Source organism: Nomascus leucogenys, chromosome 3 (genome assembly GCF_006542625.1).
Source record: "Nomascus leucogenys isolate Asia chromosome 3, Asia_NLE_v1, whole genome shotgun sequence".
Classification (NCBI taxonomy): Eukaryota; Metazoa; Chordata; class Mammalia; order Primates; family Hylobatidae; genus Nomascus; species Nomascus leucogenys.
Window position 1 is genome coordinate 3,370,027 of NC_044383.1, and position 72,089 is coordinate 3,442,115.

General features: G+C 45.2%; 1 protein-coding gene across 3 annotated transcripts; it reads right to left on the reverse strand.

Moving 5' to 3' along the window:
- Nucleotides 1-15,204: 15,204 nt before the first annotated feature.
- GLRX3 (glutaredoxin 3) lies at nucleotides 15,205-59,074 on the reverse strand. Of its 3 annotated transcripts, none has more exons than XM_012505811.2 (12): nucleotides 58,943-59,074; nucleotides 50,484-50,592; nucleotides 35,235-35,309; nucleotides 34,304-34,505; nucleotides 28,642-28,814; nucleotides 28,346-28,407; nucleotides 26,141-26,198; nucleotides 23,973-24,025; nucleotides 20,722-20,761; nucleotides 20,539-20,631; nucleotides 16,173-16,251; nucleotides 15,205-15,476 (listed from the first exon to the last, which is right to left on the reverse strand). In XM_012505811.2, exons 1-11 carry the CDS (start codon nucleotides 59,032-59,034, stop codon nucleotides 16,201-16,203), a joined length of 1,008 nt encoding a protein of 335 aa, XP_012361265.1. In that variant the 5' UTR covers nucleotides 59,035-59,074; the 3' UTR covers nucleotides 15,205-15,476; nucleotides 16,173-16,200. The 3 variants fall into 3 exon arrangements, with proteins under 3 accessions (XP_012361265.1, XP_030661155.1, XP_003275520.1); XM_030805295.1 differs by lacking the exon at nucleotides 15,205-15,476 and adding an exon at nucleotides 35,469-35,557 and having other exon boundaries at nucleotides 15,982-16,251; nucleotides 58,943-59,046; XM_003275472.3 differs by lacking the exon at nucleotides 15,205-15,476 and having other exon boundaries at nucleotides 15,982-16,251.
- Between the last annotated feature and the right edge of the window lie 13,015 nt (nucleotides 59,075-72,089).

Genomic DNA, 72,089 nt, shown 5'->3' on the forward strand with positions numbered 1-72,089 from the left:
CTCCCTGTCCTGTTCCCATCCTTCAGGCCTGATGCAAACAGGACGCAGGTGCCTGTGGGGCTCCTGGCACGGACCCATGGCACCCTGGGCCAAAAATGGCTTCGAGGACCACCCCTCGAGTCCAGCCAGCCACCTGGGCTCATTCTCGAGGTTTGGCCTTGGCCTCTTCTGCCAGTCCCACCTATGTCAGTGTCAGGTCACTAGGACTGCAGTCCTTGAAGCCTCTGTCCCCAGGCCAGCAGCCACCACCCACGTAACCTGCCTGCACCTGGGTTTCCAGCCCTGCACAGTTCCTCCTGCCGCAGTGGCCCAGGCCAATGTATTTCCAGCAGCATTTCCACTTCCATCACCCCTACCCTGCCCAGGAGCTGAGGGGCTCCCAGTCACTGTGGGGTCAAGGGCTAGCCCCATACTTACTATGGATGGACCTCCATCCACTGCAGGCCCCTGGTGCCAGCTGCATGGGGTCCCCCGAGTGACCAAGTGACTCGGCATGGATGCTGGACATGCACAAGCAGACGGTGCCTGGAGCCTCCATGGACCCAGCACTGGGGAGCAAGGGGACACCGCAGGAGGGGATCCTGCACCCAGGAGGGAGTGTGGAGGGGGTGCTGAAGCCAAGGAGTGCCACAGAGGAGCCGGTGTGACTCAAGGACCCCAGCAGAGCCCCTCCACAGCCCCATCCCCAGCTCTCCCTGGCCTGGCGGGCACCGCATTCCCAGCTCACCGCTCCTTCTTGCTCATCTCTGAACCCATCCAGCAGCAGCCCCCAGGGAACCAGGCTCCCAGCGCCACTGTCACTAAGGGCCATGCCTGCCTTTCCATGCCATGTGTATCTTCACTCCTGCCTGCGTCTAGCCAGCCCAAGGCTGAGGGACGTCCTTGTTTCTCCTTCTGTGCCCCCACAATGGCCAGGAGCCAGGGGCCGAGCCTGCCAGACACCTGAGAAATGATGGAAACGGACAAGCCCCAGATCACCCTCCTCACTTTAAATCTGCAGCAGGGAAGGATTCAGAACTAAATATTCCATCGGCCTGGAGGCGCCTGGCCAGGAGGTCCGGGAGAATTCAGAACGTCCCCCTCCCCCCCCCTTCCCTCCCCTCCCTCTCTCTCTCTCACTCTCACTCTTTCTCGCTCTGTAGCAGCATGCCACGTTTGACTCAAAGCCCAGTGGTAACAGTCAACGAAGGCCAAGGCTCTGTGGAGACCAAATCTCTGGGTCAGCCAGTGACCACCCTGCCATTTCTGTCCCTGCTGGTGGCCAGGCCACAGGAGACCCACACGGGGCTCGGCCCAAACCAACACCTGGCCACTTTCCAGGGGGTGCCTCGAGGACCCCTGGGGGCTCCTCCATCGTCTGCATGCCCAGTCACCAGCCTGGGACCTCCAGGGGCCTGCAGGGCAGCAGGCGTTGGCAGGAGAGGAGATGAGAGAAGCCACAGGTCCCCATCCTGTCCCCAAGCACAGCCCTGAGCAGGCTCAGGAAAGACCAAGGTAGGGAGCAGGGATCTGAGTCATCGAGCACCGTTCCACATGCCAGGGATGCAGGAGGGAGGAAAGGGCAGCCAGACGTCCTGGTAGCATGAAGAGAGAGAGAGAGAGAGAGATAGTGAGGCAGAGATATATAGACAAAAACAGAGCGATACAGAGATAGAGACACTGAGGCAGAGATATAGAGAGACAGAGAGACACAGACAGAAAGAGACTGAGAGAGAGACAGAGACAGAGACAGCGGCAGCGAGTCTCCTGAGAAAGCCTTCCCTTAGTCCGAGGGAGAGCGTAGGGGGAAGGCGGGCTGCGGAGGGGGAGGAGTGTGAGGGAGGCAGTGGAAGGGGTGGGCCAGGCAGCATCCAGGCAGGGGTGGGACGTCCTGAGAGAGCCGGGCAGGGCAAGTGCACCTGCTGTCACTCAGAGGCCACTTCTGCTGCTGTGGTGAGGAGCCCTGCAGACCCAGCTTGGGAGGGCCTGGGAGACGCCACTGCAGGCTGCGGGAGGCGTGACCTGCGGTATGGTTTAAAAAGACCCACCCCCAACCCGGGAGAGCTGGGTGGGAGGGGAGGTTGGCTGTGGGTGAAAGGGTAGGAGGGAGCCTTCGGTGATGGCTGTTCTGCATCTGGCTATGGGTGCTTGTGGTGGAATTGTCTAGAACTCAACGTGCCCACACACACACAGACCGGTGCACACAAAACTGAAGCTAGAACAAGGCTCGTGGTGTACTGGTGGGATATCTCGGCTGTGCTACTGCTCTCCAATTTTGCAAGATTCTCCTGCTGTGGGGAACAGGGCAGGGTACACAGGGTCTCTCTGTACCATCCCTTGCCATTGCCTGTGAGCCCATAACTCTCTCAAAATGTATTTTAAGCATCCCATCACTGGCACATGGAGAAGAGGATGTAACAGCCTACGTGGATGCCTGGAGATGAGGCAGCTCTGCAGGAGACCAGGACCTGGGCGGGATGGGCATGTGGAGAAGGGGTCAAGGGCAACACTGGGACCCATGGGGACTGTGGGCAGATGGGCAGAGGGAGCGGGGCTTCGGAGAAGCAGGGACGGGGTGGATGCCAGGGGCTTTCACAGGTGAGAAGAGAGAAACAGGTTTCCACCAAGGGTGCCTAGTCCCAGGGCTGTGTCGCCCCAGACTCCGGCTGAATTCCCCCAAAATAGCAAGGTTTTGTGTGGAAATTAACCGAACTTATAACTTTGACAGGTCATTTGAGTTTGGGAACAAGGCTAGTTTGCCAAAACGATTCTTCCCTCTTTAATTAAAATCTTTTATTAACTGCCAAGCTAATACCTTCCCCTAAGACAGACAAGATAATGAGCCCACATCCATCAAGCCAGGCGGGCAGCCATCCACAGAGACTGGGGCGGGCTCAGGAGAGGGGAGTCAGCTCCCACAGACACCCCGCGCTCTCGCTTCAGGGACAGCCCCAAACGCAGGCAGGAGTCCTATTCAGGACACACATCAGCCCTGTCAGAAAGTCCCTGCCAGAAACAGTGTGGCTCAGCAAGTGGCCTCCAGCCCAGCACTTTGCAGGTTGCAATGTCCCCCACCACTTCTACTGCCATGCACTCGGAGAGGCCACAGGGCCACCTGAAGGGCAGGGCCCAGTTCCAGTGGGTCCCAACTTGCTCTCTCAGTCACTGAGTAGGGCAGGGTTTGGAGGCCAACAGGAACCACCCCTGGGCCCCAGGAGCCTCTGTTAGGACCATAGCCATTAGCACAGACAGGGCACCAGGCAGGGACAAAGGCCCAACACAGCCCGGTCCAGACCTAGCCCTCCCTGACACAGGGGAAGGCTCTGGTAGGAGACTGTCCACCAGCCTGGTTCACCCCTCAGTGGCGGCCCTAACCCCATCTTTATTTCACTTCATTAGAAATATTTCAAACACAGACAAGCATAGGGACCCACACAACAAGTGCCCAAGTGTACACCAGCAGCCTATAACCACACCCTCCTAACCCCTTATACAACACCTATGAGTCTACACTGACACAATGATCGAATAGATGAGTAAATGCACAGAAGGCTGGCTGTGTGCAGTGGCTCATGTCTGTAACCCCAGCACTTTGGGAGGCCAAAGTGGGAGGATCAGGAGTTCAAGACCAGCCTGGGCAACATAGCAAAACCCTGTCTGTACAAAAAATACAAAGAAATTAGCCAGGTGTGATGACGGCTGTGGTCCCAGCTACTTGGGAGGCTGAGGTGGGAGGATCGCTTGAGCCCAGAAGGTCGAGGCTGTAATGAGCTGTGTTCGCACCACTGCACTCCAGCCTGGGTGACAGAGAGAGACCCTGTCTCCAAAAAAAAAAAAAAGAAGAAAAGAGATGAATATACAGAAGTCTCCATGCACAACTCAGCAATTTATGGGCTACTCCCCCTCAGGGACACTCATTCAGTGTAGGCTGCACACAGGGACTTCCAACGACACCCTATAAAAGGAGGGAGAAAGCAGAACTGGGGTGGAGACCTGGGAGGTGACCAAGGTCAGCGCCGCAGCCAGAAGGCGTGTCAGCAGCGTGTAGCCTCGATGTGACGGGAGGGGGGTGGCGCCTTGCTTCTGCGGGCTTCCTCCCAAAACACAGCTGCCCCAACCTGACCATGAGAAAACCCCAGTCGAGAAACAGCCTTCCAAATACTCTCACACTGTCACGGTCACCAGAGACAAGGAGAGTCCGAGAAATGCTGCCGCCAAGGAGCGTGAGCAGACGGCGACCCGGTGGGATCCTGGGACAGAAAGGGGACCTCAGCTGTATGGACTCTAGCTAATAGTAACGTGTCACTATTTGTTCATTCATTAGAACAAATGCACCTCACCTGTGCAAGATGTTCACGGGGCGGGTGGGGGGGGGCAGCAGGGGGTGTAATAAGAACTCCGGGCTACCTGCTCATTTTTTCTGTAAATGTAGAACTGTTCTAAAAATAAAGCCTATTGGTGTTTTAAAAACCCGAACCTCAACTGTCCCCAAGGTCCCTCGGCTCCCCTCTTCGAGGGGACGCAGAAGGTTCACTAGCGCTAAGGAACAAAAAATTCCTGGGGAGGGCCGACTCTGGGGAGGCGAGGCCAGGCCTGCGACGCCCTGAGACTCGAGTGCTGGGGCCCAGGCCCGGTGGCTGCAGCGGCCGAGCCGGCCCAGGCTTGGGGAGGCGGGCAAGGCGCCCCGATGGGCTGGGGCTATGCCAGCTCCGCTCCCTTCTCTGGCCCAGGTCGCAGCCCGGGCAGGACGGGACAGGTGCGTCCCCTGCACAACCGCGCACCCCAGGCCAGGATGCAGCGCCCACCCGGAGGCGGCTCGGCCCCCAACCAGACCGACCCCCGGGTCCCCGGGGACGAGCGGGCAGGGGTCCAGGGGTCCGGGGATGCTCCCTGCTTCCCCGCAGCCGCCGCTCCCAGCACGGCCGCCCCCAAGGCTCCGGCGCTGGTTTCCCAAACGTCCCGGCCCCCTCGAGCCCGGAAAGGCTCGGCAGCAGCAAGCAGCGGGGCGGGGCTCTGAGCCGGACCCTGGGGGTTCTGCCCCGGCCACGCAGGCACGGCGGACTCCACTCGGCTCCCGCAGGTAGAGCACGGTGCGTGCAGGTAACGCTCAGGCCGGTCGCAGCACCAGGTGAGCCCCGCACAGGTGTGCAGGCACGCGCCTCTGGCTTAGCGCGCTCCCGAGACGTTCCAGCCGCTTCGTCTGCGAAGGAGGCCCGAGCAGGCCGGCCGCGCGCCCTGGACCCAGCACACGGCGGGGCGCGCGCTCCGGCATCCGCGGGCTTACTCTTGCGCTCTCCTCGGTCCTCGCACGCCCCCTGGCGCCAAGAGACCGCCCCTGCAGAAGGCGAGGCCGGGCTGGAGCGCGGTGCGCAGCGCCCTCGCGTGGACACGCGCCGCCACCGCCCGCCGCCGAGGTCTGCAGCCGACGTGGCCCACCTGGGACTTGCCGCGCGCTGACCTCGATTGTGCACCAGCGACCAGGGGACGAGGGCTCCATGGACCGTTTTGCATGGAAACTGAGGCTTTCGAGGTCTTGGAGATGGTGCATTGACTCCGCATATGGCAGAAGATTCAGTTCGCGCCCCGGCCTTGTCCCTCCAAAGTCACATCAGGCCGCAGCGGCAGCAAAGCTCCCAGTTGGCGCGGGGCCCTGGACATCACCTGCCGTCGCTGGCCCCGGGGTGTCCCTGCAGCCCCAACGTCCAGGGCACTCTGGGACCCAGGACAGGGACCCAACCCAGCCAGGCAGGGCTCGTGACCCGCTCCTACCCTGGCGTCTGGTTCCAGGGCTGCTGCTTCCTGCACGCGCCCTCCCCAGTGGCACCACCTGGACCCTGGCACCAGGGGCTGCGCGCCTCCCCGGATGCGTAGGGCAGACCCCTCCAAAAGGGATGTGCACGGGCCGCCCCCAGGAGTGCGTGCCCGGACCCCCGATCCCACCCGTGTGCCCCAGGGCCCGGGGGAGGGGACAGAAACAGGGTGGGAAACAAGGGGGGCACACGTGAGCCGGACGATCTGTTCTGTCCCCTGAAGCTGCCAAGACCCAGGACTTTCTAAATTCACAAGGCAGCCTTCCCGATCACTGGTAGGTGTAATTGTCAAGGTAAGAGAACATAAGTTTAATGTTTGTTCGCTTGACTTAAAACTTCCAGTGTTTGCGGCCGGGCGCGGTGGCTCACGCCTGTAATCCCAGCACTTTGGGAGGCCGAGGCGGGCAGATCACGAGGTCAGAAAATCGAGACCATCCTGGCTAACAGGGCGAAACCCTGTCTCTACTAAAAATACAAAAAATTAGCCGGGCGCGGTGGCGAGCGCCTGTAGTCTCAGCTACTCGGGAGGCTGAGGCAGGAGAATGGCGTGAACCCGGGAGGCAGAGCTTGCAGTGAGCCGAGATCGCGCCACTGCACTCCAGCCTGGGCGACAGAGCGAGACTCCGTCTCAAAAAAAAAAAAAAAAAAAAAAAAAAAAAAGACTTAGTGTTTGCACACGGCATGCAAGGATTTCTATCTGAACTGCTGCTCCCAGGGTGCCCAGGGCGACCTCACCCTCTGGAGACCCAGGTAACGGATCCGCCGTAAGAACGCAGCGCGCTTCGCGCCGGTGGGTGCTCCCGCCCGCGTCAGACCTGCCTTCAGGGAGAATCCGTCCCCCGCCCCAGGCCTAAGCACAGCGCTTGCTGTGATCCGGGAGAAGCAGGATCCGGAGCTTGGTATGAACCCTGGCTGAGCCACTCGCCCCTTGGATAAGAGCTTTGGCAAATTCCTGAGCTTGTTTCCCCACCAGCAAAAATAACCCCCAAAACGCCATCGTGCTGGGGGGTCCTCAGCAGGTTCTAAATAGGCACCGTGCTTCGGGCAGGGCATGGCCTTCACGGTGGGCTGCTCCTGTGGTGCCAGCGTTCTCTCTCCTTCCGGCAAAGCCGGTCCTGGGCACCTCCTCACCCTCTCTGCCTACCATTAGGACCAGCGTGGGCCCATCCACAGCACAGCACTCCACCCTGCACCCAGTGCTGTCCTTGGACACTCAGAGGAACATGTCTCCCTCCCAAGCCACAGGAGCCAATTCACTGACTCCTCACACCTCATAGGGGTTAAGAGGGCAAACTGCAGCCAGGAGGCCCAGAGTCAAATCCCAGGTCCAACAGGTACTATGAGCAGGAGCAGTTTGCTTCACCCATGCCTCAATTTCCCCATCTGTCAAATGGGGCTGATGATGCCTACCTCACAGGGTTGTGGTGAGAATTAAATGACTTAATACATGTCAACTATTCAGGACAGCACCTGTTTGCTGTGGTCGTTTCAGCATCAGGTGGAGAGTATGTCCCTGCAGGAATGCACCTAGAACAAGGGGTCCCAGGTGACCGGGTGTGTGTTTCTCTAGTGAGCAGTTCGGAGCAAGTTCAAAGAGAAGATCATAGCTAAGGTGAGCGGCCCTTTAACAGAATCTCCAGGAAAGGAGAACCCTGTGGTCAGGGCCTGAGTTCCCCAACCTCCTTCAGCCACACTCCTTGAAGCAGGGCTGGCCTTCCAGGCCTGCCACCTGTGCGGTCCATGGGGCCCTGCACTCAGAAGGACCACACTCGGTTTCATGTTCTGCTATCGTCATCTCGAAATTCTTCATAATTTGATCTGAACTTGTGCTGTTAGTGCAGAGGCACCACAGAGCATGTGGGTGAGCAGAGAACTGGCTACTCCTTGCCACCCGGCTAACATGCAGGGTTCACGATGCGCCAGAAGCAGCGTTCCAGTGGGCCCCAGCATCGGAGGTGACAAGACTCAAGGTGAGGGCAACCTCAGTGTGTAACCAGCTGCGACAGGAGAGCTGGAGCTGACAGCCCTGGCACCACACTTTCCAATCACACGAGAACTTGCTTCCAGCCCAGAAAGAGCAATTGGATTCTAAGAAACACGGATGACGGCGGAAGCCATCATATCCTCCCTGCCTTGTCTCTTGCCCATACTAGCCAACTACTCACACTGAAGATGACACAGAAGGCAGGCAATGAGAGGGCAACCCACAGCTCCTTCTCTCCCATGGTAACCTTAGCCTGAAGGCAGCGTTCGCTGAGGGAATGTGCACGGATCAAGAGCATTTCCTTTTATGCAACGCCTCCAGCATCCTGGCAGAAGCTGAGATAGACATAGATGGGCCAGCTCAAGTATCCCACACACAAGTTAAATGCTCTTATATTTGCATTTGAAATTGCCACTACACAGTGTAAAGAAAAGCAGAAACATTCATGTTAATAACTTTCTAATTTTTCTTTACTTAGAATATTGAGTAGCAGATAATACACACCCGGGGAAAAAGCTTTATATCTTAGCACCTCCAATGGCACTTTTTGCCTGCTTTCTGAACAAGCCCTAAAATTTATAAACCTGGACCTGCACGCAGGCCCTGCCCAGCAATATAGGAGGCTCCTTCCCTGGCAGTGGCCCGGGAAACAGTAGAGTGCCACAGCCCCGATGGGAACCCAGGGCTCCAGGGCTTAGCTGCAGGCGGAGGGCAAAAACCTGCCGTCACCCCACAGCATGCCCAGCGGGGTGTTATTTTCAACAGGAACATGCTTTCTTACACTCTATTGTATGAAACTACACATGCTTCCTGCACCTCAGTGCATGGAATTCAGGGATGGAGACAGAATGCTGGCATGGAGGCTGGCCCGGAAAATCCAGCCCGCTAACCGTGGGCCACTACCTCCCATCTCAGCCTCTGCTCAGGACCGTCCCTGCCAGATCCTATGCTGCTTCTCATCAGCAACTTCGGACAGCCAAGCGTGCTGCAGCATGGGACACGCTCCTACCCACCAGGAGCCTTTGATTCTGGGATAAGACTCCTGGCATGAGGAAGACCTGCAGATCCTCCCTACCCGCACCCACCAAGGGCAAATGCCCTGGAACATTCCTCCAGACCTAAAGGCAAAAGAGAGGGATATGCTGGGGCTCAGAAAATGATACCCCAAGGCCTGTGGTTTTGGCACACTGAGTACTAGGAACTGCAGGACACCGGAAGGGCCTCAGAAGCAAGGGCTCTCCGACCCTCTCTGGCCCCTTCCCTTGCCCGCACCCCACCTCCCCTCAAGGTAGGCCACAGAAAGTAGAATGCCTCTTCCCCAGTGCAGGTCATAGAAACCAGAACCCCTCTCCTGCAAGGCCAGCCATAAAACCTAGAAATATGGCCAGGCTCTGTGGCTCATGCCTGTAATCCCAGCACTTGGGAGGCTGAAGCAGGCGGATCCCTTGAGGTCAGGAGTTCGAGACCCACCTGGCCAACATGCCAAAACCCCGTCTCTACTAAAAATACAAAAACTAGCCAGGCATGGTGGCACATGCCTGTAATCCCAGCTACTGGGGAGGCTGAGGCAGGAGAAGTGCTTGAACCCTGGAGGCAGAGGTTGCAGTGAGCCGAGATCACGCCACTGCACTCCAGCCTGGGGGACAAGAGCAAAACTCTGTCTCAAGGAAAAAAAAAAAAAAAAAAAAACTAGAAATATGACTCTAACCTTCCCTGGCCTTTGTGTAGGAGTGTAACTGAGCAGCTTAACTTCAAAATGCGTTTTTAGACTTTTTTCTCCTTTTAGTCCTGAGATGCAACCTTAAAGCAAACTGCAGAAGCCTTGTCCCTTAATGTTAAAACAGACTCCATACCCCTCCCTTTCTCACCATATACCCTCTTCACATGTGTCTGTGAGCTAGTCTCTAATTAAGTGCTTACTTCGAAGTTCTAAGGACTACTCTTGAGACAGACCAAGCGTGGAAACCCAGCTGCAAAATCCCAGAGCTTACCTCAAGATGACCAGTCAAATCTGGCCACTTGTTGAGATGACACCAGCCCGCACTCCAGATGGACTGAGGCCCAGGACAGCCACCGGAACAAGACACACACTGTACTCAGCACAATCCCTGCACGCCTCCCATCCCAAGTTCCCTACTCCCCCCTTTTTAAACCCTTGCCTTCTCCCCAGAAATTCAAAGTAGTTACTTTGGGTGGGAATCCAGCCATATCCCCATGACTAGTTCTGGTTAACAGTCACTTTCTTTCTACCAGACCTTGCTCTTTTCAACTGGCCTCTGTAACTGGCGAGCACCCAGACCTGAGTTCCACTACAGGAGCCAGCCACAAAGACATCCTCCACACTACTTTATCTGAAAGTGGATCCCAGATCTTCATCCCAGAAGGGCCCTGCCCTGTACCTGGAAGGAAGGAACGTTACACATGGGGCAAGGTTTCCCCATCCAGTCTACGATTAGATCCTTCCCTTCTGTCCAATCACATTTCTGCACGGCCACCCACTCGTCGTTGAATCTGAGTGTGAACATGCAGTTTCTCTTGGGTCTTTATTCTCAAGGCTCCTGTGTCACCTAAGTCTTTACATAAATTTTATACTTTTCCTTGGTCATCTATTCTAGAGTGCTGGCTGTGCCCCTTGTGATGGGTGAGGAAAGGCATCCTCCTTTCTGCCCCTACAGAGAGGTGACGGGGCTCTCTGAGGGCATCCAGGCTCCTTCTGGGTTTTCTCCATTATATCAGGGCTCTTCCTTTTAAGCACAAAACATAGGACAAGAGCATAAAAATCTATTTTAATTCCTTTAGAAATTACCACACATGCCTTCTTCCTAAATAGATGGCTCCCATATCCAGGTTACAAGCTTGGGCTCAACGACAGGGCTAGGGGTTAGAGAACTGGCTCCTGGGGACAGCAGGCTGGGAGATGAGGGGCAGAGAAACCCTTACCTTACCACATGGCAGGCATCCCCCGGGCAACCCCGAATGAGGGCAGGCTCTCTCTCTAGGAGTTCATATGGAAATCTGTAACTTCCTCAAATAAAACTTGATTTTTTGAGAAAAGATTAACACTGTACCACTGACAACCATTTAGATGAATGACCGTGGGGAGAACAAGGTCTTTTTCAGTCAGAATTTGCAGGTCCTGGCAATTAGGTTTTTTTGCTTTTTTTTTTTTTTGAGACAGGCTCTTATTTTTGTCACCCAAGCTGGGGTGCAATGGCACGATCACTGCAGCCTTGACCTCCTGGGCTCAAGCAATCCTCCCATCTCAGCTCCCCAAGTAGCTGGGACTACAGGGGAACACCACCATGACCAGTTAATTTTTTATTTTTTGTAGATATGAGGTTTCGCCATGTTGCTCAGGCTGGTCTCAAGCTCCTGAGCTCAAGCAACCCGCCCGCCTCCGCTTCCCAAAGTGCTGGGATTACAAGCATGAGCCATTGTGCCCAGCCTGGCACTTAATTTGTAAAAGCCACACTATTTCTAACAGGAGGGTAAAAATACCAGGTCATTTCAGAAGCCCCAGACTTGGGCAACTCCACTCACTAACTTGCAGCGTGCTACCTCAAAGCCAGTGTGGCATGAGGCTTCAAGCACAGCACTTGGGCTGCGCTGACAGATCCTGGTTCAAATCCCAGCTCCTAGTCCTAGAACCTTACAGTGACCTAAGTGCACCAAGACTCCTTCCTCAAGGTATTCTGCTGCTTTCCGTGAGTCAGTGCAATGTGCCCGGCCCATGAGCTAACTACTCATGTTTTCTGAATCTGAATGTCTCTAACTATCAGACAAAGCTGTATGAAAAAAGCCCCCAAGACTCTGAAACCAGATGGGATGCCAGTTATGAAACTTGTCTTTAAAGTTACCCATCCTGGTGAATGAGGCATCAGGAAGCTACTGCAGCTTATGTCTGATTCAGAAAGGTGGATACCTTTCCTCATCCATCCCAAGGGGCACAGCCGACACTCCTATAACAAAAGAGATTAACAAGAGAAAAGCATAAGATTTATTTAAGTCTATGTGACACAGAAGCCTTCAGAAAAGAAGAGCCAAAGCCGCAAGAGAAACTGTCCATGTTGACGCTGATTCAATCATCAGTGGACGGCCATGAGGAAATGCGACTAGACAAAAAGGGAAGGATCTAGGTCCTCAAAGTCAACATCTGAAATGTGTATAAAACAAGAATTCATCTGCAAATAATCAACTTACTTTTATTTAGAAAGGTTTGAATTTTGAAAAGTAGCAACTGTCAAATTTAAGAAAACTGATCTTAGGTCAGGCATGGTGGCTCAGGCCTGTAATCCCAACACTTTGGGAGGCTGAGGTGGGAGGATCACTTGAGCCCAGGAGATTGAGACCAGCCTGGGCAACACAGTGAGACTTCATCTCTACAAAAAAAAATCAAAACACAGCCGGGCATGGTGACACATGCCTGTCATCTCAGCTACTGAGGAGGCTGAGGGGGGAGGATCTTGAGCCTGGGAGGAAGGATGCTGTGAGCCATGATTGCACCACTGCACTCCAGCCTGGGTGACAGAGGAGACCCTGTCTCAAAAAACAAAAGAAAAGAAAGCTGATTTTACTTTAAAAACTAAACCAGAAATCATGTTTCATATTGCAATCTTAAGCTTTTAACTTTTGACTGTCAAGATAGGTCTTATTTATATAATTCTTTCCAATAAGGCAGATAATGATTACCAAGCACTTAAAATGTATTACAGTTGTTTCAGAGATTAAACATTTTTTAAGTTATTAAAAGGAGGCTTTCTAATTATAAAAACATGCTATTTTTTAATCTACTCCTCATAGACTTAAGACATTTTTGTAAAGAATGGAAATGGCAAATAATTTTTTTCCTTCCATCTTAGTGATCAATCCAGTGGGACCAAGGTGGACTTCCTGATGGTTCTGCAAGGCTCAGTGTTCAACGAAAAAAGGCAAAAACATGTAAGTCACACGTGGGCAAGGCAAAGGAACCCACCAGGTCCTGTTATTTTATTAAGGAGCATTTACATTATGATAGCAAGTTTCAACACATTCATCAACAAGGCGGTCTTCAAATCAATCAGTCAACTCCTGGAGTTAGAAAGTAGAGTCATGAGGAAGAACTGCTTGGCTGTAGGAAGTAGGGTTAATGCCCTCTAATCCCCAGGAAAGGGGCAGACTGAAGCCAGAGCCAGAATCCTGGCAATTCACCAGTTTCTCACCACAGGTAAAAAGGCAACTGCATCACACACAGCTCTGGGGGGAGGCCTCCCAGGAGGGGCAAGCCTAAGGCTTGGGTGTCCCAGACCCTGGATGGAAGCCCCAGCTCCCAACCTGTAGCTGTGCCCTTGAGAGAGCTGCTTTCTCCCCTCACATGCAAAGGAGAATTCCACAAACTACCTAGCCTGTTTCACTGGTTGTAGTTTTTCTTTCCATTTTTGACCAAGAGTTTTTATTTAAAAAAAAAAAAAAATTCATTCCTGCAGGCTTATTTCCCCTAAACAGATACCAATTCCCTAAGAAGCCTTCCTACAAGGAAGGCACAAACACGCAAGTCAAGAGGAGTGACAGCCCTGCCTGTATGAGGGCCTTTCTGGTTCCTATTCAACCAGCCTCTTCTAGAAAGGAAATTCTGACATTTGAGGTTTGGTTTCTAAGAGTTAACAGGCAAATAGATGGCAGCCCCCATCATCGAGAGCCTCCCCACAGCACCAGCTCTATCCTAAGCACCATGCAGCTTTAACCTGTGGCAGGATGCCACACAAAGCCCCACTACATACTCAACAGAGCAGGCTGAGAAAGGGAGGGCAGGCAGAGCTGGCCACAGGCTCTGGCCAGGGTCCACGCTCCCAAAAGCGCAGCAGTGCTTCTCGGGACAGAAATGTGTCCAGACATGAAAACCCTCCACACAAAACCTGCCTGGAGGGTCCCTCCCACCACAAGCACCCAATGAGGCCTCACGTGTGGGACAACATCCAAATGATATTGTCACCTTTCCTTGTGAACAGATTTCTCAAATTCAGAAAACAACTTTGTCTCTAGAATTTGAGGATTGGAGAGGATTTCAATTCTGATAAAACATTTCTACAAGAGCAGGCTCAATTATAAACCCATATGCAAACTCTTTTGTTAGAAAATTCAACAGGGGAAGTTCAGTTGAGCTCAAGAATCTTACTTTACTTCCTAAAATACACTAATAAAAGCAGATTAGGAATGGCCATCAATCCGTCTGCATGAACAAGATGTCTTGACCTTCCCCATGTCTGGCCAGAAACAACTAGAAAATAGAAATACGCTGCACTGTCACCCCAACTTACCTGGAGTCAGTGGAGCCAATGACCACCAGAATTTAAGAGGATAAATTCATATAGGGCCCAGGAGCAACTCCCCAAAAACTCTCAACACTCATCCTGACTCAAAACAAGATGGCTCAACAAAGGATAACATCACTGGTATCTTATGTCCTGCAGGAGTCAACCAAAGGGAAAGGAGGTCTTCCTAAAATGCACTGACCACATGACATTATCAGAGCAACGGCCTCTGGCCAGAACAGTATTTCCCAAATTGGAGGTAGCCATTTATGTTAAAAGTTGTGCATTTTATTTATTTGTATGTGCATTAGAAAAAAATAAGCTTACTGAATCTGTGATGGCAAAGATATTCTTGCTTAGGATAAAGTGAAATTAAAAGTTGACTTAGAAAATATACTAGGACGGTTGGCACTTAGAGAAAAAGCAGTATGCAAATGATTTAAGTTTGAGATAAGTATACCAAAAAAGCATGGAGCCCTCCTCCATGACACACATCCCTGCAGCCAATGGCTTCATAAAATTTCAGTTAAAATTCTATCTGTATTTAAGAACTTTTACTTATACAATGATTTTCATTTTAAATAGAAACAAGGAAGTTCTCATGGACCAATGCTATAAACAGCCTTATCTAATTACACAGAATACCAAGAAAATCCACCATCATGGATGTCCTAACACCTAGCAGGAAGCAATGCCATGTCGAGCTTTATGACTTGTACAGACCAGCCTCTGTAACACACAAATCAGCACTCTACTCTTTACACAATCAAAACAGAGAAAAACAGCCTGAGCTGAAGAGACAGCAGCAGTGTGGAGGTGGTGGGCTAATCTTCCCTAGGAATAGATGCATTTCATCCTGTTTATTCTTGTCTGAATTACTGACTTCTGTTTCCCTTTCCTTGTCACCACCAGACAGTGCCAGCCTCTTAACTGCCCAAACAAACAGGGTGGGGTAATATATGAAGAGAATGTGCCACAAGTACAAAAAAACTAAGAACCATGAGGTGAATTTAGCCATCCCATTTGAAGCCTGCACTGTGGAAGCCTAGTGGAGCAACTATTTTTCAAATATGTTAGATTCAGGATCAAAATTATTGTTAAAATTTTCATGGACTTCAAACTGTTCTCAATAGAAGGACCAAAGGAACTTGAAGGACCAAATCAATGTTTATTATAAGTAAGTGGACCAAGTGTGGTGGTCCTACCTGTAAATTCCAGCACTTTGGGAGGCTGAGGCAGGAGACCTCATCTCTACAAGAAATAAAAAAAATTAGGTGGGCATGGTGGTGCACGCCTGTGGTCCCAGCTACTCAGAAGGCTGAGGCAGGAGGATCGCTTGGCCCCGAGAAGTCGAGGCTGCAGTGAGCCATAATCGTGCCACTGCACTCCAGCCTGGGTGACAGAGCCAGACCCCGTCTGAAAAAAAAAAAAAAAAAAGTAGTGATGCTTACAACAAACGACAATACTTTTCCATTCTTTGTCATGACTACCCATTCTTCTAGACCTTATGAAAAAAGTGCTTGTTGTACCACATTCAATGAGAAGTCATTTTCCTCTTAAATGTTTCTTGATAATTCACTACTGGTGCCTTGTGAAATGAGTCTGTAAACCTGCAGACATCCTACACTGCCTCTGCAATTTAACCAGTGCCGAGCTCAGCAATGACATCAGAAACTAATTTCCGTTGTTTTTCCTAAGCTGTAAAGAGATCTTTCACCAGCGAGGGGAGCCATTGTGTTGGCAAAGGAGTTGTCCTAAATACTGTTGTGTACTGCATTCCGCCACAGTTCTCCATTTTCTGAAGACTGCCTTTCTTAACTGCTAGAAGATACTCATGTACTAAGAAAAAGAGATTTAAGGTGGGTTAATTATAGTAGCTGTATGTTTAATATTGCTGTAAAGATACACTTTTTTCATACACTTATTGTTCATAATTTGAAGATGTTTATTGCATTCTATTTTTGGTGGGAAAAAAATGTAACATACATTTATTTAGCACGACATTGTGAAATACACAAAACATGTAACTGAGTAAGCAGGAATTTTCTATTCCTAGTCCATTTCTGAGGACTAAATCATGAACTGCTCCCAATGTAATTAAATATTTCTTACAATAGTTGGGCACCAAGTTTAAGATTTATTAATTTTCTCCTCTCAGTATAGGCAGCAATTCACCATTTTCTTTCAGTTCCTAAAAATAAAAAACAACAATAATAATATGTATATGCATATATAAAAAGATGGAAACATCTAAACAATCACAGCTTGTATGTATATTTGAGAACCAAAAGAAACACCTGTTGGATTAAAACTCCAGTCTCTTAACACTCTCAAACTAAATGAGCCATAAACCCTGAATACACTATCAGGTTAAAAAATTAACAAGGTATTCTTGGCCAGGTGTGGTGGCTCACAAATGTAATCCCAGCACTTTGGGAGGCCAAGGCGGGCAGATAGCTTGAGGCCAGGAGTTCAAGACCAGCCTGACCAACATGGTGAAATCTGTCTCTTAAAAAATAAATAAATAAGGCTGGGTGCAGTGGCTCATGCCTGTAATCCCAGCACTTTGGGAGGCCGAGGAGGGCAGATCACCTGAGGTCAGGAGTTGGAGAACAGCCTGGCCAACATGGTGAAACCCCGTCTCTACTAAAAATACAAAAATCAGCTGGGCATGGTGGTGGGCACCTGTAATCCCAGCTACACAGGAGGCTGAGACAGGGAGAATCTCTTGAACCCGGGAGGTGGAGGTTGTAGTGAGCCAAGATCATGCCATTGCACTCCAGCCTGGGCTAGAGCGAGACTCCATCTCATTCATTCATTCATTCATAAATAAATAAATGAAGTTAAGGCATCCTAAAACCAACAGCTTGTTTAGTATTAGGAAACGCAGCAACTGGAGCCAATGAAGCCCCCTATTTAAACTATAGCAATAAATAAGGAAAATACATCAAGTGACTTTCAAGGCTGAAAAATGAAGTAATGTGGCTGGGCGCAGTGGCTCACACCTATAATCCCAGCAATTTAAGAGGCCGAGGGGGCAGATCATTTGAAGTCAGGAGTTCGAAGCCAGCCTGGCCAACATGACAAAAACCCATCTCTATTAAAAAAAAAATTAGCCAGGTAGGCGTGGTGGCATGTGCCTGTAATTCTAGCTACTTAAGAGGCTGAGGCATGAAAATTGCTTGAACCCAGAAGGTGGAGGGTGCAGTGACCCAAGAGCCAAGACTGCACCACTGCACTCCAGCCTGGGTGACAGAGTGAGACTCTGTCTCAAAAAAAAAAGAAAAAAAAAAGCAGTGTGACGTTAAAAGTCTACTCAAATGTGATGCTTGTTCCCCTCCCGTTCTTCCACTCACAGAGAGGAATCAGGCTTTGCTATTGAAACCCAACCTGGGAATACATCTCTGCCTCAGGAAAAGCTAGAGTACCAGTAACAGGGAAAGGCAGAAACCATTAAAAAGACCTAACAATTCAGAAACAGACATGGCATCAAAAGAGCTACCACTAGGTTGACTGGAACTGCAGTACAGGCGCCATGCTCCTTGTGCCTGTTTTTCAGATTTAAAATCTGGACTATAGACACCAAGTTTGAAAGGAGAGATGTGATAAATAAGATTTTCTGGTTTAAAGAAACATTTAATATAACATTTCAGGTTATCACTGAACAGCATAAACATCAATCAATAAAACCATTAAAATCCATATGACCTCCTCTCTGGATGAAATTCAAATAGGAATGATGCTGTCACACAAAACCCAGACGGCTTTCAGTCATGTCTAGGGATCTTCTTCTACCTATTCAACGAGCAGACACCCTGCCCCTCCAAGTGACCCAGCAGGACTTTTCTGAGCACACACTCAAGAAGGCACGGAGAGGACCACACAGCTGAGTGGGCAAGGGCAGGTGGCCCTCAGGTGGAATCTGGACTCAATGGCTTACTAGTTATGGGATGGTGGACAATTCACCTGACCTCTCCATGTCTCTGTTTCCTCAACTACTGACTGAGAAGAATTCTGCTCTCTGAGGCTGCTTGGGAGATTACGTGAAGCAGCCTCTTAAAGCACCAAAGCAGTGTGCCTGAACATTGGGAGTGTGCCAAATAAGGCAGTCCTCACCATCCTCACCGCTGCTAATGTGAGCCGGCAGGTGGAACGTCTAAACCTAACCAAATCTTCTAAATCTCTCTCAACAAACTGTCTTAAGACCAAACATTCTGCAACAGCAGTAGTGAACCGTTTACTCTTCAGAGGCAATAACAACTCACAATTTTCTCAGGACACTAGATTGGCCCCTGAGTAACTAAATCATTATCCAGTCCCTCATTCAACAAAACAAACGCTCATTGCTCCAAAGAGGCCAGCCAGATTAGACCATTTCAAACATCTTTTAATTGAACTGAACATGAAGAACTGCATTCTGCAAGAAACAGATCAAAATGGCATCGTAAGAGCTATTCCATGTATCTTCTCAAGGAAAAACGTTAACAATATCACACATTTCAAATGTATATGTTCTTAGCACGTGAACATAAAAAATCATATAACACTCTGTTATATAACTAAAAAGAAGTTACCCACGCAGCTTAGCTTTAGAATTAAATGAGATTTATTGATTGTATCTTCCCAAGAGTTACCAATGGCTAAGGTACAGGCTATAAAACACTCAGACAAGAACAGGCTCAAGAGTATTTGGGGTTTCGAGTACTGTTTGTGTCTTACAAAAAATAAGATTATATATATATACAGAGAGAGAGAGGAAGAGGGGGAGAGGGGGAGAGGGGAGAGAGGGAGAGAGGGAAGGAGGGAGGGAGAGAGGGAGGGAGGGAGGGAGGGAAGAAACAAATGCAGATCTGTTTTTGCTGCTTCAGGGCTATTCAAGAGCTATAGTCTTAAAAATTTTTCCCTCCAGGAGTGAGACCATTCCCCAGGAAAAATGTCTCACTGGCTTGTTTAAGAGTATATCAAACCTGGAACTCCACAGGAAACAAAACCTACACAGAGGCCACCGAAGGACAAAAACAGCCTCTGCGTCAATGGAACTCAAGCTTTGTTTTTATAAAACATATTGGTCCAAAGTGCTGATGTCATTTCAGTGGTAGGCTAGTGCTTCACTTTACAAAAGCACGTGTTAAAAACTTTTATTTTGGCCGGGCACGGTGGCTCATGCCTGTAATCCCAGCACTTTGGGAGGCCAAGGCGGGCAGATCATCTGAGGTCAGCAGTTCAAGACCAGCCTGGCCAACATGGTGAAACCCCATCTCTACTAAAAATACAAAAATTAGTGGGGCGTGGTGGCGGGTGCCTGTAATCCCAGCTACTCAGGAGGCTGAGGCAGGAGAATCACATGAATCTGGGAGGCAGAGGCTGCAGTGAGCCGCGATTGCACCATTGCACTCCAGCAGGGAACAAGAGTGAAACTCTGTCTCAAAAAAAAAATTAAAAAAAACAAAAAAACTTTTATTTTACAACATAACTGGAAGTAATACTACTTGCTATTTGTTTTCCACATAAAAAGTCGAAGATCTGACCTCAGAGAAAATTCTCTAATGGACTGACGCAAGAGGAAGGCCTGAGGGCAGTCAGCAGCCCACTTTTCGGGGCAGTTTTGTTCATGTCCCTGAGCAGAACCTGGCATTCCTGCCCAGCATTCCTGTCTAGCTCCTCTCTATACCCAACCGGCTACCACCCTCCTCGATGCCACCATGCCCACAGTGGGCCTGGGATGCAGTGGGGCCTGTGTGTAGATATTAAAGCTACAGCTTCTGTTCATTGTTTTGGGCTAATCAAAGAGCTACAGAGCACACAGGTGCTAGTTGGTGGGCCTGCCCTAAATTCTAGACATTAAATACATGCAAAGTAACATCCATTTAAAACTCAATCAAGAAGTAAAGTCACTTATCCATCCAACAACCATTTACTGAACTCCTAAAACACACAAAGCATCAGGAAGGACTCAAGATACTTAAGAAATGGTGTCTTATCTAAAACACAATCTAACAGATAACAGATTTCCAAGCATCTGAAAACCAAAAAGGGACCTACATTTTTTCTTTCGGGGGACCAGGGGCAGTGATCTTTGGCCTCTGTGGCAAGGATAGGCAGCACTGGGCCACAGGCCTCACACTGCTGTCACTCCATGCACCCAAGGGCAGGTAAGTAAGGCAAGAAGAAATAATTTGTTGGCTGGGAGCTGAAGCAGGATCTAACAAGGACCCTGAGTGACAGGGAAGATCGCCGCACAGAAAGGAGATGCAATGGTTAGTTCAGGTGGAAGTGAGAACAGGCTGCCGCGTGGGGACAGTGAGAATGGCAGGGTACTCATGCATACAGAAACAGTGATACTGGTCTAGAAATGTCTGAGAGTCAGGCTGGAAACAGGAGTCAAAAACAACTCTCAAGTTTCCATTCAATATGAAATTATTTTTAAACATACCAAAATCTTTTCCGTTCTTTAGAACAGCAGAAGAACTGGCCTTACCTTCACAATATCCAATCCTCCCACCAGCTCCCCTTTCACATACAGCTGAGGGTATGTTGGCCAATTTGAGTAAGCTTTTAATCCTTGCCGAACCTAAAGAAACAACAGGAATCCTGAAAGCATCCTATCAGGCCCTTATGATTAAAGCTAAGACAAGGGTGAAACATCAAACACAGAACTTACTTCTTCATCCTCCAATATATCGAATGTTTCATATTCAACACTGCAAAAAAGAGAAGACATTTTAACTGGAAATACAGTTAAATCAAATTGTAAAACCTCTATGCATTTGATGTTTTTAAAATAATCAAGAAAACCGTTTCATTGCTAACAAAATGTACTACAGACCAATGGAAATGATTTTACTTCTTAATCTGGTACTACACAGAGTCATTCCAACACACGACTTTATCTGGATTTTTCTCCGGACAATATTGGGTTAGACCAGGGGTGGGCAAACTTCTTCTTAAAGAGTGTGACAGTAAACACTTCAGGCTTTACAGGCCAGACAGTCTCTGCTGCAACTGCTCAGTTCTGCTGGGCAGCATAAAAGCAGCCACAGACAAGGTACAAATGAAGGGATGTGGCTATGTGCCAATATAACTTTATTTACAAAAATGGGCAGCCAGCTGCAACTTGCCAACCCCTGGGTCAGACCCACATCCCCATCTGCACGAGCCTTCATTAACTGAACACTCTCACCCACTTCTAGTATCTAACCCACCCCAGGCTGCTGCTTCTTAACCTCCTGGAAGCTGCCCATGGAGCAGGATGTAGTAGTGCTCGTGGACAGAGGCTGGAGGGCTCAGCAGCCGGATGACAACCACGCTGCCAGCTCCCTCCACCTTAGCAAGAGACATGCTTTCCACACTTAAACTTATTTCAGAGAGGGTGCTGTTTTTAATGTACAAAAGGCCAATGAAAGCTTTGTGGCTTTATACCATACAATGAACATTACTTGTACAAAGAATGAAAAATCACTGCATGAATATCCAACTCTACCTACTCAGAGCAATTTCACCATTAGGTGGTCAGGTATTAGCAAGCATGTATGCCTAAATCCTTGCAGGGTGCCTGAGGGTACAGGTGCAATTCCCAAAGGTGGCCAAAGAAAATGCTACATGTAAAAAAAACTAGACTTTCCATAAAACTGAAACCATCATAGGGAAATCTTATTTAGTAAACAAGTTCCCAAGGAAACTGTCTATGGTGCAGGGAACAGTCAAAAAAACTAAATGACGGGATAAATCAGAAGCAATTACCAAAAAAGGAATGTTTGAAAGAAGAACAAAAAAAGACCCCAACGTAAACCTAATGCTTTTTAAAAACCCCAATGTAAGTCTTTGTTCAAGTTGAACTAACTAAAGGTGGCAGATCTCTTAATACTGTGATCAAAACAATGAGTTATACAACTATTCATAAAGGATCCAGGAAGCACTGGGCCCAAGAGTATGTATGTGGAGTCCTAACAGCCAACACGCTTCCTAAAAGTTATTCATAAAGGGTACCTTTCAAACCTCAGTATACACTTGGTTCTCAGCCACTCATGCATGTGTATTTTGGCTACTAAAGGACAAGATAAGAAATGAGAAAAAGTAAAAAGGAGTTTTCTCCACATACTTTTGACTCCCAGCAAGAGCATGGTCTGTTCACGTTAAAAGAAGCTAAGGTCCTGGATGGCCTCACTCATCCTAGGGTCAATCATGCTTAGCAAGTCCGGAGCTGGGAGGTCATTCTCTCCCAAAACATCCTCCTGCTCACTGCGACAACAGGGTGCTTTCAATACAATGGAGATTAGACAGATACGGGATAGAAAGCCAAGTTACCAAGATGTTCCACCAAAGACATGAGCTGGGTCAGGCCCAGTGTGTCGGCTCAGAAGACACCTGAGGAACCTGGTGCCGCTAGAGAGGGATGGACTGTGTGTGTCTCACTGTGGAGCTGCAGCAGAGGGTCGACAAAGAAAGGGGAAAATCAAAAATGACCAAAAACAAGCCAGCCCCCACTGTACGGCCCAGGGCAGGGGTGAAGAAAGGAACAGGCTTGAAGTTACAATTACAATAAACTGACTATACTTGCCTCTATAAAATGTCATAATAATCTAAAAAAAAAAAACCACATCTTTTTTTTTTGAGACACAGTCTCACTGTCACCCAGGCTGGAGTGTAGTGGTGTGGTTTCAGCTCACTGAAACCTCCACCTCTTAGACTCAAGTGATTCTCCAGGCCTCAGCCTCCTGAGTGGCTGGGATTATAGGTGTGCGCCACCACACCCGGCTAATTGTTGTATTTTTAGTAGAGGCGGGGTTTCAGCATGTTCGCCAAGCTGGTCTCGAACTCCTGACCTCAAGTGATCCACCCACCTCGGCCTCCCAAAGCGCTGGGATTACAGGTGTAAGCCACTGTGCCTGGCCCCATATTCTTTTTATGTCCTTGAAATCGTATTCAACCTGTGCTATTCAACTATTTTGAATAGATCTTTGAAGTATATCAAAGATTACTTGAAAGTAATTTATTTAAAGCTACAGTCAGAATACATGATTTTTAAAAGATGCAATCATGAAATGAGAAATAAACAAAAATATCTGACAAACCCTACAGAACATGTGCTGTATATCTCCAAATAAGTGCTTTTGTTTTTAACCACAAAAATCAATGGCAATGTTCTTACCTGACAGCTTCACCACTGAGCACATCAAAACCAGGAGCACTGCAGTTTAACTTGCGCTACCTCAAGGATCCAGGTAATGGACCTTAATATGCGCCCCTCAGCTTTCTGTATTGTTTAGCAACGAGGATATTTGGGAAAAATTTAAAACTACCTATAATATATTCCCCTGAAATATCTTTATGCATGGTGAGGACTCAGTTATACACTTTCCTCTGGGAAAGTAGACAAATAGTTATTCCAAAGGTTGCCTAAGGACCTCCTTTATGTTACTAATAGGCTGACACTGGCCAGAAAATACTATTTTGATCTAAGTTAAGGCATTCATAAAACAATACAGCAAAAAATAAAGAAAGTACAGATATTTATGGAAATAGACATTACAACTGAAAAGCATCAGTGGCAGAACTGAAAAGTTGAAATATTTTTTCTTTTTTTTGAGACAGGGTCTTGCTCTGTCACCCAGGCTGAGTGCAGTGGTGCAATCACGGCTCACTACAGCCTCACCCTCCAAGACTCCAGTGATCCTCCCACCTCAGTCTCCCAAGTAGCTGGGACCACAGATGTATGTGACCATGCCTGGCTAATTTTTTTATTTTTTGTGGAGATGGGGTCTCACTATGTTGTCTAGGCTGGTCTCAAACACCTGGGCTCAAGCAATATTCCTGCCTCAGCCCCCCAAAATGTTAGGATTATATACGTGAGCCACTACGCCTGGCCAGGTTGGAATTTTTTTAATACACCATTTGAAAACAACATTTACATACCCAGTACTATTTAATATTTCCAGAATTTGTTTGCTGAATCCACATTTTGCTTCCTAAATGAAAAAACATTTGCAAAGATTACAATTTTTATATGACCCAAGCAGCATGGTTGTACCTAATACGCTTGTCAACCAGCACAGCACTTGTCCAGCATAGCTGCCACTACTTTCACTCAGCTCCCAGAGCTTCTGCTCATCCCCTCTTCAAGTACGAACCCATGTACACATCAACCCATGCACGAGTGACCCACAGACTTCCTTTGGTTTGTAACCACTTGAGATGACATGTGTTCCAAGTTTATAATCTCTGTGGTCAAAAAGTTCCTCTAAGTGAAACCTAGATTTTCTACAGAGATTTCAGTTCATTCTTTACTTCACTCATGCAAAATGATCTTAACTCACTTAGTCTTTTTGCAATGATTATGACAATTATTTTTCCATTTCCAACTGGATTCTGACTCCCATTTTTCTTTTTCTTTTATTTATTTATTTATTTATTTATTTATTTATTTATTTATTTATTTATTTATTTTTGAGATGGAGTCTCACTCTGTCCCCAGGCTGGAGTGCGATCTCAGCTCACTGCAACATCCACCTCCCAGGTTCAAGCGATTCTCCTGCCTCAGCCTCCCGAGCAGCTGGGACTATAGGCGCGCACCACCACACCCAGCAAATTTTTTGTATTTTTAGTAAAGATGGGGTTTCACCATGTTAGCCAGGATGTTCTCGATCTCTTGACCTCGGGATCCACCTGCCTTGGCCTCCCAAAGTGCTGGAATTACAGGCATGAGCTACCGCACCCAGCCTCATTTATTTTTACATTACAGAATACTAACACTTTTTTGAGTTTATGAAAATCTTAAGCTTTTTTCATGCCACGGGACTCCAAATTCCAGCAATCTTGTGGAAAAGATATGGTACCATGTAAACATTTTAATAGCCCTAATAACACTGTTTCCAAAATGTATTAATACCTTCTAGGTTTCCAGAAAAAAAACAGTTTTGAGAATAAATATCCACTTAAACAATTACCGAGAATAAGAAAAAATGTCACTTTGTCATTACTAGGAATTATTAACTTCCTCTATTGTTTCAATACACTGAACCAAAATCAAAGAATATAGGCCCTAACCTAATGTTTCCAACATGCTGAAATTTATATTAACATTTTCTTTGTTACTGTTACTTTCATTACCTAATTATATTAACCAGTTATGTCAACTAATTAGCTTCATTATACTAGTTATGTTAACTAACACACTAGTTATGGCAACCAGAGTCTGCCCTGTGAAGTACTGTGTCCCTTTCCCAATGAGCAAAGTGGTTCTCTGTGTCACTTGCCCGGTGCATCTCGCTAACAAGTGAGGCACTTTCTTTATTCCAACAGCCTCACCTTTCAAAGCTTTGGTTTCTTTATCTCTAAAATAGGCCAAAGTCTGTCCAACCCTGCCTACTTCAACAACTGATTGAGAATTAAGTAGAAGTTCAATTGCTATGAAAACTACAAAATACGATATAAATGTGTATGGCTGGTTTCTGGAAATTACCACTCTGGACTCAATCTGAAAGAAAATTAGTTCTGCTCAAACTATTGGTGGAAGTAATCTATCAAACTTGATATTCAAAATGACGCACAATCAATATGTACTTGCATCAGAAAGCTACAAGAACCATCCCATTACAAATGAGAATTGCTGACCATTTCACTCATTCATCAAACACACACAGAGCACACCTGCTACAGCCAGGGTTTGCTCCTCCACTGTCACAAAAGGACAATCTAGGGGTGCAAACCCAAGCACGACCAGCTTCCCTGCATTCAGGAAGTCCAGTGACTCAGCTGCACGCTCCAACAGTCCACAAACTCAAACAAAAGATAATGAAATAACAACTCATACAACCAGTAAAGTGTTAACAGTGTTGACCACGCTAGCTGACAAAGTTTGGCAGTAGAAAGAAATGCACCCCACTGAGATGTTGATGATAAAGTCAAGCAAAATGTAGATTACTTTGTTTGATCTCCGTAAGCACCAATTAAGGCCTGGATAACTTCCTGATACCGCTACAGCTTCATTAGCTAAAGCTAGGAAAAAGAGATTTAACTGTCCCCTTGTTGCAGACGTTAACATCAAAAGAAATTACAAATAAAACCATTTTTGAGTTCTTTACCTGTTTGTTTCCTTTCATAAAGAGCATCACAGAAGCTTTATTTGTCAGCACTTTGAGCCTAAAGAGAGAAAATTGATATAAAACGGCTCAGCTCAATTATGCAACACCACTTTTCCTCCGCTTCGTGAGTAACATGCATATTTGAGGGATGGCAGGATGACAGTTCACAGCTTTGAGTGGTATTAAACAAGCAAATGCGTTGACATTTTCCTTGATTTCATTCTCTCCCTAAGCCACTGTAAAACACAATATGGCTTTTAAGGCAACGAATGTTCCTTCAAGCTGCAATTTAAGCCCATCAACTCACAGTAATAAAAAAATAATAATAATAACCAATTCAGTAAGGAATTGTTCAATAAAGGGCCTATATATTAAGCCCATCCAAAACTTCCAGAACTAGATCTTGTGTGCGCCATCTTCCATCATGATGCTGCATACCACTGTACACGTGTAAAGCTCACAAGGTCGGACTGCAGGGTGACAGCGTTAAACCTCAGAACATCAACTAATGCCAGATACTAAAATCAAATTCTCTCATCTTAACATTATGTTTTATATTTTATACAGTCTTTCAAACATCATAATCTAACATGCTGTCAGGAATTTTAATTATCTGTATACAGCCACAAGTTTAGTCACAAATCTCAAGAAAAGTCAGTGTTGGGACAATGGGTCACTAAAGAACCTAAGCCCTATGGGGTCACGCCACCATGTTCTCCCAATTCACAGCTCAAAAATCGCCTTATAAACTCATCCCAAACGAAATGCATAAATCATGCAGAAAGCTGTATCACTTACATTGCCAACCGAGTGGGATTAGCTCAAGTTGAGAAAAATAGGAACAGACATAGGAATACGACGCTGACCCTGACAACCCAACTAACCCAGCCACCTGGATACAGGGAACCACAGCTCACAATGTACTGCCAAAATACACGTCACAAGTCCATGAACTCCACTTCCTGCACTCTGCTCACTAGGAGCCCTTTAAACTATTACTCAAAATAAGCTGAAGTTTACTTCCTACATAATTCTAGCCAGTTACCTTTTGGTGTCTGCAAGCACAGATTTAGAAGCAGCACATTAGGAAAATGGAGTCTGATGGAGACAAGGCCATTAACAGCAGCAAGTGTACTCAGCAGAAAAGAAAAATCAACTGAACAGCAAATACAAGCATATAAAAAACATGGCTGTCTTTGGAGACCACACAGCCTCCATGGGCCAAGGGCATCACCAGGCTACAGGCAAGAACCACACATGAAGACGCCCAGAGTCAACAAAGGGATGAGGAGCATCATTTTCTCATGAACAACACAGGAAATGGTACAAACCACAGGACAGAATGCGGCACTCAAAGATCAGCCTGACATACGTGGAATGAACACTGTTTATAGAAATTATTAATTAACAACAGACAAATGTATTTATTATTATTAAACACTTTTAGAAATTCTCAAGATGTTACATGGCAAAAAAAAAATTACCAAAGGAAGGTTTACCTTACAATCTCCAGCCCCAACTATGAATGGCTGATTGCTGATATAATAAATTCCTTTTTAAAGTTCTATATTAATTCACATTTACTGCAATAAAAATCTCATTAAGTTGCCTTACACACCAAAGTCCAACATTTCTGTAAGAGAACTTCTCTAAAAGCCAAGTGAGATCCTTGATAAAACAAATACATGTTTCACAGCTCCAAAATCTGTTCGTGTAAGTTCTCGTGGTCTAGAAAGGCCATGAGAAGTGCCCAAAGCTTGCTGCGAGGTGATGAGCTTTTCACACTCACCACTTGTCACTCAGTGCTCTGGCGCTGGGGCAGCACCCACAGCAATCACCAAGGCTGCACCCAGGAAAACACGAGTGTGCTGAGGTTACGCCAAGGAGCAGTGACAAAACAACTGGACCCTGGCTCTGAAATGCAGAGAGGTAAGCAAAATTTGGTTGTTCCACAGAAACAATGACATTTCTATAAAAGCAAAGAAGATCCTCCACATGATCACTAAGTTGGTGCTAAAATTTCTCCAATACAAATTAGATTTGCCAAAGTTTGCATGGCTAATGTGACTAAACAATTATGACCTCTGGCACACAAATACCAAATCCTTGATTTCTACACAGAAAGAGCAATGCAAAACCTGAGGACTTTAAAATATTTTTAACATATTAAATGATAAGCTATTTGAAACCTTCTAAAACACTTACCTTTCCTCTAATTTGGGAGCTTTGGGACAAATTGTATCTAGTTCTTCAGATGCTTCTAGCTCCTAAAATAAGCACATGTCAGTTTTACGAAAAAATTTATAACATAAATCTCCTTGATCATACCATAACACAGATTATTGATCAATCAACTAATCAGAAATACTATGCATTCATTGCAGGTTCTTATTAGTAAATATAGATTCATAAGAAATCTGTATCTTAGATTTATCACAACATTTTAAAAAGTATGCCCTAAATGGAATTCCTTTACGAAGCACAGACTTCTCAATTCTAACCTTAATTATATCAAGTCCTCCTATGAGCTCTCCAGAAACGTAGAGCTGAGGATAGGTAGGCCAATTGGAATAGGCTTTGAGTCCCTGTCGAACCTCTTCATCTGAGAAGATATCAAAACTGCTAAACTGAATATTATGTTTGTGAAGAATTTCCACCATCTGCTTGCTGAAACCTGTACACAAAAAAAGAAAATAAAGCACTTAACTTCTCTCTCTCGAAACACACACATGATAATACATTAGTTCAGCGTACATATCACCTAAAGGACATAGACGCCTGCCTTATTTTGCTGGTGAGTTAATTAGCATGGCTGAATAATATACAAAGAGAAAATAAATTCCTGGATCCCCTTATTTGACCTTGAACCATATCACACACTCAGATATGACTTAACTTTTTGACACAACTGTGAATATTAAAAAAAAAGGGGGGGAGGTGTGTGTATTTATTGGTTACTCTTCAGTATCATGGACATTTTTTGTCACAGGAGAAATAGCACTAGCCAAAAAGCAGACACCTGGGGGTGATGGTGCACACCTGTAATCCCAGAGACTGGGGAAACTGAGGCAAGAGGCTCACTTGAGCCCAGAAGTCTGAAGCTGGAGTGACCTATGAGATTGTCACTGCACTCCAGCCTCCAGTTTGAGTGATAGAGCAAGACCCTGTCCTTAAAAAAAACCAGAAATCTGAATCCGACACCTGCTCCCTCCACCCACCAAGGTGACACATTATGAGGCCATGGGTGGCCTCCGCTCAGCACTTTCCTAGTAATCAGGAGACTGATCTGACGCTCTGACAGTCCTTCCCAGCCTTTCTGTTGTGAATCTACGAGAATCAATTCTGGGCAGAGGAAAAAATTCTACAACTGTTATTTTTAACTACTACTTGACTATACTGAAAACCCAATGCTGTTTCGTTTCTACTGCCATTTTACTACTTCCTGAGTTCCGACTTCAGTAGTTCTCAATCTTCACTATCTCTAAGTAGGATAAATTAAAAATCAAGAAGGCATGTGTTCTCCTGTAGTCTAAAATACACACAGTACATTGAATCTGTGAATCATTGAAGCTATCTTCTCTGTTGTTACATATGAACCATCAATAGATTGACAGTATTCTTTCTCATCTCATGTCATAACTTGACAGTTTCTTTTTTAAAACTATTTACATTCCCTAAAGTATGTAATGTAATTTTTTTACTACACTACAGTGACAATTTTATGTTCCACAATTTTATTATACTTTTGTGACACATTTTTATTCTGTGCTTTGACATCATCTTATTATGACATTAGAACTGAAGAATAAGAGTGTGAATATCAGTCTTTTATAAACCTATTAGCCTAGTCTGAAAAAAAAAGTATTTTTCTTTCCATAAGCCAATTCTTCTCCATTGTTCCCAATACTTTGTAAGGCCCTACTCTTTCACACCTCATTCTTCTTCTCAAACACAGTTGTAATTCACTGGAAAAGAACCTATTCTTCAGATTCAAAATTTCTATAAGACTTAGCAGTGTCAGCAATTGTTTTTAAATAAAATCAAACCATAAAATTCAATATAAGATTAATTGCAAGAATGGGCTTTACTGATGTCACCCAAAATCATATTTACTATTAAAACATGGATCTACAAGTGAGCTCTAAACATTTTCCAAATCTGCAGTTTATTGAGATGAAGCACTAGTATTTATTTGTGTAAGTTGCTTTTCCTACATCTGAAGTGTTAAGTTCATGTACAGCCTGAAGTAAAACACTGATTCTGAAATTTTTTTATTCATCTGGGAGTTCATTAGTAAACAGCTAACGGCTGATTGCTGATGGTTATTCTGTTGCCAATATATTAACTCATTTTTACTGTAACTGGCTGAGAAAAAGCTTTATTTTAGCTTTAGGCAATTACATGCAGACTAGAAAGATTGATTGGTAGTGTTTCATTTTTAAGGGTTAAAGTGGCAGACTAGAAATGTTACACTTAAGGATAAGATGGCAAGAAGGCTTTATTCTAGTAACAAAATATTTACACACCTTTAAGAAAAATGCATGCATGCAATAAAAATATTTAAATGTAGAAAAGTAATGTTTAACTGCCACAGAATCCCCATTTCCACCCCCAGTCATTTCTACTCATGACATGAATAGGTGCCTAACACCGCATCTCATCACTACCTAACAAGAAACCCTAAAAAACATCTCTGAAACCTGATTCTGCGGCTGATTTAAAAGTAAGAGCCCGGCTGGATGACTCTCACTGCAGGAGGAATACCTGACTATGCCTCAAATACCTTTTGCTCTGCTAAAAGCTTTGTTATCTGAAATAGTTATAAGAATTCCCAAATAATTAACCTGCTCAAGGATTTAAGATTCTGTTTAAGATGACATACACCTCAGTGCTTCTGGAAACTCTTCCTAAAACAAGCATTTTCCTGTCTTCATGAGGAGCACAGAGTAAGGACAATCCAATTCTTTTCAACTGAGACCCTATCTACATGTCAGGCTCATAACACACCATACAATTCTGCAGGTAGAGCCCACGTGAAGGATAAGAAGATGGAGACATGATCTGTGCAGGGGCTGGGCTGAGTCCAACGGGGCTCCAGGAGAGACCCTAAAAATGGCTTTCAAGTTTTTCTAGATATAAAATTTAAATGTTATTCATTCATGTTTTTCTGATTAGCAGAAAGCAAGGTGGGGACAAACTAATCAAAACACAAACATCGTTATACTCCGCAGTGGGAGTCCAGTGGTGTTAGCAGAGGGTAGCGCTTTCAAAGCTAATTTGGTGCAAAATAAGGAAAGAGCAGCCACGTGCGTGTTCAAAAGATGAGATGGCCAGTGCTTTTATAAAGGGAGCTTTGCCTACACCATTCTCTAAAATGCCAGCAGAAGAGCAAAAACAATGCTCCACTAAGCAGGCTCAGAAAGGACAGCAGAGGGTTGAGGTGACTTATGTTCCCATAAGAAAAGTTTAAAAATATTTTCCAATTAATCCTAAGTATTTTATTAAAGAACAGCAACATTCTTAAATGATCTATTTACTATATATGACAGAAAGACATGTAACAGAAAATATCAGGAAACAGAAAAACCCATTGAAAATGTAGTTATAAAAATTATACAGAAGTACTTTAAAAGAAGAAACTGTAACCGTTCAATCATATGTATCTCAAAATATTTATTCTCTTTTATTAATTAAATATCTATAACATTATGTTTTCAGATGGCTCTGAAATGTGTTTTGTTTTGAGATGGAGTTTCACTCTGTCACCCAGACTGGAATGCAATGGCTCGATCTCGGCTCACTGCAACTTCTGCCTCCCAGGTTCAAGCAATTCTCCTGCCTCAGCCTCCCACGTGGCTGGAATTACAGGGCGCCACCATGCCCAGCTAATTTTTGTATTTTTAGTAGAGACGCGGTTTTACCATGTTGGCCAGGCTGGTCTCGAACTCCTGACCTCAAGCGATCCGCCCACCTCAGCCTCCCGAAGTGCTGGGATTACAGGCATGAGCCACCACGCCCAGCCCTGAAATATTTTAAAGCTTCTTTTTTATTCTATTATTTGTACAGTCTTCCAAATGTCACTCCATTATAATAAATATAATTTAAATAAGTTTAATATAAATATAAAAATGCTAGCAGTATATTCTAAATTCAGTTTAATAAAGTAAAAGGTAAGCAGAAAAATTATAATTTCTAAGTTTCTCTCTAATTTACTTGAATAATCATATAATATCTACACTGAAAAGGCCCTCCAAGATTGGCTCCAACAGCCAATCTTGTTCCCAACAGCACTAGAAGGAACTAAAGGCACAAGGAGGGTACCTGACTTGTCCCCAAAGTTGCTAAGGCCGCATGGGTGGGCCTGAGGCTCGCCTGGCACGACATCTAGTGCAGCACACTTCCCAGGACATCCTTCTCCTCTGAGCACTCCTTCCCCAAGCTTCAGTGTTGCCACCTGCCTTTTCATTAGGTTTATCATTCAGAAAAGACTGAGACTGCTGCTATTCAACCCCAAAGGAGAGAATACCATAGAGATTTCACTGTAGGTGTGCTTCACCCACATTTCACAGCCAGTTCTACTGTACCTGAGACCTGAGTGAAGGTGCTGAATACAATCCATTCCACTGAAGTGTTAAGTTCCCATTTAGTGGCTACCACATAAAGTACAAGAAATGATTTTCATGTTTCATGGAAGAAGGTGAATGTAAACCATTTGCAACTCCCGTTAAAAACAAAATAACAAACGCAACAGAGACTATCTGTTGCTACCTTTAGTTTAGTACAGACTAAGCTAGCTTTGCAATACATAAATAGCAGGCATTATCTGACACATAAATACTGGCAGGGAAATTTTTTAGGCAGAACTAAGAGATACTTTTAAGACAGAATTCACGGTGGCTCAAGCCTATAACCCCAGCAGCACTTTGGGAGGCCAAGGCAGGTGGATCACCTGAGGTCAGGAGTTCGACACCAGCCTGACCAACATGGACAAACCCCGTCTCTACTAAAAATACAAAAACATTAGCCGGGCATGGTGGTAGACATCTGTAATACCAGCTACTCGGGAGGCTGAAACAGGAGAATCGCTTGACCCCTAGGAGACAGAGGTTCCAGTGCACCGAGATCGCGCCATTGCACTCCAACGTGGGCAACAAGAGCAAAACTCTATCTCGAAAAAATAAGAATTCATCATGAAACTTTATTTTTAAAACTAGATATTATCATAACCTAATATGTAATTTAATAACCCTACGGGGAAGAATTTAGAATCAAATTCACACTAGAAGCTTGGCTATCTTTATAAAGTCACTCTGGACATGCTGTAATCATATCAAGAGCATACTAAATGTTACTGCCCCTATCTTAATAAAGTCCCTCCTGTGTAGTTGATACAAATACTCTTAGAGTCTCAACAGCATCATCAAATGGCATTAAATGCTCAATTATGCAGCATACTAATGTTGTACTAGGCACAGTAAAAAGAAAATAACATAAACCCAGTACCAGAGGGGTCAAATAACTCTAAAACTTACTTAAGGACAAAATTATAAGCATCCATGTGTACAGAAAATAAGCGTGACTACAAGCCAAGAATTCGGAATCTTTCCATTACTAGCAGCTATAAACTGGAAATGACAGCAATGCGGGAAGAGAATCATTAGATAGTGATGACACAGGGGAGGCAAAAGTACACAGGGTGGACACAAAAACACGAAAAAATTCCACAAATTTTTTAATTGCTGAATCTGAACTACGTGAAAAACAGGAGGCTGCCAAGAAAGAAAAAATAACTGTTAACAGCAAAAGTAGCTAAACAGGCAAAAGAGACAGCAATATGGTAGTTGGAACCTAATCCTAACTCTGCTTACCAGGTGACCTTGGGCAAGTCACCTCTATCTTTGAGTCTGAGGACTTAAGTATAAAACAAAAATCTGAATTAGATGAGTTCTGAGACCCCTTTTGGTTCCAACATGCTGAGTCCATAATGCAAACTAATTATTCTATAGTGTCATTGGGAATTATAACCTTTTTGATTTTCTAAAGGTATATGAAAACAAGTATAAGATGTATGGTATAGCTTGGAAACAGGATGCCCATCTCAACCATACCCCATTCTGGGAAAGCACCCATTTTGTTTATATTATCTTAAAGGCAGCTTCTTACCACAGCGTGGTTCTTGAGGAGTTCCTTTCATAAACAGCATGCAGGGGGCAGCATGAGTCAACTTCTTCAAGCGAAGGTTGAGATCTTCTTTAAGATGTTCATTAGCGCTGGGTGGGAAGGAGCCACTAGATGCATGTCGCTGAACTTTTTTGGTCAACTCTGGGGCATGTGCACCATCTAATCGGTCGATTTTCTGAGAATTCTAAAGTTTAAAAAGTTATTTAGAATACATGCAGCATTCCATAATAATGACATTGTTATAGCAAATTTTTAAAGGGGACAACAGTATTACCGGAGATGTAAAAAAAAGAAACCCTCATTGCCAATTGCCTGCACTGCATCTCAATTTTAGAAATACATAATAATTTTTTTCTTTTCTTGGAAACACCCTGAGAAAACACTGCAACATCTCAAAGTCAAATCAGGTCAGTCTACCATAATACAAAAAAGACTGCCCCATGTTGGCTGGGATGAATCTATTATTAAGTATAAATGAGGTATTTGGGGAACTACGATGACACCCATAGGTGCCTGGAAGCACAGGTGTGCACCTGCTTCCTAAAAGTCATTCATCAAACCAGAACCAGCCAGAGGTTCCATTATGTCCAGGCACATGCTCTAAACAACCAATTTAACCAACTCAGGGAACACTGGGGTTCCACAGCCACATATCTGAATTTTGATCAAGAAGCTCTGATTCTGGCTGCTGGCCCTACACAGTCCATGCCACTTTCCTAAGATGTTGGCAAGCAGCTGGCATGGTCTTCTTTCTCAGCATCGGTGCAAAAATGAGACTATCAGAAGAAAGGTGGAGGGCCAGAAACAGCCAAACACCTAATATTCGGGGATTAGAGAGAGGGTAAAGAAACAAAATAGGTAGCCCCATGGCACCCTACAAATGGATAATCTCTTGTACCACCTTTATCCTTACCTTGAAAAACAGAAAAGTGGGAACAGAGCTAATTTCATATTTTTCAGATACTTCAGGAACACCTTCAGCTTCCAACTTTAAAATAAAAGAATTCAAACTTGATTATTACAAGGTCCTTTTTCACTACTTTAATATGTAAATCAGTTTCACATGCATTATCCCTTCAAGTAGCTGGCATTTTTAAAGAGCATGTTACAAAAGTTTATGACACATTTACATTTAAATGAGACTCACTGGGCTGGCATGTCATCCACTGAGTTTGCAGTGTCAAAACAGGTTCAGAGGTTTTTATTTTGTTGCACATTTCAAAAGATGCCTGGAGGCTGTGAATAAAATTTTTGGTGCACTAGTGACCTAGTAAATTTTCAATCATATGCAGCTACTACTATATTGAAATCCATAAATCACTGACCCCAGTTATGTCATGATTACAGTGCTTATTTTCTGCCCACAGCAATTCTTGCTGTTTGCTCTATTGACTAATTTCAAGAGGCAGTACATCATGACTGACAGTTGCAGCCTTCTGCAAATTATGAAGCAAAAAGGACTATTTCTTCAATAAACTATTGATGTCTGATAAATTTTGCTTTTAACTCTTTCAAGGCTGCTGGATACTAGGCAGATATCTTGCTAGGTTACTTGCTTCCGGTCTATTTACAATGTAAATACCTTTTAAATAAGATGACTGCATTGTGTTTGATAATTTCCTTGAGGCCCCTCAACAAGACAGGATGTGATATCTGATGCATGAATTTAAAACATATTTAGTAACACAATTTCTAAATAATTAGGGCACAATTACTGTAAGCTATTTATGCAGGTCTTTATAAATGATATACTTTGAGAAATACCAAGATATATCCTTCCCTCATAGGACTGTCAATTTAATATAAACTTTTGAAACCAATAAAAATCTGTATTCACATTATACCTGTAGGAAATAAAATTTATTGATAAATTATATTGTTAAAAGTTTTTAAAATACATACACTGTATTTTTCCAAGAGTAAAAGATTTCCACTGGGCTTGAAATACTATTTTTATTTAGAGCCTTACCCAATCAGATTATATCTATCCAAATAAAGCTTGCAGAGAAAGTGGGAAGCAGAGTCCTACGCATTTGGCTTTTATCTTCTATCTCCTACATTCTTGGGTGCTCTTTTACTACCTTAATTTTTATTTTTTTAGAAAACCCTTTTGCAACAAGATTTTTAATTATTTCCATTTTTAAAATGTACTTATATGAAAATTCTATAAAATCAACAACAGTCTAATAATCTGAAAAAATAACAAAAAGATAAGGCATTCAAGACAGCTATTTAGAACAGACTCTCAAAAGTTTTAAAGACGTTTGTGTTTTCTTTCACATACACAACAGCACACTCAGATCAAAAATGACCAGAAAAGTTGATGACTAGGGCATGTCTACACTACCATCCTCCAGCTCATTATTTTCTGTCTTTCAACTAACACCTATGGAGTGCCCACTACACACTGGGCATTGAGCAAGGATCACAGAAGGGTCCTTCCTTTAGTACTACTGAATTCTAACCAAAAAGTAATATAAATCCAAAAAAAGGCAATACTAAGTAGAAATAAGGTAATGTGATCTTAAATCAGAACAAAACAGGTAGCACTCTGACTCATAAAAACAAATTCCTATCTTCTTTTAAAATCTGATTTCTTAGCCAGGCATGATGGCGGGTGCCTGTAATCCCGGCTACTCAGGATGCTGAGGCGGGAGAATCGCTTGAACCTGGGAGGCAGAGGTTGCAGTGAGCCAAGATCGCACTATTGCACTCCAGCCTGGGTGAATAAGCAAAACTCCGTCTCAAAAAAAAAAAAAAAATCTGATTTCTTCTTACATTCTTATATTCCTGCTGGTTTCCAGTGGAGTAACAATTCTTCTGGGAAGCAAATGACCTCTTACAATTCCTGCTGAAGGCTGAGAACTACCACAACTGCCTCCACTCAATCAGCTCCCAGAAGAAGAGCTCCTCATAACACAGAGACAATGGTAACAGACAAATCTTAAGAACGGAACAGGAATATCATTTAAGGCAAGAGTTCTCCAGAACATCAAGGGCATCTGAAGTCCTAAAATCTTTGCAGCACTAAAATTCGTTAGAAATATTTTTGTTGGATTTAATGTAACAGTTTTAACAATGAAAATAGAAAAGAAATATATAAGTATTTTTAAAGGATCTGCATTCAGAAGAGCTCAAAGATTATCAGAAATAGATATCATTCATGGGCGACCTAGTCTGTGCCATAAACCATGAGAAGGCCTTAACATAAAACAGCCTAGGCTACAGACAACTTTGAAAGGTGCAAAATTTTAGCATGTTACCATCTCAACTTATTAAGTAGTTAAAGAGGAGGTGCAATGGTTGGTTTAAGGTTTCAACTTGACTGGGTTAAGAGATACCCAGACAGCTGTTAAAACATTACTTCTGGGCATGGCTGTGAGGGTGTTTTGGGAAGAGACTGGCATTTGAATCAGTAAACTGAGTAAGGAAGATCCATTCTCACCCAATATGGGTGGGGGGAGGCCACCATCCAACAGGGTGAAGGCCTGAAAAGAACTAGTAAAAAAAAAAAAAATGCAGAGGAGAAGCAAAAAAGCAAATCCTGTCTTTCTCCTCCGCACACCCCCATCCCCCACCCCTCCTGCCCCATCCCTCCCTCCTAGAGCTGAGATATCCATCTTCTCCTGTCTTTGGACATCACAGCTCTAGATTCTCCAGCCGTTAGACTGCAGGACTTGCACCAGCGGCCCCCAGGTTCTCAGGCCTTCAGACTTGGACTGAGCTACGCCACCAGCTTCCCTAGTTCTCCAGCGTGTGGAGGGCAGATAGTGAGACTTCTCAGCCTCCTGAATCCCCTCTCATCTATCTGTACCTATCCTATTAGGTAGTTCTGTTTCTCTAGAGAACCCTAACACAGGAGGTAACTTGGGTAACTTGCCCAAAGATACATGGCTAATAAATGGCAGAGCTGAGAAACAAACCCAAGTTTGTTTGACTATAAAACCTGTGCTTTTTTCACTATGCTATGGTTAATTTTTTCTACTACTACAATCAAAAAGAAAGATTACATGTCAAAGTAGGATTTATACACGACTTCAGGACCAACCAAACATGAACATTTCCAAAACAGAATCCAAGCAAAATGCCTCAAGTGGGAACCACTTGCTTCCTATACCAAGAATCCAAACCTTGGGACCAGTTCCACCTGCTATTATAGAGAAGGAAAGAAAGCGCAAGGGAGGTATCAGGTAAATCCAGAGATGGAGAATCCTCTCTCTATTCTACTTTTATTGAGCAGGGGTCATCAGAGGCCACTGTGATAGTAACGACGAATAGCTACAATTTATTCTGGGCCAGATACTATTCTAAGTGTGCTTCACGTATAGACTTACTTAATCCTCACAATAACAGGTACTGTCTTTAACATTCATTTTACAGAAGAAACTAGAACTTAAAGAGGTTCCATAACTTGGCCTAGATCACTGCCATGATTTGAATGTATATGTCCCTCCTAAATTTATATGCTGGAAATTAACATCAAAGGTGATAGCAATTAAGAGGGGCCTTTGGGAGGTGATTAGGCCAAGAGGGCTCTGCCCTCATGGATGGGAACAGTGCCATTATAAACGGGTTTGAGGCTGGCTAGTCCGTTTTTGCCCTTCTTCTCCTGCTGCCAAGTGAGGACACAGCAACAAGGTGCCATCTTGGGAACAGAGAGCAAGCCCTTGCCAGACACTGAATCTGCTGGTGCTTTGATCTTGGATTTCCCAGCCTCTAGAACTGTGAGCAATAAATCTGTTGTTTAAAAATTACTCAGTCTAAGGTATTCTGTTATAGTATCAAAAATGGACTAGGACAATTACAAACCTGTTGAGTGATGTAGGCAGACAGTGTGTCTCTGGAGCCAAGTGCCTCCCTACACCATGTTCCACTTCATGGCTGCTGCCCTGTCCTCATTCCACTGACCCTTCAGTATCCCTCAGTAACAGTGACCACAACCGCCTTCCTGCAACACCTTCCACTTGGCTCTCCATGTTTCCTCTGCGCTCCCTAACTGCTCAGACTCAGTGTCCGTTTCTGTCATCTCTGACAACCTCTGAACACCGGCATGTGCCAGCCTTGGTTCTGAGTCCTCTTCTATGCCTATCCACACTCATTCTCCTGGAGTGGGCTCATCCGATCCTATGGCTCTAAATGACGCTGCTATTACAACTCCCAACTTCTTCCCAGCCCAGGCCTCTCCCCTCACCTCCAGACTATACACTCAACATCTGTACTCAGAGCTCTATCAAACACCTCTCACTAAACCTGCTCCTCCCACAAGGCATCTCTATCTCACAAAATCCATCCAGTTCCTAAAATCAAAAAGGAGACAACCTTGATTAATCCATTTCTCTCACTCTCACACCTACTCCATCAACAGGTGTTCTGGGCTCCCCTCCAAAATATAATCCCACTCAGACCATGACATTATTTCATCTCTCACCTGGCCTAGGAGCCTCCTAACTGGGGTACCTGCTTCTATTCTGCACCCTTCCCCCTTCAAACCAGTCTCCACCCAGCAGCCAGAGTAACTGACTTATGACAGGAATGGAACTGTGTCATTGCTATTGCACTTGGAATAAGACCTGAATGTTATCATTCCCCACAAGGTCACTGATGCCTGCCTGCCACTCCAACCTCACGTCACACTCTCACCACCCTCCAGCCCCACTAGCCTTCTGCTTTGACACTCTGCACTTTGGTTAAAAGCTCTTCCTAGCTCTCCCAATGGCTGGCTCCTTTCCATTTTTCAAATGGCCCTGCCGGCACAGTAGCTCACACCTGTAATCCCAGCACTTTGGGAGGCCAAGGTGGGAGGAATGATTGAGCTCGGAAGTTTGAGGCTGCAGTGAGCTATGATCACGCCACTGCACCCTGGCCTGGGTGACAGAGTGAGACCTTATCGCTTTAAAAAAAAAAAAAAAAAAAGATCTCTCTTCCTTAGATACACCCTTCCAGCTCAATCTAAATAAAGTATCCCACCTATCCCAATTCCCATTTTTTATAGCCTATTTCTTTCTTTTGCAGAACTTATAACTACCTAAAATTACCTTGATAACATATATGTCTACTATTTGTTGTCTGTGACCCTTGGTGTTATGTTCTGTATCCTCAGTGCCTAGACTACTGTGTGGCATTTAGTGTTTCATAAATTTTGACAGAATATTAAACAAAGGTGGTCACTATACCTAAGCCAAGAATGGGGATGGCCACTTGCCAATGATGGCACTGAGCTGCAAGACTAAGGAGAGAACACTTAAACCTGCTATTCAGGAACATTTGGTTAAAGCTCCAAAAGAGGCTTCCTTCTACTCTGTGATGTGTGATATTTAAAATATATATATATATATATAATTTCAAAATCAAAATCTTTGTCAAACAGCCAAATATAAATTTCAAAACAGAAATTTAAATTAACAGTTTTGATAGCTTAGGCAGAGATCACTTCCAAGATGGCCGAATAGAACAGCTCCAATCTGCAGCTCCCAGCGACATCAATGCAGAAGATGAGTGATTTCTCCATTTCCAACTGAGGTACCGGGTTCATCTTATTGGGACTGGTTGGACAGTGGGTGCAGCCCATGGAGGGCAAGCCAAAGCAGGGCAGGGCATCACCTCACCCGGGAAGCGCAAGGGGTTGGGGGATTTCCCTTTCCTAGCCAAGGGAAGCCATGAGTGACTGTACCTGAAGGAATGGTACACTTCTGCCCAAATACTGCGCTTTACCCACGGTCTTTGCAACTGGCAGACCAGGAGATTCCCTCCCGTGCCTGGCTCGGTAAGTCCCACACCCATGGAGCCTTGCTCGCTGCCAGCACAGCAGTCTGAGATCAACCTAGGACGCTGAAGTTTGGCTAGGGGAGGGGCATCCGTCATTGCTGAGGCTTGAGTAGGCAGTTCTATGCTCACAGTGTAAACAAAGTGGCAGGGAAGCTCGAACTGGGTGGAGCCCACCACAGCTCAGCAAGGCCTGCTGCCTCTCTAGATTCCACCTCTGGGGGCAGGGCATATCTGAACAAAAGGCTTCTACAGACTTAAACGTCCCTGCCTGACAGCTCTGAAGAGAGCAGGTGGTTCTCCCAGCATGGCGTTCAAGATCCGATAACAGACAAACTGCCTCCTCAACTGGGTCCCTGACCCCCATATAGCCTCACTGGAAGACACCTCCCAGTGGGGGCCGACAGACACCTCATACAGACAGGTGCCCCTCTGCAACGAAGCTTCCAGAGGAAGGATCAGGCAGCAATATTTGCTGTTCTGCAGCCTCCGCTGGTGATACCCAGACAAACAGGGTCTGGAGTAGACCTCCAGCAAACTCCAACAGACCTGCAGCTGAGGGGCCCGTTAGAAGGAAAACTAACAAACAGAAAGGAATAGCATCAACATCAACAAAAAGGATATCCACACAGAAACCCCATCCAAAGGTCACCAACGTCAAAGACCAAAGGTAGATAAAACCACAAAGATGGGGAGAAACCAGAGCAGAAAGGCCAAAAATTCCAAAAACCAGAACGTCTCTTCTCCTCCAAAGGAACACAACTCCTTGCCAGCAAAGGAACAAAACTGGATAGAGAATGAGTTCAACAAGTTGACAGAAGTAGGATTCAGAAGGTCGGTAATAACAAACTTCTCCTAGCTAAAGGAGCATGTTCTAATCCATTGCAAGGAAGCTAAAAACCTTGAAAAAAGGTTAGACAAGTGGCTAACTAATCAGTGTAGAGAAGAGCTTAAATGACCTGACAGAGCTGAAAACCACAGTATGAGAACTGCGTGAAGCATACACAAGCTTCAATAGCCGATTCAATCAAGCTGAAGAAAGGATATCAGTGACTGAAGATCAAATTAATGAAATAAAGTGAGAAGACAAGATTAGAGCAAAAAAGAGTAAAAAGAAACGAACAAAGCCTCCAAGAAATATAGGACTATGTGAAAAGACCAAATCTACATTTGATTGGTGTACCTGAAAGTGACAAGGAGAATGGAACCAAGTTAGAAAACACTCTTCAGGATATTATCCAGGAGAACTTACACAACCTAGCAAGGCAGGCCAACATTCAAATTCAGGAAATACACAGAACGCCACAAATATACTCCTCGAGAAGAGCAACCCCAAGACATATAACTGTCAGATTCACCAAGGTTGAAATTAAGGAAAAAATGTTAAGCGCAGCCAGAGAGAAAGGTTAGGTTACCCACAAAGGGAAGGCCATCAGACTAACAGCAGATCTCTCGGCAGAAACACTACAAGCCAGAAGAGAGTGGGGGCCAATATTCAACATTCTTAAGGAATTTTCAACCCAGAATTTAATATCCAGCCAAACTAAGCTTCATAAGTGAAGGAGAAATAAAATCATTTAAAGACAAGAAAACGCTGAGAGATTTTGTCACCACCAGGCCTACCTTACAAGAGCTCCTGAAGGAAGCACTAAACATGGAAAGGAACAACCAGTACCAACCACTGCAAAAACAGGCCAAATGGTAAAAGACCATCGACACCATGAAGAAACTGCATTAACGAACGGGCAAAATTACCAGCTAGCATCGTAATGACAGAATCAAATTCACACGTAACAGGCTGGGCGTGGTGGCTCATGCCTGTAATTCCAGCACTTCGGGAGGCCGAGGCAGGTGGATCATTTGAGGTCAGGAGTTCGAGACCAGCCTGGCCAACATGGTGAAACCCTGTCTCTACTAAAAATACAAAAATTAGCTGGGCATGGTGGCAGGTGCCTGTAACCCCAGCTACTCCGGAGGCTGAGGCAGGAGAATCGTTTGAACCTGGAAGGCGGAGGTTGCAGTGAGCCGATCGCATCACTGCACTCCAGCCTGGGCAATAGAGTGAGACTCCGTCTCAAAAAAAAAAAAAAAAAAAAAAAAATTCACACATAACAAAATTAACCTTAAATGTAAGTGGGCTAAATGCCCCAGTTAAAAGACTAAAAGACACAGCCTGGCAAATTGGACAGAGTCAAGACCCATCGGTGTGCTGTATTCAGGAGACCCATCTCATGTGCAAAGACAAACACAGGCTCAAAATAAAAGTGAGGGAGGAAGATCTACCAAGCAAATGGAAAGCAAAAAAAAGCAGGGGTTGCAATCCTGGTCTCTGATAAAACAGACTTTAAACCAACAATAATAGACTGGATAAAGAAAATGTGGCACATATACACCATGGAATACTATGCAGCCATAAAAAAGGATGAGTTCATGTCCTTTACAGGGACATGGATGAAGCTGGAAACCATCATTTTCAGCAAACAATCACAAGGACAGAAAACCAAACACCACATGTTCTCACTCATAAGTGGGAGCTGAACAATGAGAACACATGGGCACAGGGAGGGGAACATCACACACCGGGGCCTGCTGAAGGGTAGGGGACTGAGGGAGGGATAGCGTTAGGAGAAATACCTAATGTAAATGATGAGTTGATGGGTACAGCAAACCAACATGGCACATGTATACCTATGTAACGAACCTGCACATTGTGCACATGTACCCTAGAACTTAAAGTATAATAATAATTTAAAAAAAAAAAGTTTCGCCGGGCGCGGTGGCTCACGCTTGTAATCCCAGCACTTTGGGAGGCCAAGGCGGGCGGATCACGAGGTCAGGAGATCGAGACCACGGTGAAACCCCGTCTCTACTAAAAATACAAAAACAAATTAGCCCGGCGTGGTGGCGGGCGCCTGTAGTCTCAGCTACTCGGAGAGGCTGAGACAGGAGAATTGCTTGAATCCAGGAGGTGGAGCTTGCAGTGAGCTGAGATTGCGCCACTGCACTCCAGCCTGGGCCACAGAGCGAGACTCCGTCTTAAAAAAAAAAAAAAAAAAGTTTTGATAACTTCTTTAAAGATTTTCACCAAACTTAGCCCAGAAACAGCTAATAAAACCATGTTAATTTTGAGTTTTTTTAATTACCAAGATAGCACAGATAAAAACCTACAGTCTTTTTAAGATTTAACAATTCTACCAGAGCCGGGCACGATGGCTCATGCCTGTAATCCCAGCACTTTGGGAGGCCTAGGTGGGCAGATCACGAGGTCAGGAGTTCGCAACCAGCCTGGCCAACATGGTGAAACCCTGTCTCTACTAAAAATACAAAAATTAGCCGGGAGTGGTGGCACACACCTGTAATCCCAGCTACTCAGGAGGCTGAGGCAGAAGAATTCCTTGAACCCGGGAGGCAGAGGTTGCAGTAAGCTGAGTTCACACCATCACACTCCAGCCTGGGCAACATAGTGAGACTCCATCTCAAAAAAAAAAAAAAAAAAAAAAATTCTACCAGAATTATCTGAGAAGCATTTTTAGAGTTCCTTCCTGTAGAATGAAATCCAACATATGCTCTCTTAAGATGTCAAATAAATTGGCCAACATTCTCTCACACTGAAAAATTTTAATTCCACTAGTTAGCGTGCACCTGGTTATACAGCTAACTGGTACTCTTCAGAAGATTGCCCAACACTATCTGTTTACATAAATTATACACTCAGAAATTAAACATAAACTACCTTTACATTTATAATGATTGTACAGATCTTTAGAAATTCAACAGTGCAATCTGTATCTTTAAGATAGTCGCACTTTCAAAATAAGAATAAATTCAACTAGGCCGGGCGCAGTGGCTCACGCTTGTAATCCCAGCACTTTGGGAGGCTGAGACTGGCAGATCATGAGGTCAGGAGTTCGAGACCACGGTGAAACCCCGTCTCTACTAAAAATACAAAAAAAAAAAAATTAGCCGGGTGTGGTGGCGGGTGCCTGTAGTCCCAGCTACTCGGAGAGGCTGAGGCAGGAGAATGGCGTGAACCTGGGAGGCGGAGCTTGCAGTGAGCCGAGATTGTGCCACTGCACTCCAGCCTGGGCGACAGAGCGAGACTCCGTCTCAAAAAAAAAAAAAAAGAATAAATTAAACTATAAAGATTCTTGTTTTTTAAGAAGCAAAAATACATTTAAATGCATAACTCCTCCATACCCTTGATCGTATAAATTACAATGAAAATAAAATGCAAGTACAGCAGCTACTATATAAACAAAATTAATGTCAAATGAAATACAATACTATAAAATCTCACCAACCAGCTAGCTGGTAAGTCTGACTTTGAGAATGTTTGCATTGAAGCACATGATATGGTAAAATGAGTATACTATGGCCTAGCAGGATGGGAGTACTAAGCTGGATGTGGGATCGGGGAGGCTTGCATGGAACGCAAGAGCCATTCGAACAAAGAAAAGTCATTTTTCTTTTTTTTTTTTTGAGACGGAGTCTTGCTCTAAGAGTTATCCAGGCTGGAATGCAGTGGTGTGGTCTCAGCTCACTGCAACCTCCGCCTCCTGGGTTCAAGCAATTCTCCTGCCTCAGCCTCCCAAGTAGCTGGGAATAGAGGCGTGTGCCACCACACCTGGCTGATTGTTTTTGTATTTTTAGTAGAGATGGGGTTTCACCGTGTTAGCCAGGACGGTCTCAATCTCCTGACCTCGTGATCCACCCGCCTCGGCCTCCCAAAGTGCTGGGATTACAGGCGTGAGCCACCACACCCGGCCCTTTTTTTTTTTTTTTTTTTTTAACTAATGAAAACCTGATAAGATAAAGGTCCCCACCTCAAGTATCTCACCATCTAGTCAAGGAGGCAATGAAAAGAGGAATTAAATGACAATATAGACAAAAATATAGGGCATTTCCTGACCCAAGCAACCAATGGCACAGTCTAAGTTCAGAGACAAAAAAAAAAGCTACGGGAAAAAATAGCTATGATTTCATACAAAATAGTTGATTTGGATCTCAAATACAACCAGCAGCAGGCACCCAACAAAGCCTTGTGCTATTCTTCCTCTCTCCCACCCACCTCTGCCAGATACCATATTTTGGAAGATTCTATCAAACAATTAATTAAATGACAAAGGTGTATGTACTATTTTAGGTAAAGACACAAACAAGGATCAGTATGAGAGAAGATACTGACTATGAAATTTGAAAATAAAAGGCACTAAAACATTAAAACATTTTAACTATTTCATTTTATTCTGAATAAACACAAGGTTTCTCTAAGACTTTTTCTGTTTTTTTTTTTTTTGAGACGGAGTCTTGCTCTGTCACGCAGGCTGGAGTGCAGTCACTGCAACCTCCACCTCCTGGGTTGAAGTGATTCTCCTGCCTCGGCTTCCCGAGTAGCTGGGATTACACGCGTGCGCCATCATGCCTGGCTAAATTTTGTATTTTTAGTAGAGATAGGGTTTCACCATGTTACTCAAGCTGGTCTTGAACTCCTTTTAGTGACAGAAATACCACATAATCTCCTCTGTGCCCTTGGAGGTGTGACAGCCTCAGGATGGAGCCCAGAAGAGCCCACTAGACATGGCAGTGACTCAGGTAAATGGAACACCACCCATTATAAACACAGCACCCAAAAGGAGTACAGATGCACTTTTTAATTTTTTTTTAAGAGACAAGGTCTCACTCTGTCACCCAAGCTGGAGTGTAGTGACACAATCATAGCTCACTGCAGCCTCTAACTCCTAGACTTAAGCAATCCTCCCACCCCAGCCTCCCAAGTTGCTGGGGCAACAGGTGTACACAGCTAGTTTTTTAAATTTTTATTCTGTAGAGATGAAGTCTCGCTATGGTGCCCAGGCTGGTCTCGAACTCCTGTCCTTGAACAATCCTCCCACTCACACCTCCCAAAGTGCTGGGATTACAGGTGTGAGCCACTGTGCCCCACCCCAAATACACTTTACGACCATATCATCAATACAGAGAATGAGGGATTCAGATGCAATAAATATGAAAACCTTGTCTTTCAGCATTCAATTCCAATGAGCACAAACTAACTACTCTGATCAAAAATGGGTGACTAACTCTTCTAACTCTATTTTACCAGCTCCTACAAAATAAGAAATTGTTGATAGTCACAAAAATTTACAATCTGTTTAAAAATATCTAGTTTATGATCACTTATTTAAATGATTTTATAAATCCCAGTCACAAAAATGAACTGATCCCTTTACTTCACAAGCCAAAAATGCCAAACTATTTTATCATTTAAAAAAAAAAGACTGAAGGGCAAAGTGGCTCACATCCATAATCCGAGCACTTTGGGAGGCCAAGGTAGGCCGACGGCTTGAGCCCATGAGTTCAAGACCAGCCTGAGCAACATAGCGAAACCGTATCGCTACAAAAAACACAAAAATTATCTGGGCAGGGGGTGCACACCTATAGTCCCAGCTATTCAGGAGGCTGAGGTGGGGAAATTGCTTGAGCCTGGGAGGTAGAGGCTGCAGTGAGCCAAGATCACTGCACTACAGCCTGGGCAATAAGAGTGAGACCTTGTCTCCAAAAAAAAGACTAAGAAATCAAATAGACACAAGATGAAGCAGAAGAACATTAGTTCATACTCTAGAACTTTCCAAAAACTCTCATTAACAAAAAGAAAGCTGTTTTAAAATTAACTACATTCCTCCTTTTTTTTTTTTTGAGACATGGTACCACTCTACGTCACCCAGTGGTGTGACTGCCTTGAGACCTCCTGGGCTCAAGGAATCCTCTGCCTTATCCTCCCAAGTAACTGGGACTACAGGTGCACACCAACATGCACAGCTAACTTTTTTAGTTTTTCTTTTGTAGAGATGGTTTTGCTATGTGTATCAGGCTGGTTTTGAATTCCTGGCCTCAAGCAATCCTCCCACCTCAGCCTCAAGAGGTGTTGGGATTACAGGTGTGAGCCACGGCGCCCAGCCTGCATGCCTCTCTTATTGGGAACGACCGATGATCTCTCATTCTACTTCTCTTTTGCTTACTATTGTCCGGGAAGTGCCTTTTAATTAGCTGCCTTACAAATGTCATGCAAAGTACCTTTGCCCTTAATGATGGCTAATCAAAGAAAAACTATGTTATAGAGTGAATTTCTGGAAAGTGATGGATGACTCCTGGAAGAATGACCAATCTTACGCTGTCATCATCCTCATGAGTGGCAGGTGCAGTCAGGCTCAGGTATCCCCCACAACCCAAAATCGCTGAGGGCTCCTCCAACCTTTGGCTCACAGAGATACTTAAGCACTTGAACAACTTAAAATCTCACTGCCAAGTCTGGTACCAATGTGAGAAGTAATTCTATAGTCACTTTAAATAAATCATTCAGATAGCGGCTAAGAACAATGTGTTACCTAAACCAGTAACATGATACACATAAAAGCAGACTTGGAACAATTACCATCATCTTGATTAATCTTATGATTGAAATGTTTAATCATTCATTTCACTTGTAATCATTATCTTTTATCACTGACCAAACATGCAGTTTTAATGCCCCCTTCTATTATTTATATTGGACATTTTAGGGTTACACTCTAAAGTTACATTATACATTTCACTGGAATTTTAAATAAGTCCTTAAATTTTAAAAACCTCATCACTATATTCACATCTGCCCTATTTGCATAAAGAAACACTAGAAGAATTCATACAAAATTAATACAAGCAGTTACTTATGTGGTGGGACACAAGGGTGACAACGGAGGAACGGGGTGAGCCTTCTCAATGGACACCTTTCTACACTGTTTGGAATTTTGAGCCATCTGGGTATAATACCTATTCAAAGCAAACTTATTTATACAGAAGCCTCCTGAAAATTTTATCACCTACTATACGAATGAATTATCCTGTCAGAATTCTGTTTTCAGTTTACATAAAAAGAGGCATACAGACCAATACAGTTGATGTTATTTTTAACCCCATATATGAGTATATTGGGTAACATGTACTCTGAACTCACAGATTCTTGTTTTAAAAAATAAGACTTTGGTTTTTCATTTGTTTTTTAAATCTTAAGGATTCAGACTTTGGAATACAAGGTGCACTTCCCCTCCTGATAATTCATTTCTAAGACTCTCAACACATATTTTGGCCCTGCTGCCTAAACCAGTACTAAGTCCTGAATAATATCTTTAATGTGCTAAACCAATTGAGTTAATCCACAGTCAAAACTACAGCTTTCCTAGCACTCATCCACTCAAGAGAGACAGCAGGAATGTAGGAGCACACAAAACCAGAGTGAAAAACAAAAGAGGCAAGGAAGAGACTGACTGGCTTCCATCTTCCTCTGCATTCTGAACAGGTTAGAAAGACTTTCACCTTCTCCCGTAGGTCTGCCTTCATCTAAACCAAGATAGCAGCTTCCTGTTCCCTGGTCCCTAGCAGCATTTACATACCCTTTCCTGAATTATTTTCCACAGCACACCTAGCTTTTCAATGACATAATTTGTGTTACTACTTTAAACGCCTTAAAACCACAGTTACCCACAGCGAACTAACTTGTCTGCCTGTGCTCTCCAAAACTCCAGCCCACAGCCACCCTGACATTTGGTAGTCATGCCCCACACCCGAGGATGATCAAGAAAAAGTGTACATTTGGCCGGGCGTGGCGGCTCACGCCTCATCACAGGACTTTGGGAGGCCAAGGCGGGCAGATCACGAGGTCAGGAGACCAAGACCATCCTGGCTAAGATGGTGAAACCCCGTCTCTACTAAAAACACAAAAAAATAGCTGGGCATGGTGGCATGTGCCTGTAGTCCCAGCTACTCAGGAGGCTGAGGCAGGAAAATCGCTTAAACTGGGGAGGCAGAGGTTGCAGTGAGCCGAGATAGTGCCACTGCACTCCAGCCTGGGGGACAGAGCAAGACTCCGTCTCAAAAAAAAAAAACGCAAAATTATTTTAAGATTTTTAAGAATAATGTGCAAAAATAACAGATCCCACACCAATTATAGATATTTGGAATTTCACACCACTCCATCTTTATATTAGTTAATAAAATCTAATTTTTTATTTTATTTATTTATTTTGAGATGGCATCTCGCTCTGTCACCCAGGCTGGAATGCAGTGGCACAATCTCAGCTCACTGCAACCTCTGCCTTCCGGATTCAAAAGATTCTCCTGCCTCAGCCTCCCACATAGCTGGGATTATAGGCACCCACCCCCATGCCCAGCTAATTTTTGTATTTTAGTAGAGACAGGGTTTCACTATGTTGGCCAGGCTGATCTCAAACTCCTGAACTCAGGTGATCTGCCCGCCTCAGCCTCCCAAAGTGCTGGGATTACAGGCATGAGCTACCGTGTCCAGCCCTAATCTAACCCATAAATCAGAATTAAATTCACAAAAGACATGACATTGAAATATAAATACCTTCACAAATGAAACTTGAGGGAGTTCTTTAGCTAACTCTGCCATAACTTCGTTCATCTGTGCACACTGTGGAGCCCATGGTGCCCAGAAATGGACCACAAGGAGAGACCTGTAAATCAATTAAATGCATTTATTTAAAATTATACCAATTTTGGAAATAAACAAATACTGATATAAATTACCAAAAAGAAAAAAAAAGAAACTTTTAAAAGAACCATCTGAAGTTTTTCATATTGCTAGAATTTTATTGTATACAACACTGGAATATAAAAGCACTCTGCAACGTCTTTAGACTCAGATAAATTTTCAAGTCAATGATATTTCGAGTGAAGCCCATTTGAAGTAGATCTGAATATTCATCCACCTCAATTAAAAGTCATGTAAATCACTGTTGGTGGGAGTGTAAATTAGTTCAACCATTGTGGAAGACAGTGTGGCAATTCCTCAAGGATCTAGAACCAGAAATACCATTTGACCCAGCAATCCCATTACTGGGTATATACCCAAAAGATTATAAATCATTCTACTATGAAGACACATGCACACATTATGTTATTGCAGCACTATTCACAATATCAAAGACTTGGAACCAATCCAAATGCCCATCAATGACAGACTGGATAAAGAAAACGTGGCACATATATACCATGGAATACTATGCAGTCATAAAAAGGAATGAGTTCATGTCCTTTGCAGGGACACGGATGAAGCTGGAAGCCACCATTCTCAGTAAACTAACACAGGAACAGAAAAACAAACACTGCATGTTCTCATTCATAAGTGGGAGGTGAACAACGAAACCACATGGACACAGGGAGGGGAACATCACATACCAGGGCCTGTCAGGGGGTGGGGGGCAAGGGGAGGGAAAGCATTAGGACAAATACCTAATGCATGCAGGGCTTAAAACCTAGATGATGAGTTGATAGGTGCAGCAAACCACCATGGCATATGCATACCTATGTAAGAAACCTGCATGTTCTGCATATGTATCTCAGAACTTTAAACGAAAAAAAAAAAAAAAAAAAAAAAGCCAGGCAAATCAACCATATTTTCAGACCCCTGGGCAAAGTGGAAACTGAATTTCTGTATTAATGGGACAATGTTTGTGAAAAATGGTTGTAGACACATTACTAATAATATCATTATTTACTTTTTAAATGTGGTATAGTGATGAAAAGACATAACCGTGACCATAGAAACAGCAGTAAGTGCTGAAAATGAAGGCATGCCAGTGGAAAACGAGGAAAAGCACTGCTTTTCACAAAGACATTCTTTTATACTTTTTAATATTATGCTACAAAAGATTTTTCTAGGCCCAGCGCAGTGGCTCACACCTCTAATCCCAGCACTCTGGGAGGCCGAGGCAGGCAGATCACTTGAGGTCGGCAGTTCGAGACCAGCCTGGCTAACGTGGTGAAACCCCATCTCTACTAAAAATACAAAAAATTAGCCAGGTGTGTTGGTGCATGCCTGTAATCCCAGCTACTCAGGAGGCTGAGGCAGAAGAATTGTTTGAACCCGGGAGGCAGAGGTTACAGTGAGCTGAGATCACACCACTGCACTGCAGCCTGGGCGACAGGGCAAGACTGTCTCAAAATAAAAAAAAAAAAAAGATTTTTCTAGGCCAGGCAAGGTGGCTCATGCCTGTACTCAGCATTTTGGCAGACTAAGGTGGAAGGATTACTTGAGCCCAGGGGGTCAAGGCTGTAGGGAGCCATGATCATACCACTACACTCCAGCATGGGCAACAGAGCAAGACCCATTAAAAAAAAAAAAAATTCTAAACATTTATAGTATGAACACACAGAATATATTAATAACTCAGTATCTATTTTAGTTAATTTTCATACAAAATTATCTTGGCAAAGATATCTATGGTCATATCCAACTGAAAAATCCTTCAGTTTTATGGAATTCTGTTCAAATATAATACCACCTCCCAAAAAAATCTGAAAAATCACGAACAGAAATATGTTCCACGGCAAAAAGAACAAAGGACAACTAACCTATGGGTAAAGAAAGGAATAACAAACGTAAAAACTGATCAAATAATACCAGCGAGAAGAGAATAAGCCTACAATAAAGTGTCAGGAAAGCAGAAGCAAAGAGCAGCATGAGGATTTCAAAGGTAGAAGGGGCAGGATTTGGTGACATATAAGGCTGTCTACAGCTGGCTCCAAGTTCTGGCTTAGAGACTGATGGCTAGTGGTGGCACTATGCCTCAAATCATAGTGCAGAAGCTGCCAACCTGAGGAAAGGAAGTTTAATGGGCTGTTAGTATGATGTCTGGAGCTCAGGGAAGAAGTCTGCACTTGATATACAGATTTGGGAATCAAGAAAGGAACAGTGCCAGCACCACACTGCAAAGGGATACAGAGGGACACAGAGGAGACCCAAGGTCGGCACCTCAGGGGGCTTATCAACATTAAGTTAAGACAGATGGAGGAGAAGGAACTCATGTAGTAAAGCAGAGAAGGGGTCCTAGGCGGTACTGGAAGATTAAAGGGTCGCACAGAAGTCAAGAGAAGAGTGTCAAGAGGGAGTGACAATCATCCAACGCAGCGGGAAAGGGCAACTAACAGAGAGAATACCTTCAATGGAATAGCAGAAGCACAGGTCAGACTGCAGTCCACTGAGGACTGAAGTGAAGATGAGGAAGCAGAGATCTACTCTAAGACATCTGTACAGGCAGAGGAAAAGACAAAATCAAGGGATGGGCTTTTTTAATACAAGAAAATCCTCATATGTTTACTTTACCAGGGGATAGTGCAAATGGAGAGGGAAGGGCGGTAGACACAAGACAGCTGAGGATGCAAGGACTCAGAAGAGGCAGGAGAGGGAAAATCCAGAGCAGAGAAGAGCTTACCTTGAAGAAGAAGAAGGCAGTCTCCTCTGAGTCAGGAGCCAAGGAATTAAGAATGGGTAAGGCTACAAATAAATGGTAAGTGTTGGGAGAGGTGGGAGTGGAAGGAGGGCTCGGGGAGATGCTACCTGAAATCCTGTTTTCTCTCAGGTGGGAAGCAAGGTCATTTATCAAAGCATAGGAAAACAGAGGGCAGAGACCACTGGTAGGACTGATGAAGGGAGAGTGTCCACAGGCACACAAAAGGAAAGCAGGAAGCTCCAAATAAAGACCCACCTAAGGCAGGGAAGGACACATTGTAGGAGCCCCTAGTCACTGGGTGTTAACTTGCATCCAGCACAACTCAGCAGCTTCAATGGTTGAGTAGGTGGGGCCTCAGGTCCACGGCAGACTGTGCTGTTTCAATCAAGCACTGTTTCATCTTCCTCCTGTGCATTCAGCTAGATTACATTTATCAGTCTTCCTTGCAGTTGTCTGGGGGCCCTGGAACTGAATTCTGTCCCTAAAACTAGAACATAGGCCTGACCCCTCAAAACCCTCCCTCAGGAGCCTCTGCCCACCACAGCCTCTAGCAATGAAGAGGATCTAGGGAGGCTTTTTTGTCCATTGCCTAAGGATGGCAAGAACAAAAGAGAGGCTCACAGAGGCCTCATGCAAGAATGCTCACAGCAGCCCGATACATAATAACTCAAAACTGGAAATTAGCCAAATGTCCGCCAATAGGAGAAAGTGACAGACATTCATACAACGGAATGTAACTTAGCAGTAAAAAGGAACCAACTACAGATACAAGCAATGACACAGATGAAGCTCGAAAATATGTGAGCAAAAGATGCCACAGACAAAGAACTGTATGATTCCACTCACACAAAGTCCAAGAGCAGGGAAAACTCATCTACAGTGACAGTAAGAAATCAGTCGTTCCGCTAAAGGGGACAGAAAACTTCCTGGGTTCTATATTCTTCCTGTGAATGGTGGTTATCGGTGTGTATACAATTGTGAAAATTCATCACATCTGACAATTAAGATCTGTGCACTCTGTTACTGTATGTAACACTTCAATTTCTTTTTAAAGCTGGGATACCATTTTCCACCAAATTGACCAAAAAAAAAAATTTTTTTTTTCTTTTTTTGAGACAGGGTCTTACTCTAACGCCCAGTCTGGAGTGCGAGGCAAGTGCAGCCTCGACTTCCTGGGCTCAGCTGATCCTCCCACCTCAGCCTCCAGACTACAGGCATATTTTGTTCTTAAGTTGGGCTTCGGCCAATGCCCAGGCTGGTCTCAAACTCCTGGGCTCAAGCAATCAATCTGCCTGCATTCGCCTCTTAAAGTGCTAGGATTACAGGCATGAGCCACCATGCCCAGCCAACAAAAGGACTGTTTAAATCATAATATTCAATGATAAAAAGGATGACGAGAAGTACTTTCATGTCCTGCTGGTAAAAATTAAATTGGGACCTTTCAGAAATTTCTTATACATAAGTATCAATCCTAAGGAAATAATTAAGAGACAAAGATTGTCTGTATATGGATATTTTCCCACTATTTTACGTAGCAAATCAGAAAAATTTCTGATGCTCAATAATAGTTTTTAAATGGTCATAAGAAAATATTATAAAGCCATTACAAATCAAATTTTCAAAGAACTTTCAATGCCACAGGAAAATACTAATATAACTACATTTTTCAAAAATTAAAGTAGGTTACCAAATTTTATAAGAGTAGAAGCCCAAATAAGTAAAAAAGAAAAGAAGAAAGTATGCCATAGAAACTGAATTCATTTCAGTTTCATTATTACTAACATGGCTTTGAAGAGTAATTTAACTTCCACATCTGTAAAATAGCAATAACCAACACTCTGGGATGTTGAGAAGATGAAACGAAAATATAAAACATTTGAAAACATTAAAACATGATATTGTAAGTTGAAATTATCCACAATATTCTCCTATTCAATGCTTAACTTCCATTTCTCAGTTAAGCACATAATGTCCAGTATTATAAGGACATACTATATCTGAAAGAAATATAAACATTATCCCCTTTTGGATTATATGTTACAGTATTCTTTCCATCTTAATGGATAGCCCCATATGCCTGCAGCATGGTTGGAGAAAAACCGTCAGACAAAAACCACATTCAAATCCTGACTAATGGAACTTCAGACAATGTAATAAACTTCAGCTCTTCATCAGCAAATAGTTGTTTTTCAATTATTACAGTATTCTGCTACTACATCCATCTGCAGATAATACCAGCTACTGCTTATTAAACATATCATATACTAAACCTGCTTAATTACTCTGCAAATGAATATTAATAACCCCATTGTACAAACCAGCTGAGATTTCAGCAACTTATGTAAATATCTGATGCGACTACTTAAAAGAAAAAAATTTCAATTCATGTCAAATTTTAAAATTGGAGAAGCGATGATTTGGAAAGTAGATTTAAAATTATTACATCAACACAAGTACTAAAATTCGGGCACTTTTTGTTTGTTTTTTTGAGACAGGGTCTCACTCTGTCACCCTGGCAGGATCATAGCTCACCGCAGCTTGGAACTCCTGGGCTCAAACAATCCTCCCATCTCAGCCTCCTGAGTAGCTGGGGACTACAGGTATGCATCACCATGCCTGGCTACTTTTTTTATTTTTTGTAGAGATGGGTTCTCACTATGTTCTCCAAGCTAGTCTCAAACTCCTGGCCTCAAGCCATCCTCCCAAAGTGCTGGGTTTGCTGGTGTGAGCCACCATAATATTTTTAAATGTCTCCATCGTCACCAAAAAAGCTGCAGAAATTTGCTCCTTCCCCAGATGCCACACATCATTTATCATGTGTCCGTTTAAACTAGTCACTAAGGAAACTGTACGTTGTTTCCTAGGTCATTTCAAGTACAGGCCAGTGGCAAGGATACATCCAAATGGTATTTACATTTAAACTTTTATCCATTTTGGCTGGGCGCAGTGGCTCATGCCTGTAATCCCAGCACGCTGGGAAGCAGGCCCATCATCTGAGGTCAGGAGTTCGAGACCAGCCTGGCCAACATGGTGAAACCCATCTCTACTAAAAATGCAAAAATTAGCCAGGCATGGTGGTGGGCACCTGTAATCCCAGCTACTCGGAAGGCTGAGGCAGGAGAATCATTTGAACCCGTGAGGTGGAGGTTGCAGTGAGCCAAGATTGTGCCACTGCACTCCACTCCAGCCTGGGCAACAGAGAGAGACTCTGTCTCCAAAAAAAAAAAAAAAAACACTTTTATTCATTTTGATAGTTTAAGGACTTTTTAAAACATGATGCATTTAAAACAAACATATAAAACACATAGACAAAACAGTCTTTCCAGGTGATGGTAAATTCAAAACGTTTACTTAGGGCAGGTCCACACAAGACCTGCTCATTTCAAGAGGCCACTTGTGGTGACTCCCGTGATTGTGCTGATCTGTACTGGATGAGTCAGAGCCCAGCTTCCATCAGTGAGTAAATGTCACATGTCCCTCCCCAACCCCTGCTTTTTTCCTTAACAATTTCCCAGGTAAACCTGAAATGCCTAAAGAGCTGTTTAAATAACAGTTTAACTTCATCACCCCCATAAAGCATTTCTAACCATTAGTCAGTAACTCTCACCCCTCCCCATTTCCAAAGGCAACACCCCATCTCACCTGCACTCTCCATTGCAAAATTAGAGTACTACTTGCCTCTAATTCAAATTCAGTCAACAAAATTTCACTCAATTTAGATCAACAGGGCAGGTCACGAGGGCTCAAGCCTGTAATCCCGATACTTTACAAGGCCGAGGCAGGCGAATCACTTGAGTTCAGGAGTTCCAGAGACCAGCCTGGGCAACATGAGGAAACCCTGCCTCTATGAAAAATACACAAATTAGCCCAGCATGGTGGACCGCACGTGTAGTCCCAGATACTCAGGAGGCTGAGGCGTGAGGATCGCTTGAACCCAGGAGGTAGAGGCTGCAGTGAGCCGAGATTACGCCACTGCACTCAGCCTGGGCAACAGAGCAACAGCCTGTCTCGAAAACAAAACAAAATTTAGATCAATAAGCATTTTTGGCCAGAGGTGGTAGCTCACACCTGTAATCCCAACCCTTTGGGAGGCTGAGGAGGGCAGATCGCTTGAGTCCAGAAGATCGAGACGAGGCTGGGCAACATGGCGAGACCTCGTCTCTATAAAAAAATATAAAAATTCGCCGGGCGTGGTGGTGAGCACCTGTGGTCCCGGCTACTCGGGAGGATGAGGTGGGTGGATCACTTGAGCCTGGGAGGCGGAGGCTGCAGGGAGCCGTGATCGCTCCACTACACTGCAGCCTGGGTGACAGAGTCAGACCCCGTCTCAAAAAAAAATCAAAACAAAAAGCTTTTTGCCTGTGAATTCCATGAACCATTCTACTTCCTACTGAAATACTAAGGGCCAACATCTACTGAGTGCTTCCTGCATACTACGCATTGCATTAATTGTATTTTACATACGTCATCTCATTTAACCCTCGCAACCACCCTGAGGTACTAACAGGTGCTAATCTATGTCACCGTTGGGAAACTGAGGCTTGGGTATGAAACGTGCCCATGGGTTACATGGCTAGTGAGTGGCTGCGGTGGGACTGGATCCCGGGCAATCCGACATAAGAGTTCCCATAACAACCGCTAATAATACAACTAAGAGAACAACTCAAGTCCTTGGAGTAGTCTACAATGTGAGGTGGTATTATCACCGAGAGTCCACGTGCAGACCTTTCCCTGCAGGCACGCACGCTAGTAAGCATTTACTCGTAAGCATGCTGCTTGCAGTTCAGAGCTTCTAGTCCACCCTGAAAACGTTTTCTATGCATTCCTATGGATCTCCTTTTGTAGTCTTCCCAGGGATTGAAGACGACACCGGCGCCAAATCTGAACAGACTCTCACTACACCAGTTCATGGAACAGGAAATCTCTGTCTCCGGCAACAGGTTAAGTCTGAAGACTGAGGCTACCTGCTGACCAACAAACTTTAAGGCTAACTTCAAAAGGCAGCCAGGCCTAGCTAATGCAGCGGGGCCTTCCCTAGCGGCTCTTCCTGCGACAGGGGCGTTCCTGAAGGGAAGCTGAAGAGCAATGGACCGACGCCGAGCCTGCCGCTCCCTCCCGGCGGGCACAGCAAAGGTGGAGCCCGCAGCCGTGGGTCCCCGCTCCGTGGCGCGAAGGGCCGGGGTCTCGGCGCCGCCCCGTCCCCCGCCCCGCCACTGCGGCACGGCTGAGTCACCACCGCCGCCTTCCCGCGGCGGGGCCGCCCAGGCCAGAGGCCGGGAAGGTCGCGTCCCCCGGGCTTGGACCTCCGTCGAGGTCGGACCTAGGGCTGGGGCCGGGGCTGCGAGGCGAGCCTCGCGCCCTGCTCGCTGTTCCGGGGCGGGGAACCCGCGGCTCGGGCCACTCACGCGGAGGCTCGGGGGAGTCTACGGGTGGCGCCGGGCCCGGTCCCCCGAGGCAGAAGGGAGCCGGGCGCCAAGGAGCCAGGCTGGGCCACCCGCCGCCCCACACCGGCCCGGTCTCGCGGCCGCTCCCGCTCCGGCTCCTTACTCCTGCCGCTTGCCGCCCCGCTTACTTGGCTTTGAGGCGCAGCAGCTCCTCAAACTGCCCGGTTGAGCCGACCTCCTCCAGGGCCGCTACAGCTGCCTCAGCCGCCCCCGCCGCCATGCTGCCGCCGCCAGACAGGAGCAATCCAGTGCCGGCGGCCGGATGTGGGCGGGGCCGCGGAGAGCTGAGCGGCTGCGCGAGGGAAAGCCCCGCCCCTGCCTGCGCTGAGGCAGCAGAGCCTGAGAAATCCCAGAAGGGGCTTCGGCAGCGGGCTCTGGATCCCGCTGGGGGGCTCTGACCCTGCCAAGTCTGGGCACTCCGCTGCGGGCCTCCTGGCTCCTGGGGTTCATGGCTGTTATGGCTCCTGGCTGTCGGGGCTCCTGGCTGTAGGGGCTCCTGCTGTAGAGGCTCCTGGCTATGGAGGTTCCCGGTTATAAGGGCTTCTGGCTGTAGTGGATTCTGGCCGTCGAGGCCCCTGGCTGTGGGGGTTCCTGGCTGTCGGGGCTCCTGGCCGTAATGGCTCCTGGTTGTCGGGACCCCTGGGTGTCAGGGTTCCTTTCTGTCAGGCCTCCTGGTGGTAGAGGTTTCTGGCTGTTGGGTTCTTGGCTGTTGGGGTGACTGGGTGTCAGGGCTCCTGGTGTTAGGGTTCCTGGCTTCCTGGCTATAGTAGGGGCTCCTGGGTGTCGGGGTTCCTTGCTGTCAGGCCTCCTGGTGGTAGAGGCTTCTGGCTGTTGGGGTTCCTGGGTGTCAGGGCTCCTGGCTGTCAGGACACCTGACTCCTAAGGCTCCTGGCTTTTGGGGCTCCGGACCTTCCTTGCACTTCCTGTGTCTCCTGGGTCTGTAATAGTGAGAAGGGGCCGGTGGAGGGGTGGGGGTGAGACATGCGAGTGAAAGTGAAGTCAGATGTGTACATTTAGGAAGCTGAAATTATCAAAAATGAAATTGCATAAAGGTGAAGAAGAACTGGGAGGTCTGGGAACAGAAGTGGTAGATCTTGAACTTCAACACAGACAGGGTGCTTCCAATTCAGTCCTGGGACCTGAACCTAGAGCCCACAGCATGTCCCTCCTCCCCTGGCCCTCCACGCGTGCCACCGCTCATTGCAGCCCCACAGAGCCATCACCTATTGTAACCTCAGAACAGAAGGGGCTGGGTAGGTCCACTGGGTTGGGGGCCTGGCTCCAAGATCCCTGCAGTCCTCCCGCCTGGACTCCTTGGGTGGTCCCTGGCTTTTCTTTCTCTCTTGGGAATCCCCCTGATGTTGGCTCTCCATGTGGTGTACTCTGTACCCCACTCCCCATGCTTCCTACACACTTTCTGGCCTGAGTAATCTCCATGCCCCCACTGACATCAACCTCCAGGAAAACCTCAACAGCGAGCCCAGAACTCTCCCCTGCAGTTAGAGCCTAGCATCCATTAACTTTGAGGAGGGGCCATCTTTTATTGGATATCCCCAAACCACACTGGGCCTTCCCTCCAAAGTGCCTCTCTTCTTGGTTCCCATCTCAGGGAACACCATCGCTCCCACCCAGACACTTGGGGCTCCCTCTGGCTGGTCCCCCCTGCTGTCCCTGGGCTTTGAGGCCAAGCCCCCACAGAGCCTTCCCTACTAGCCGGGTGTTCCCAGGCCCCCTGTGCTTGCTTCTACCATGGCCTGTCTCATGTTCTAGAACTGTGTTTGTCCTCCATTGGCCTGTGTTCTTAAAGGGCAGGAGCTGGTCTGTGTCGCAGTGCCTGGATCAGAGTCACACATAGGAGGTGCTCAGCCCATGCTAACAGCTGCCAGAGGACCGGGCTCACTGGATTGCAAAGACTTCGTACAAGAAAAGTAGCATATCATTCATACTTTTTATATTGATTACATATTGAAATGAGAATATTTGGATATATTGGGTTTTCTGAAATACATTATTTAAATTGGCCTCTTTTACCTTTGGCTCCTGGGAAATGTCTAATTTCATAGGTAACTTTCATTCGTGGCCCTTGAGTTTTCTTGGGCAGCACTACTGTGGTGATTAAAAGTGGCCTTTTGGAGCTTGTTACATGTATTCGTCACCTGGAGAAATACATGGTATTGAACACAGTAAATTGCGTTATTTAAAATGCAACGGGAGAATGATGAGGAACCGTTTTGTATCTTGCCTGTGGTGGTGGGAACACAAACTAAACGTGATAAAATTGTATAGAACTTGGCTGGATGCTCTGACTCACACCTGTAATCCCAACACTTTGGAAACCCCAGGCAGGAGGATCACTTGAGCCGAGGAGTTGGAGACCAGCGGGGCAACATAGGAAGACCCAGTCTCTACAAAAAAAAAAAAAATGGGTCAGGCATGGTGGCTCACATTTGTGGTCCCAGCTAGGTGAGAGGCTGAGATGAGAAGATCACTTGAGCCTGGGAGTTGGAGGCTGCAGTGAGCCATGATCCTGCCACTGCTACTGCCCACTAACCTGGGCGACAGAGCAAGACCCTGTCTCAAAAACAAAAACAAAAACTACACACACACACAAACACACACACATGCATGCACGCGCACACGAGTATAAGTAAAACTGGGAAAATCTGAAAAAGATCAGTGGATTGTTTGTAAATATCAGCATCCTGGTTGTAGTATTACAGTTTTGCAAGATGTTGTCATTGGAAGAAAGTGTACCCAGGATCTGTATTATTTCTTACAACTGCATGTGAATCTATAGTTCTTTTAAACTAAAAAGCTTAGTTAAAAACAATGTAAATAAGACTTTAAAGTTTACTATGAAAAGAATGCAATAGGAGGGAAAAAAGGCACCATGTCAAAAAAAAGAAAAAGATACCATGTCATAAAACAAGATACACATTCTGGTTATCATTTTTTTTTCTTTTCTTTTCTTTTTTTGAGATGGAGTTTTGCTCTTGTTGCCCAGGCTGGAGTGCAATGGCGTGATGTCGGCTCACCACAACCTCCGCCTCCCGGGTTCAAGCAATTCTCCTGCCTCAGCCTCCCAAGTAGCTGGGATTACAGGTGTGTGCCACCAAGCCCGGCTAATTTTGTATTTTTAGTAGAGATGGGGTTTCTCCATGTTGGTTAGGCTGGTCTCGAACTCCTGACCTCAGGTCATCCGCCCGCCTCGGCTTCCCAAAGTGCTGGGATTGCAGGCGTGAGCCACCGCGCCCGGCCTGTGATTGTCATTTTTAAGTAGAATTGAATGTAAATAAAGCATATAACTGTATCAGTGAATGGCGCATAGAAAAGGGTCTCCAGAAGGATACTCCCCAAATTATTATCAGAGCTTGCCTCCAGAGAGCAGAAACAGAGGAGAGCTAAAGTGAGGCCCTTCACTTTGACTTACCCACTTCTTTGTGTTATTTGCATGTTTTCCAATAGCATGGAATGCTTTTGAAATTTAAAAAATAATGAAGTTGTATTGCACAGGGGAAATGTGCTATAGTGAATCCTTTTCAAAAAAAAAAAAGCAGTAATCACCCCTCAAATGTGGCTGTTTTATAAATGCTGATTTTTCTTTATTTTTTATTTTTGTTTATTTTTCTTTTTTTTGAGATGGAGTCTTGCTCTGTCAGCCAGACTGGAGTGCAGTAGTGCGATCTCGGCTCACTGCAAGCTCTGCCTCCCGGGTTCATGCCATTCTCCTGCCTCAGCCTCCCGGGTAGCTAGGAATAGAGGTGCCTGCCATCACACCTGGCTAATTTTTTGTATTTTTAGTAGAGACAAGGTTTCACCATGTTAGCCAGGATGGTCTCGATCTCCTAACCTCATGATCCGCCTGCCTCGGCCTCCCAAAGTGCTGGGATTACAGACGTGAGCCACTGCGCCCGGCCTGCTGATTTTTCTTTTAAATGGAATTTGCTGAAAGTAGCACAAACCAGTTGCAGAGCAGACTCTTTAAAAAAAAATGCTATGAAAACTCCTGGATAACACTTCCATTTCTGCCCTTTTTGTAGTTTATTATTGTTGGGGCCACAGGAAAGCTTCCCCTTAGCCCTCTGATGGTTTGCTGAAAATCACTGACAAAAGGCAAATTAATAGGAGAAAAGATATACAAATTTATTTGATCACAGTTTCACGTCACACTTGAAGACTCAAAGATACAGGGAAAACTGTCCATTTTTATGCTTAGGTTCAACAAAGTATGGACATTTGTGTAGAAATACGATTGGACAAAATGGGTATGCTCTTATGCTAGCAGAACTCACTGGGGGCTTTGCAGATGCTAATGCCCCCCAGAACCCACTGCTACCAGCCATGGTCAATCCCACCATGTTCTTCAACATGGCCATCAATGGCAAGCCCTGGGGTCATCAAACAGCCCTTCAAGCTGTTTGCAGACAAGATTCCAAAGACAGCAGAACACTTGCATGCTCTGAGCACTGAAGGGAAAGGATTTTGTCATAAGGGTTCCTGCTTTCACAGAATTATTCCGGGGCTTATGTGTTAGGGTGGTGGCTTCACACGCCGTAATGGCACTAGTGGCAAGTCCATCTACAGGGAGAAATTTGATGATGAAAACTGTAGCCTGAAGCATACAGGTCCCAGCATGTTGTCCAAGGCAAATGCTGGACCCAACACACACGGTTCCCAGTTTTGCATCTGCACTGCCAGGACTCAGTGGTTGCATGGCGAGCATGTGGTCTTTGGCAAGGTGAAAGAAGGCATGAGGGTCCAGAAATGGCAAGACCAGCAAGAAGGTCACCATTGTTGACTGTGGACAACTCTAATAAATGTGACTTTATATTTTATCTTTTAAAAAGACCTGACTGGGAGAACGCAGCAAGGCCGGTCTGGTGTTCAGATTCTTCCTGGCCTCTGTGCAGCCTCCTTACTTCTGGGTAAAGGAGCAAGACCCTCTCTGGAATGGGGGTCTTATGACCTACACTCAAGCAAGATAGGTCAGAACATTTCTTTTTGGCCAGTTTTTTGTTTGTTTGTTTGTTTTTGAGATGGGGTCTCGCTCTGCCACCCAGGCTGGGGTGCAGTGGCGTGATCTCGGCTCACTGCAACCTCCACCTCCCAGGTTCAAGTAATTCTCCTGCCTCAGCTTCCCGAGTAGCTGTGATTACAGTTATGTGCCACCACACCAGGCTAATTTTTTGTATTTTCTGTAGAGATGGGGTTTTACCACGTTGGCCAGACTGGTCTTGAGCTCCTGACCTCAAGTGATCCACCTGCCTTGGCCTCCCAAAAGTGTTGGGATTACAGGCGTGAGCCACCATGTCTGCCCTGTGGCCAGTTTTTACAGAGAAAAGATGGGGTGTTGGGTTCTGTGTTTTTACACAGGAAAAGTGGGGTCAGCTTATTTAGCTGACTTTGCTATAGGATATGGTGTATTAGGTAGCACGGGGAATTTTGGATTTTCGGGTGTTGGGGGGCAGGGAGTTAGAGTAATTATTTGGAGAAAAGGGGTTCTGGTTTCTATGACGTGCCTAAGGGAAGAGGGATTCTAGTTTCTCTGGCTAGCCTCAGAGGAGAATGAGAGGCAGGGACAGGAGGGCAGGAGAAGGTCAGAGAAAAACTTTTGCTTCTGAGGCTATAGCTGAGGCCTCATTCTAGGGTTCTGTTTCCTGAGCCCGTGTTGTCACTGTTGATATCAAGAGGCCTAGGGGCAGCAGAGGACCTCCTCCTAGCTCTAGGAGCTCTGATGTTCTGACATGGCCAACAGACTACTAGGGTCTGCCCTGAGCGGACCCAGGTTTTGGGGAGCTATGGGATACACAGATGCCCACTGGTAGATGGCACTTTTCAGCTATTCAAAGCCCCCAAATGTAAACATCCGTATTGATCATTCAGCACCCCCTTAAGCTGATGATGTGGGACCCACACTGCCCATGCCCCACTGTATAGCTAAGGAAACTGCCCAACCCACAGCAGAGGAGGGGCAGCACCAGGATTCACTGCCCCGACCAGTGCCCTGGAAAGTCCATCGTCTCTCCCTGTGACCATGTTAGGGCCCACAGGGTAAAACTGGCCGTGACCCTATGAAATTGGCCTGGGCTGGCACAGAATGCGTTGGACGTGGACTTTCCCTTAAGCCCCATTAAAGCTGAAAAGCAAGGACTGTGGCTGATTGTGGCCATGTGCCCACAGGTTCTTCCTGGCCACTAATATTCTGCTGACCCTGTATATAAGTATATAAGCATCATTTGACCATGTTTGTTTGTTTGTTTGTTTGTTTATTTATTTATTTATTTATTTTGAGACGGAGTCTCGCTCTGTCCCCCAGGCTGGAGTGCAGCGGCACGATCCTGGCTCACTGCAACCTCCGCCTCCCAGCTTCAAGCAATTCTTCTGCCTCAGCCTCCCGAGCAGCTGGGACTACAGGGGTGCGCCACCACGCCTGCATTTAGCCATTTAGCCATGTTCTATTCCTTCTTGGTGGTGGTGGTGGGGTTCCCATAGCCTGAAGAATAAGGGCCTGGGGGCTGAAGCTGCAGTGGAAGATGCTTTCCTGGACTTTCCTGGCAGCAAAAACCTTCATCTGTTGCCTGTGAATTGCCTGTATTTTAAAGGGTGTGTGTGTGAGAGAGACAGAGAGAGAGAGGGAGAGAGAGACGGAGAGAGAGAGAGAAATTGAGGTGTAATTATTTTGCTGGGTAATGACAACAAACATTTACTGCTCCTAAACAGGCAAGGAAATGATTTAGCCATGAACTTTTCATGATGCCTCATTCCCTCCTGTAGTCCCGTGGTCCTCAGCCGGCGAAGTGGGAGAAGGGGGGTGGGGGGCCACAACCCACGTGGAGAGGAATGCGGGGTCAGCCTCAGGAAAACTGGGAGGGGACATCCCACCTGATGGGGGTCTTTGTAAACCCTACCAAGGGAAGCCCAGAGACACAAAAAGGTGCAGGGAGAGAAAGAAGGAGAAGGTGTTTTAAAGAGTAAAGCCTGGCATTAAAAAGTGTTGTTATTTGAGTAAAATGGCCAACGTTTCCTTTCTTTTAAGAGCGACTCTTAAATTCCAATTACTCCGCCCCCAAAGACCAGTTGAGAATAACCCCAACTGGAGGGAATTAATTTCCTTAGGAATTTCACTCTTACAAGATTAATGGAGCCCCCCTGCAGAGAAACAGTAAAACTGTAAGTACAGTACATTTGCACCTGAAGGATACATATTTTAATTTCTGTTCTCAAGCTGCAATAACATCTTCTCCAGCTACTATAAAAAGCATAAATGAGCACCCGCACGTCTGCTGAGAACTTGCAACCCCAGGCTCCCTGGGAGCAGCCCCCGCGCCGACCCTCCACGCTGCTCGCCTGGGCGCGGGGTCCGCAGCGTGGGCGCGGGGATGGGAAGGCCCGGGGCAAACAGCCTCCCCGAGAGCCGGATCGACCCAGCCCAGAGCAGAACCCCTGGACCAAATTATCCTAAGTCGACCCCTACCCCACCCCCAGCCCTGTCATCCACCCTGGCACCGCCCTCCCGCGGGGACAATTGGCCTGGACCAAGAATGGGGAGCCTGAACAGTGGCTGGTCTCCCACCCGCTCCTCCGGAGCCTGCAGCGGGGTTCAGCCTCTGTCCAGCAGACTTCCTGGCCCCAAGAACGGGCCTTGGGAAGGGTCTCCCCTGACTCCAAGTTGACAGCAGCCCGTCCCTTCTCCTAAGCCCAAGCCACTCTGGCAATGGAGACCCCCTCCCTCACGCTAACCAAGGACCGGTCTGGGATGGGGAGTTGGGGATGGGCTGTGAGGACTCTTCTCTCAGCCCTTAGGAGTCCAGAACTTATCTGGGAACCCATCAGCCAATTTTCTGTTCCCTTTCTTGCCAAGAACTGCTTTTATTGGAAGAAGTCTATGTATATGCGTGCTATAAAGGTTGTTTATGCTGTCATAGCTAGATTTTTATTGGTTGTATTTTTGCTGCACTTGCTTGAAAAATAATTATTTTCAAAGAAAAGAAGAATTACATATCCAGTAAACTAAATAAGACTCACTGTTTATTAGAGACCTCTGACAGCTCCTCAAACACAAAAAAAAGATTTCCAAGCAGTGGATGGACAATTTATGTGTAAGTTTGTTTGTAAAACAGATTTCAAGACATACTTCATCTTGGCTCTGCCAATAAAAATACATTCCATTTCTTTTCAGAAGCATGTCTTATCTGATGGCTTCACAGTAATCTGGTTTTCCCGAAGAAGCTAAGACTATCTGGGTAAGTGTGTACCGAGTAGCCCAATCTAGCTTTGGGTTGAGTTGTGGGGCTGCTATACAGAGGGGAAAAGTGATTATGTCCCACAAGGAGTTCTCTAGAAGAAATGTATTTATAAGAAATGTAGTTCATAAATCCCAACCCAGCTATTGCAATCTCTAAAAATGAGTTAAAACAATTTTCAAACATGTTTTTAATTGTTTGTTTACAATTTATCGGGGGGAAGAAAAACTCACCTTAGAATTGCCTGCCCATTTTCCATTCCCTGCATGGATTCTAATCTCTCTCCCACCTAGGATGAGTCAGGGAGTTGGGCGCGAATTGCAGTGCCAGATTCCAGGCTGTAGGTGGCATAAGTGCCTCTTCAGGTTGGAGAAACAGCAGCCTTTGTTGAGTGGCTTTATTCAACCTGAGAAACCACAGCTGAGAATTCACACAAACCGATGCCGTATTTGTGGAGGCTCCGCCGACCCACCCAAAATACGTGCTTTTCCCCTGACCTGCAAACTTTTAACACTTTCTTCTCTTCCCGTTTCACTAGGCGATTTGAGATCCTGCAAGATTTATCAAGACTGTACTAGCCATATGAAAGCATGTTAACACAGGGAGGGAGAGAGGAAGAGCCCCCCACATGTTATGACTGGCATACACGCTTACAAAGCATCATTACTAACCGAAGGCCCAGTTCCTGAGGCGATCACCCCAGACACACTGAATGCAATTTGTTAGTCACTGAGTGTGTATACCTAATCACCACAGATGTTTACATGCAGCTGCATTTTCTCTCCGTTTGTTTCACAATGTTTTATATGTAAAGAGTATTGTGTGCATGTGTGTGCATATGTGTATTTATCCTCCAAGTCCAGTTGGAGTTAATTTTCTGCTGTTATTTGTAGTTCATGTTTCATATCTAAGAAACTAAGGACCCAGATGAGCTTTCCTTGGTGTCACAAACTTTTTTTTTTTTTTTTTTTTTAATAGAGATGAGGTCTCACTATGTTGCCCAGGCTGGTCTCCAACTCCTGAGCTCAAGTGATCTTCCTGCCTCAGCCTCTCCAAGTGCTGGGATTACAGATGTAAGCCACTGCACCTGGCCAACAAATTTCTGATTCTTATAGAATCAGATGTAATTCCTTAGAGACCTGAGAAGTTCTATACTCAGGTTCTTTCGTGCTGTCTGACTCCAAGAGCTCTCGCCTGAAGGAAGTCCCTTCCAGGACACTGGGTCCCAACCCACGCCACCTCCTTGGAGGATGTGTGCCCTCTCTTCTGCTGACCTTGATATTCTTACACAGGCTGCTTTTGCACAGAGGCATCACCTCCCGGGGGGACCTCTTGAGTGGCCCCAGGCACCAGGTACAGTCGGCCGCTCCTACCCGTGGAAGGCAATCAGGGTTGAAAGGTCTGGGAAGCACTAAAAATACACACAACCCTTACAAACACAACTCGGTGATACACGCTAATAGTTCTGGGCTCCAAGCTGGGGCCAAAGCACAGACTCCACAGCTAGTTCTAGCGTGTAGCAGATGTCACCCAACCTGGGAAGCTACTTGGTTGAAATTTAGTTAAATCAGTGGCCACAGCAGTTTTATACTTGCCCTGAGTCCTCCAATGTCTGCCACACCTGCAGTGGCTTCCTTCCCATTCTCTCTCTCCTCTAAAATACAAGAGGCATTTCCCCCCAGTGCAGGAAAATGGAACAGACTATTTTGGTTAGTCGTCTAAATTTGTGTTCTTGAGTTTCTTCTGGAGTTGTCCAGGCTGGGGCTGCATGAACATTGGCCCACCACAAATGCCTCCCTCTGCCGAGAGTGAGGTGGGCTGGTCGGGGCAGAATGCCTGCTTCTCATGGCACCCCTTGCTCACTCAGCTCTGGGAGCCCCCCTGCCAGCGTGCCAGAGAGCTACTGTAAATGAAGTTCGAGTTCATTTCAGGAAGCTGGTGAGACAATAAAATAACCCAGGATGACGTGAACAATTTTGCATTTGCTTCAAACTCTGAAAGGATTCATGGTTCCCACGGCCTCCAGACTGGATGGCCCATTTTGGGTTTCAATGGCAGGGTGATTTTTCTGTAAAACAATGGCTGGCTTTAAATTTCTTCTTCTAGAACAAACCAAAAAAGAAAAGAAAAAACAAACCACTAATTTTTAAAGGATGCATAGGCCCCAACTGCCTGATGGTATGTAGAAAGAAAGCCCAATCCCTGACGGTATGTAGAAAGAAAGAAAGAAAGAAATACAGCGATAAAGTCCTGGTGAGGGAGCTAATTTCATAAGAGTCAAGTGGAAGTTTGCTGTTGACTCCATGATTAGCCTACGTCTGAGGTCGTATCTATTACTTGCCCATCATATGAAATATGCTTTAATCAGAAACATCTTATTGAAACACTCCATGCCAACATTACCTTCAGACTTTCCCACCATACCATAAATGTTCTTTTTCCAGTTAGCCGCTGGTTGAAATCACTGAGAAGTGGAAACAGGAGATGCAGGAAGAAAGTCACCCTCCTAGGATGAGAGATGGATGTGTGGGGCCCTAATGAGGAACCCTTTACTCCCTGAAACCGAGGGAAAGAGCTGCGCTGAACCACATCTGGCTGACTCTGCACAGACACAACAGGGCAGCTCTGCCGGCCACCAAGCCCATCAGCAGCCAGGTGGCCAGGGAGGAGCAGCTGCCCTGAGGGCTGATGGTAGGAGGCTGAGAGCCCAGAGGCCGAATGAACAGAGGGCTCATTGCCCCGCTCCCTCCTCCTCAGCCCCCCCATGGGGGAGCACAGTTTGGCCCCATTTTCAAAACCACTTTGTTTTATTTCTATCGTCCCAAACTCTCTGGCCTTCTTCCTGGAGAACACCAAGAGAAATGCTCTCACCAGTTTGGTTGAAACCCTTATTTTTCAGTTTGTGCACATTCTATGTCACTGTGCTGAGTGACCAGATGTATTAGTCAGTTTTCATGCTGCTAATAAAGACATACTGGCCCAGCACGGTGACTCACGCCTATAATCCCAGCACTTTGGGAGGCAGAGGTGAGCGGATCACCTGAGGTTGGGAGTTTGAGACCAGCCTGACCAACATGGAGAAACCCCATCTCTACTAAAAATACAAAATTAACCAGGCGTTGTGGCGCATGCCTGTAATCCCAGCTACTCGGGAGTCTGAGGCAGGAGAATCGCTTGAACCTGGGAGGCAGAGGTTGCAGTGAGCTGAGATCGTGCCACCGTACTCCAGCCTGGGCAATAAGAGCGAAACTCTGTCTCAAAAAAAATAAATAAATAAAAAAGACACCCAAGATGGGTAATTTACAAAGGAAAGAGGTTTAATGGACTCACGGTTCCATATGGCTGGGGAGGCCTCACAATTATGGCGGAAGTCAAAGGAGGAACAAAGTTATGTCTCACATTGAGGCAGGCAAGGAGCTTATGCAGGGAACTCCCCTTTATAAAACCGTCAGATCTCATGAGACTTCTCACTGTGGGGAGAACAGCACAAGAAAAACCCAACCCCATGACTCGATTACCTCCCACAACACCTGGGAATTATGGGAGCTATGATTCAAGAAGAGATTTGGGTGGAGACGCACCCAAACCATGTCACCAGACTGCCTCTTCAGGGAGTGAATCACAAATGTATTCCTGACCACCCTCTTTTCTCCCCTCTTGAATCAGGTAAGTCCTTGCCCAGGACTGAGATTGGTCCTAACTGTATTTGCCCTAAAGCAGTATGTCCTTTTATGATGGGATATATTTATTAAATAACAGTATTCTGATATTTAATGACTACATGACCACTAACACAGCTGGATGAAGTTGAATTCCAAAGGAATCCCAAGGCCTAATCCTATCCTTAAATAAAATATTTTTTTCTTTGAAAAAGGGTCTTGCTTTTTCACCCAGGCTGGAGTGCAATGGCGTGAACACAGCTCACTGCATCCTAGACCACCCAGGCTCAAGGGATCCTCTGCCTCAGCCTCCTGAATAGCTGGGACCACAGTCGTGTGCCACCACACCAGGATACTTTTATTTTTATTTTTTATAGAGATGAGGGTCTCCTATATTTCCAAGGCTGGTCTCCAACTCCTGGGCTCAAAAGATCCTCTGCCTTGGCCTCTCAAAGTGCTGGGATTACAGGTGAGAAGCACCATGCCTGGCCTAAAATGTTCTTTTTTAAAGAGATAGCTATAACAATCTTTAACTATTTAGCAATCCATTTTTGGGGGGAAGGTTGTCTCTTGTTTGTCAGCAAATGTAGCATGTGAGTTTACATGTCTTTGCTTTCATTGTATAATTTCAAATAGTCAGAAAATATTGCATTCACTGGCAATCAATTTATTTTGATTGATAAAAAGGGGTTAATAAAAACCCCCTTAGAAATAAAAAGAAGGTGAATAGTAATATATCAGTCATGGTGCCTTCTTTCTGCTATGCATAAAGAAAACAAGCTTTTTTACTTCTCCCCAATAAGTCTTCTCCCCTTATTTTCTACACCTATGGAGTCATTTATAATCTTTATTATTTCCAACCACACACTAACATGGCATCAGTCATATTTCCACATGCTGGGGTTTTTTTTTCCTTACTATGTTGTGAGAACTGAGAGGCAAAAATGTCCTATAATTTATATGAAAATACATGTCCAAAATGGATTATCAGACATAACTGATGTGACTTCATAAACCTGAAAATAAAAAAAATGAGGATGAAATATAAAACATCATGGTAAAATTTCAATCTAATGTTGAAACAAAGCATGACTTAGAAAGGACACTGGTGTGTGGCATTTAACAAACATTGTCAAGCTATTAGAAGCAGGGGTAGGTTAAGATGGGAGATGGTGCTTTCCATTCAGACATAAAACTATTGACTTTGGAAGGTACATTTGTGGTTTATTAATATTTTTATTTATCAACAGCATCTATGAAGAAAATGCAAAATGACAGACTATAAAATTCTTACCTTCTGTACATAGCAAGTGTTTATAGTACCATTGTGAGATAGACTTGGGCATATACATTATACAGTGTCATATAGATCT

Bases quoted from the DNA above. Each gene is read 5' to 3' on its own strand.
- GLRX3 (XM_012505811.2), bottom strand. From the start codon at position 59,034: ATGGCGGCGGGGGCGGCTGAGGCAGCTGTAGCGGCCCTGGAGGAGGTC. The intron at 35,310-50,483 runs GTATTTATATTT...TTTATTTTAAAG, and splicing joins CTCAAGTTTCATTTGTGAAG to TTGGAAGCTGAAGGTGTTCC. The intron at 34,506-35,234 runs GTAAGGATAAAG...TTTAAACTTTAG, and splicing joins CCACTTTTCTGTTTTTCAAG to AATTCTCAGAAAATCGACCG.